This window comes from Macaca mulatta, chromosome 13 (genome assembly GCF_049350105.2).
Source record: "Macaca mulatta isolate MMU2019108-1 chromosome 13, T2T-MMU8v2.0, whole genome shotgun sequence".
NCBI classification, from domain to species: domain Eukaryota; kingdom Metazoa; phylum Chordata; class Mammalia; order Primates; family Cercopithecidae; genus Macaca; species Macaca mulatta.
In genome coordinates, this window is record NC_133418.1 from 17,244,015 (window position 1) to 17,315,893 (window position 71,879).

The following is a 71,879-nucleotide window of genomic DNA, read 5'->3' on the forward strand; positions in this document are numbered from 1 at the left end:
AAGAATACAAAAATTAGCTGGGTGTGGTGGCATGCCTGTAGTCCCAGCTACTTGGGAGGTTGAAGCAGGAGAATCATTTGAACCCGGGAGGCAGAGGTTGCAGTGAGCCGAGATGGTGTCACTGCACTCCAACCTGGGCGACAGAGTGAAACTCCGTCTGGAAAAAAAAAGGGAAAACCTAGTAAAGTGTTTTACCCAGGCTAGGTACGTGTGGTAGAGCCAAATGAAAGCTTAGAAAAAGATGACTTGAGAACTAGCCCAGCAGAGGAATCAGGCGGGATGTGTTGTTACTGAGTAAGTGAAATTTGCTTCTGCTTTCTCCCAGGCCTCGTTGAGTTGTGTACAACAGAGAGCTCAGGTGTTGGGGGCATTTGACCGGTTGAAGAATGCATTGCTATTATGGGAGGAACATTGGGCTTTGAAAAAGCAGAACTGGATCCACGTTCTTGCCTGGTAACTCTAACTATCATCTAGTTTGTAAAGGGGAATGCAGTTCACTGAAAAATTCTTATGACAGTGGGGAAAGGATTGGGGCGTCTGCATTGGTGTGTGTAATACAGGTCATATGAAAGAGCATTTAGGCTGGAGGGAGACTTTTCATCTCTGTAACTTTACTTTCACAGGACAATTCCATCATGATTTGAAGATTTTTGAGTCAAAACTACATTTTTCTGCTGTGTTTCGGGGCAAATTTATACATACAATTTGCTTAAATATTTCAGATGATACAAGAATATATGTGTGGGCTAAAAAGCTGAAATTTGCATTCCCCCTCTCTAGAAGTAACCATTGTGAATAGTTAAGTCTGTATTCCAGCTATTTTGTATACTATAAATACACTGGAAATATATGAGTATATATATACATGTATGTTACACACAGTTTTAGAGATGGAATATTGCTGTGTTGCCCATGCTAGTCTCAAACTCCTGGGCTCAAGTGACCCTCTCGTCTCAGCCTCCCAAAGTTTTGGAATTACAGGTGTGAGCCACCGCACCTGGCCTGCATGAGTATCTTTACTAATTGCTAAGTCACTCTGTTCAATACGTGTCTATTGAACTCCCCCATGTGTCAAACATTGTTCTGAATACCTTATATGCACCAATTCACTTAATTTTTAGAGCAGCTCTATTATTGTGGCCCTTTTACAGTGAGGAAACTGAACCACAGAGAGGCTGGGGACGTCGTCTAACATCACACAGCCAGTGTTGTTGGAATTGAGGTTTGAACCCAGACAGCTGGCTTCAAATCTCTTAGCTGTTATCATAGATGGCACACCCAAACCTTAGGGCCGCCTCCCAAGCCTTGCCTCCGATACGGGCTCGTCTGAGCTCTGCGAGAGCCGTGTATGTGAGGTTTCTTTCCTCTTTAAGAACACAAGTCTTGGAATTGTCGCAGACCCTGGTAGGACCTCTTGAGGACCAAAAACAGGGATTCTTCAATCCTGCCCCAAGGGCCAGATCTCTGATTTAGCTACTTGGAAGGTAGATGTAGAAGAGAGTAATTTTGCCAGAACAAAAATTCAGGATGGCTGAGCTGACTCGGCCAGATGCGGTGGCTCATGCCTGTAATCCCCGCACTTTGAGAGGCCGAGGCAGGTGGATCACCTGAGGTCGGGAGCTCGAGAGCAGCCTGACCAACCAGTTGAAACTCCATCTCTACTAAAAATATAAAAATTAGCTGGGCGTGGTGGCAGGTGCCTGTAATCCCAGGTAGTTGGGAGGCTGAGGCAGGAGAATTGCTTGAACCCAGTTGGTAGAGGTGGCAGTGAGCTAAGATTACACCACTGCACTCCAGCTTGGGTGACAGAGTGAGACTCTGTCTCAAAAAAAAAAAAAAAAAAAAAAGAAGAAGAAGAAGAATGGGGAAGGGGAATGGCTAAGCTGACTCATAGGGAAGAGGTCCCACAGCAGCCGTAGGACCTTGGCCACTTGGGTGGAAAAGAAGGAAGGAAGAGCTTCACCCATGGCGGTGACCTGGACTGCAGAAACCAAACTAAATACTCCACATCCTGGAGCCTGGCCACCCCATTTGCTTCTCTTCTCCTTGGGTAGAGGGTGTGGGGAGCTTTCTATCCTGGAGGCTGAGCAGCGCAGCTTCTAACCAGGGTAGGCGTTTGTCTGTCCCTGGGAATACAGACAGCATTCTCATAAGCAGCCCAAATACTCCTGAACAGCTTTTTGTAGGGTGGGGCAGGGCGGGGCAGAGGGTCATTTTGACTCATAGGTGCCTTTTCCACTTTCACTACTGATAACTGTGTTACAGATGAAAGTTTTGTTTTTGATACTGAGGAGAGCTTAAGAGAGTGAGCTATTATGGCACATCTAAGTCTGCTAAAATAGAACCACGGGGTAGTGTAGGAAAATCTCTTCTAAATTATGGATCATATATGGTGAACGTTAGAAGCCATATGTACCTAAGTTGAAAAATCAAAACATGTAAACATGTCTTGTATTTGGGTGACCCCGGTAAGTCTGGATGCCACTGCACCTTGTGTGAACACAGGATGCTGAGGTGCAGGGATCAACAGGCTTTTTCTGGACATCTAGCGCTCCTCCCTTGGGGTAAAGTGGGGCGGCAGTAGGAGCGCACAGCTGTTGGGTCCCTGATATTTGTCAGCTGGTTTACATGTGGGATTCCATTTAATGCAATCTTGGAGGGAAAATCATTTTATTGAAGATGAAGATAGAGGCTTAGAGACGTTAAGAAAATTGTTCAAGATCACGTCATTTGTTTTGTTTTGTTTTGAGACAGAGTTTTGCTGTTCTTGCCCAGGCTGAAGTGCAATGGCGCGATCTCGGCTCACCACAACCTCTGCTTCCTGGGTTCAAGTGATTCTCCTGCCTCAGCCTCCTGAGTAGCTGGGATGACAGGCATGTGCCACCACACCAGGCTGATTTTGTATTTTTTTTTTTTTTTTTTTGAGACGGAGTCTCGCTCTGTGGCCCAGGCTGGAGTGCAGTGGCTGGATCTCAGCTCACTGCAAGCTCTGCCTCCCATGTTCACGCCATTCTCCTGCTTCAGCCTCCCGAGTAGCTGGGACTACAGGCACCCGCCACCTCGCGCGGCTAGTTTTTTGTATTTTTTAGTAGAGACGGGGTTTCACCGTGTTAGCCAGGATGGTCTCTATCTCCTGACCTCATGATCCACCCATTTCGGCCTCCCACAGTGCTGGGATTACAGGCTTGAGCCACCACGCCCTCCCTGATTTTGTATTTTTAGTAGGGATGGGGTTTTTCCATGTTGGTTAGGCTGGCCTTGAACTCCCATCCCATCCTTGGGTGATCCATCCAACTCAGCCTCCTCAAGTGTTGGGATTACAGGTGTGAGCCACCACGCCTGGCCAAGGCCATGTAATTTCTTAAGTGGAAAGATGAAGTACTTGATGAACTCAGAAGTTTGACTTCAAGGCCCTTGATCTTTCCATAACACGTGGTTCCTTCCCTGGTTGGTCGGAGTGACTGAAGAACTCAAGGAATCTGTGTTTTGTGGAAAGAGGACCTGAGGGGTGTATGGTCTTTCCAGGCTTGGAATCGGCCATGCTGGGCTTCTGAATTGTATAGCTTGGCCATATAGAAAGAAGCCCCTCATTTAAGACTTATTCTTTGGGGGAAATAAAGGAAGGCCGCCCACATGAGACAGGCAGAGGCGACTTTCTCAGAGCTGCTGTGGCAAGGGAGTCGGCATTATCACTTGCGTGTGGCAGAGACTGACACGCAAGTGAGTGGCGGATGAGGAGTGAGGAAGCTTCAGGTTGGAAAGAACGGCCCCCAGTGGAGGCTGTTGTGGGGGCTGGAAGCGGCTGTACAGAAGTGGGGTGTCCTATGTGATTGGGTAGGGGCACATTTGGCTTTCTTTGAAGTATCCTAACTGGAAACAGGGGCCAAAATTAGGGTGGCTGTCAGTTTTGAGTCAAGCCCTGGCCACGTGGGACAGAGTTGTGGTTTAGTTTCTGGGTTGTGGAGAGAGAGCAGTCTGGCTTCCTGTCTGATGTGCTAGCCTGGCTGGCCTCCTGGCTGTTGACTGTAGATAGGGGATTGGTTTCCTGGGTGGTCAGCTACAGGTTGTGGTCTGAGTTCTGTCTTTCTACATATGATCAGGCATGGTCTGTTTGTATATTCAGTCCCACATTTTTCTTGTCAGTAAAGATATCAAATGACAAATTGGATACATTGGGAATTTTTTACGTGTCTGTGTCCCCTGGAGGAAATTTTCACGTTCACATTTAATCAGAATGAATATAAACAATTGGGCCGTTTATCTTGAAAGTTGAAAATAGGAAATCGTCAACAATACTACCTCGGCGCCATTGCCTCTCTGTCCATCGTTAGGGAATGTGTTTTTATCCACGGCCGGCTCATCGTCCACCAGTTTGTGGTTGATCCACTTCTCTATACGTCTTGTCTTGTGTGCATCTCATTGTTTGCTAGTGTTAGTTTTCCCCTTCGTCAGTGTAGTTTATTTGTGTAGCATCTGTTGGTAGGAAGTTATTTGTGGAATTTGTGAATGAAAGGGACTTTGGAGGTCTGCTGGGTCAGCCCAGTGATTTTAGAGATAAACGGAAATACAGGGAAATGTTCCAGCTTTTTTGGTGGCAAAACCAGGAATAGGAAGCAGTGTTCTTTGTGTCACAATGTCATTGGAAGACAACTCAATGTGGGCCTAAAATGCAGAGTAACTAACTTTCATTTATCTCTGCTTCTGACTCTTGTTATCAGACATTTTAAATTGACTTTAATGTGTTAGCAGAAATATGAAAAGTCCTGACTTGTTTACATATAAGGTACTTTGTCGCCTACTCATTTGGTTGTTTTTTTCAACAGGATTGAAAAGACATTGTTATAAACTGATTGTTTATGTCTCCCCCAGATTCTTGTACTGGAGCCCTAAATGCCAGTGTGATGGTATTAGGGCATAGGACCTTTGGGAGGTGATTAGGGTTAGATGAGGTCATGAGCGTGGGCCCTGGTCTGACAGGATTAGTGCCCTTAGAAGAAGAGAAACCAGGCCGGATGTGGTGGCTCACACCTGTAATCCTGTTTCCTGGTGACCTGGGCCGAGTGTCTCATCCGGCAGCCTGTTTCCTGGTGACCTGGGCCGACTGTCTCATCCAGCAGCCCTGTTTCCTGGTGATCTGGGCCGAGTGTCTCATCTGGCAGCCCTGTTTCCTGGTCATCTGGGCTGAGTGGCTCCATGAGAAGTTGCACCCATCTTCTCCAGTAGTGCATCTTTTCACAGCAAGCAAAACATTTTTGCCGCGTTTCTAGTGGGACAGGCACTAGCTCTTTTCTGGGCATCTGGAGACCTGGCTTTGTTCTGGTTCAAGCAACAGCTGGTGAGTTACCAAAGATAGGTCGCATCTGGCCTCTGGTCCTTCACTTTATAAGTAGAATCACAGTCCGAGTGGACATCACTGCCCTGGTCTCTATGCGGTGCTGAGTGACCAGAGGAGTTTGGAAGGGTGGTTCCAAGCTCCTTGGTGTGATTGATGTGATCACAATAAACATTTTATCTCTAAGTCTTGGGCCACTGGACCAAGAGCAGAGAGAGCTGGTGTTGAGTTGTAGTGATAGTTGCATGGTTCGTGTGCCTGCTGAGCCTGGCTTGGACTCAATTCCATTGAGTCCCATTCCATTTTACCTTCTGTTTCCACCTTTTTCATGCTCCTGCTTGTTTCTCCAGAAAAAAATGCAATAAATTCCTTTCAAAAACTTTACAAAAGCCATAGATGCTTATTGAAAATAGTTCAAATGATATGGAAGACAGAAAGATAGGGAGTGTTTTTCTGTTGTGTGTTTGGATGAATGTGTCTTTGGGGTAGTCACTATTAACACTGGGTGTATTTCCTTCCAGATCTTTTCCAGTGTACCTACAAATATATATGTACACTTTGTAAAACACAAAATAGTACCTGATAAACACTGAGTCCCCCTACTCCCACTCCGCAGTCTACATGGACATCCTTTCGTGGTGATACGATGAGACCTGATCGACTCCTTTTGTTTGCTGGAGTGCTAGGTACTAATAGCTACAGATAACTCACCTTCAGTGGGGATTTACCATGTGACAGGGTCTGTGCTCCAGACAGACTACATGAAGTGGATCTTAAGGCTTTTTACAACAATGCTATGGGTGAACGCAGTAATTGTTAACATTTTGTAAATGATAGAATTGCAGTAGAGAGAAGCAAAGCTGCTTGCTCAAACTCATGGCACGATTCCCCAAAGAGAGAGAGAACACTTTTAAAACAATTGTTGTTACAGTCAGGTGATTTATGATCATTTGAAGAAATAGTGCATTCAGTGAATACATTTCAGGGTCTGGTACAGCCTGGGAACTGTTCCTGAAAATGCACTGGGCTAGTGGTAAGGGAGCTGTCCATTGGCCCTTTGCCCCTAGTGCAAGGAGGGAGGTCCTGAGGAGAGGGGGCATGGAGAGGAGATCTCTGAACAAACCTTGCAACATCCATTTCTGCTGAATCTGGTCCGAGGTCTGGTTCTTGACATGTACACTTTTCAGAGATACTTGGTTTTGATTTTTATCATGGTTCACCTGGGCAGCCATGGTTTCAAACTGGCTGGAGATGTGGTCTGGAAGGCCAGTGCTATGGCCATCCTTCCCACTCCTGCAGGAGGGGAGTCATCCTGGGACTAGAGGGCTTCGCCTGTAATCGGCTATCTCATAATAAGTGGATTTGATGCTGGTTTCGCTAGGTTAGGAAATTTCTCATTTGGAAGGAAAACGGATACTTGTTTTTGGGTTTTACTGAGAAGCCACAGGGTTTAGAGCAGGGACTGGAAGTTTGTTGAGACACACGTGAGTGCACTCAAACATCTTCCATGAAACGTGGAAATAAACGCAGTGTTCCAGAGAGGTCCCTGGCTTTGGGATATAAATATTTCTGTAACAGAATGGCACTGGATGTCTGCTGTATTTTTTTCTCTGCTATTTTGGCAAGTTTTATTTGGGTGTGTGTCTCCTGTACAGAAGGTATGACATCAGTTTTTGCCACCAAGTATTTACAGCCATTGGTGCCTCCTATGTGGGTCACTTTTGTGCCGTAATTTCCTTGGGGGAAATTGTAGGTCTCCTACCCAAAGCACATTGCCCATTTCAAGGTGCTCCTGGTTTCTGAACATCTGTGGCAGTGCCTTCCATGTGGGTGAAGCCAGCCGAGAAAGTACCCCCCCCCCCCAGGAGGTGGGGACTGGTGATTGCCTGAGTGAGGAGGCCGGGGATGAGCCCTGGACTAGAACTTGTGACCGGCTGCTTTTCCTTCTCCTCCTCTCCTTCCTATTTTTCCACCACCCCCACTTTTTAAAAATTTCTTTTTTTTTTTTTTTTTTGAGATGGAGTCTCGCTCTGTCGCCCAGGCTGGAGTGCAGTGGCCGGATCTCAGCTCACTGCAAGCTCCGCCTCCCGGGTTTACGCCATTCTTCTGCCTCAGCCTCCCGAGTAGCTCGGACTGCAGGCACTCGCCACCTCGCCCTGCTAGTTTTTTCTATTTTTGGTAGAGACAGGGTTTCACTGTGTTAGTCAGAATGGTCTCGATCTCCTGACCTCGTGATTCGCCCGTTACAGGCTTGAGCCACCGCGCCCGGCTTAAAAATTTCTTATTAAAAATTGAGCAGTATTTTGGTTTCCTTTATTCACTATTCCTTGCTAATCGTATGCAGAGTGAGCCTGGGACAGTGGAAAGGAAAGTTGTATTTAGCTTCAAATGATCCTACCAGCCCCGCATTGAGGGGCTTTCGCCAGGCGGCATTGTCAAATGGCGTTGTGGAGGTTCTCCTTTCAGTCCTTAGCGTTAACCAGCAGAGGCAGGTGGTACTTATTCCTGGTTAATGTTGAGAAAGTTGAGCTCAAAGTGGCTAAGGGAACTTCCCAAAGTCACATAGGAAGTAGCAGAGTAGAACCAAACACAGATTGTCTCTGAATCAGGCAGGTCATCAGATTCCAAAATGGGCTCTTAATTTTTGGAGGTCAAAAAGCTGAACAGACACAGATATTTCTTTTTTCTTCTTCTTCTTCTTTTTTTTTTGAGCTAGGGTTTCGCTATGCTGCCTAGGCTGGTCTAGGCTCAAGCTGTCCCCCTACCTTAGCGTTCTGAGTGCTGGGCTTACAGGTTTGTGTCACCATACCCAGCAGAACAGACATTTCTTTAAAGAAGACATACAAATGGCCAAAAAAAAATGTGAAAAAAAATGCTCAGTATCACTTATAATCAGAGAAATGCAAATCAAAACCACAGTGAGGTATCATCTCACCTGTTAGGATGAGTATTATCAAAAAGACAAAAAATAACAAGTGCTGGTGAGGATATGGAGACAAGGGAGCTCTTACACACTCTAGGGGAGTGTACACTAGAGCAGCTGGCTGGGCGCGGGGCACACGCTGACATCCCAGCACTTTGGGAGGCCGAGGCGGGCAGATCACCTGAGGTCAGGAGTTTGAAACCAGCCTGGCCAACATGGTGAAACCCCGTCTCTACTAAAAACACAAAAATTAGCTGGGAGCGGTGGATCACACCTGTAATCCCAGCACTGTTGGGCGGCTGAGGTGGGCGGGTCACTTGAAGCCAGGAGTTCAAGACCAGCCTGGCCAACGTGGTGAAACCCCGTCTCTACTAAAAAATACAAAAATTTGCCAGGTGCAGTGGCGGGCGCCCGTAATCCCAGCTACTCAGGAGGCTGAGGCATGAGAACCACTGGAACCCGTGAGGCAGATGCTACAGTGAGCAAGCCGAGATTACACCACTGTATTCTAGCCTGGGCAACAGTGAGACTTTGTCTCAAAGAGAGAAAAGAAAAAGAGTAAGAGTAAGCTAGGGCACCCACTATGGCAAACAGTATGGAGGTTCCTCAGAAAACTGCAAATGAAATTACAGTGTGATCCAGCAGTCCCACTACAGAATAGATACCCAAAGAAAAGGAAATCAGTGTCGGAGGGGCATCCGCACCTCTATGTTTCCTACAGCACTGTTCACCATAGCCAAGATACGGAATCAGCCTCGGTGTCCAACAGCAGATGATGGATAGAGAAAATGTGGTGTTTATACACAATGGAGTACTATTCAGCCATAACACAGGATGAAGTCCTGTTATTCTCAGCAACGTGGATGGAACTGGAAGATATTATGAAATAAACCAGGGACAGAAAGTTACACAGCACATGTTCTCTTATGTGGAAGGCAAAAAAGAGTGGATCTCATGGAAGTTGAAAGTAGACAGAGGATCCTAGAGGGTGAGAAGGGTGGGGGAAGAGGGAGATAGGGAGAAATTTGTTAAAGGATACAAAATTATAGCTGGATAGGAATAAGTTCTAGTGTTCTATAACATAGGATGACTATAGTTAATAGGAATATATAGTTTCAGGCTGGGGGCGGTGGCTCATGCCTGTAATCCTAGCACTTTGAGAGGCTGAGGTGCGTGGATCACCTGAGGTCAGAAGTTTGAGACCAGCCTGGCCAACGTGTAGAGAAACCCCATCTCTACTAAAAATACAAAAATTATCCGGGCATAGTGGTGGGTGCCTGTAACCCCAGCTACCAGGGAGGCCGAGGCAGGAGAATAGCTGGAACCTAGGAAGCAGATGTTGCAGTGAGCTGAGATCACACCACTGCACTCCAGCCTGGGCAACAGGCCAAGACTTTGTCTCAAAAAAAAGAAAGAATATATAGTTCCAGATAATTGGAGGAAGGGTATTGAACATTACCAACACAAAGAAATGATAAATGTTTGAGATGGTGGATATGCTAATTACGCTGATCACATACATTACATGTATTATAACATCACTATGTGTACTCCATACATATGTACAGTACACAATTATGTGTCAATTAAAAAAAGCTGAACTTAGATTGGAATGGCTATGAAGTGTAGGTAGCTTTTTCATATTTTTGATATAGACCTTAGGCATTTATTTTAAGTAAACTACCCTTGGCTTCAGGAAACGTTTAGTATTTGAATTTTAGCCTTGCATTTTATAATACAGAGAAGTAAAACTGTAGGCTTGCTTTAGATACAGTCACAAGGGTTTGCCGTGATGACTTTTTTATGTAATAAGGGGGAAATATACCTTAATTAATAGGCATAAATGCTCATTTTTCTCCCCCGTACACATTTTTAGTTGTTGTCCAGACATTGTGATACTTATGCAAACAGTATGAGATATCTTAGGTAGGAATCAGAATTTTAAGGTAAGAATATTTAGAGTTATATATGTTTCAAACTTTCAAACTGGACATTTTACATGTCCATTATATAACCATAATTAAATTTTCAAAAAGGCAATACCTGTCTTTAATATAAGTGATGCGCTAGCATTTTTTTTTTTTTTTTTTTTTTTTTTGAGACAGGGTCAAACTTTCTCCCAGGCTGGAGTGTAGTGGTGCGATCATGGCTCACTGCAGCCTCAGCCTCATAGGCACGAGAGATCCTCCCACCTCAGCCTCTCAAGTAGCTGGGACCACAGGTATACAACACCATGCCCAGCTAATGTTTAAAATTTTTTGCAGAGACAGGGCCTCCCTCTGTTGCTCAGGCTGGTCTGGAATTCCTGGGTTCAAGTGATTCTCCTGCTTCATCCACCCAAAGTGCTGTGATTACAGACATGTGCCATTGCCTGGCCCCGTATAAGTGGGATGATGACTTTAGCCTAGGAGTTCCACAGCAGCCTGGGTAACATGGTACAAGACCCTGTCTCTACAAAAACTAAAAAAATTAACTGGTCATGGTGGCACCTGCCTGTGGTCCCAGCTACTCCGGGAGGCTGAGGCAGGAGGATAACTTGAGCCTAGGAGTCGAGGCTGCAGTGAGCTCTGATCTTGTCATTGCATTCCAGCCTGGGTGACAGAGTGAGACCTTGTCTCTTAAAAAAAGTTACTGGCTACCTGATTTTTCATAGGAAAAAAACTTGAACTCTGCTCTAAACCTCATACGTCATACAAAAATTAACTCAAAATGGATCGTGGGATAAAATGTAAAATGCAAAATAAAGATGAAAAGAGGAGCTAGAGACTGGGAAAAACTATTTGCAAACCACATGTCTAATAAAGGCCTCATATCTATAATATATAAAGAACTATCAAAATTCAGCAGTGAAACCAAATCATCTACTTTGAAAATGAATAAAAGACCTGAAGAGACATTTCAGATAACATATAAGCACATGAAAAGATGTTCAACATCATGAACCATCAGAAAAATGCACACTAAAGCCACGTCACTATACACCTATCAGAATGCCTAAAATAAAAAGTAGTAACAAGACCAATGCTGCTGAGGACGCAGGGAAACGGGATCACTCACACTTGGCTGGTGGGAAAGGAAGACGGTACAGCCATTCTGGAAAACAGCTTGACAGTTTCTTAAAAAACTCAATGTGCAATTGCCATAGGAGGCAGCTCTCACATTCATAGGCAGTTATCCCAGAGAAATGAGGACTTATGTTGACACAAAAGCCTTTATGTATCTCTTCATAGCAGCATTATTTATGAAGGCTAGAAACTGGAAACAGCCCGGAGACTGCTCAGCAGGTGAATGGTTAAACAAACTGGTGCACCCAGGCCCCAGATACCACTCTGCAGTAGTTAATGACGTCCTTGTTCATCAGTTTTTCAAACTAGAAACCACCATTATGTTTACTCCCCTTTTTTCCATCCTGGGTCTGAGTGGATTTCATTTTGCATTTCTTTCCAATGCATTTTCCCTCTGTCCTTTCTGCTTGCGCCTCATGCCTGATTTGAACTGTTTTAAGAGCCACTAAATTGTTTCTCTGCCTCATCATGGAATCCTTTCTACACTTCATGCCCCATATTGTCATTGGAGCAATCTTTCCAAAACATGAACAAACTAACTTAAAAGAAATATCCCAGGTAGCCTTCCAAATAAGAATAAGCTTTCTGTTAGAAGTTTGACTTCTTGTCTATAGGGAACCCCAGGACTGTAGAGAGACGCATTTGCTGTCTGCATTTTAAGATCAGGCAGAAATCCCTGGAGGGGCCCATGTGGAATAGTGGCACAAATACCGGTTCTAGAATCAGAAGCCCTCATATCCTGGTTCTAACACTAGCTGGATGTTCTTGAGAAAGTTTTGGTTTCAAACCTCAGTATGAGGAAGCATACTCAAGGGATCACACAAGGCTACTGGGAGGAGCAGATGAGGGGCATGGTGAACATGCTGTGTAATCCGTGAAGCACGTCTTATGTGTGAGAAGTGGAGCTGTGTGAATAGTGGTTCTGGAATCATTGTATGAAAATGCTGGAAAGCACATTCGTAGTTCTGCCTGATGATGGCACTGGGCACCTGTGTTGTACATGCCTGCAACATGGGTGAGGCCCGGGTCAGTACAGCTCACAGTTTGGTTTTCATTCAGTTAGAAAGGCCCGAGAGGACCCTTCCCCCTACCAGATGTAGGAAGGAGGCGGCTGTCTCCTGCCTCTATTTGGTGGGATTGTCTGTGGCTCCTTAGGGACAGCAATGTAGGGAGTTGGGGAAGAAAGGCGGCCTGACTGCTAACTAGTCAGCCTTCCCCCAGGAAGGAGTGGAGGGGTCATTTCATGGTAACTTGCCAAGTCTTTCTTAACCCATCTGCTCTTAGAAATGACCAGCATGACAAGTAAAAGACCCGTTAGAGACAGATGGGCTGTGTGTCCCGTGCGTTTATGGCTTTGTGGCCTCAGAGCTGCCAGAACTCGATAGCTTTCTGGGGAACGGTGGGTCAACCAAGGGGCTGCAAATAGTGAGAGGAAGAAAATTCACCGTCGCTGCTCTGGTCTGGGAGTGATTACTGAGGAGAGCGGCATGGCGGGCCCAGCCGTGGGGTCCCTCTCAAACACACCCTCACCGCAGTGGGAATGCGGGTCTCAACCTCTCTAGGCCTCTGTGATTTTCGTCTGTCACATACTCATCTCCAGCAGGGACGTCTATGGTGATGAGATGAGGGAGCATCCTAGCACATGTGGCACTTAGTAGGCTTGTGGTGAGTGGACGCTGGCGTCAGTGTAACAGGAGACTGGGCGCTGCGTGTGGACGCACTCATGTGCTGGTGGCATGGGTGGACGGAGGAGAAAGGGACGCTCTGCCGTTCTCCTTTTGGTCTGTCACCCCCGCTGTTGTGAACAGAATCCGTGAGTGTATTCTGTTGCCCCAGTCAACTTGGTAGGCTGATTGCTCAATTTTCTGCTTCCACTTTTGATTTCCTAAGAATGGGAAAAGGAATACTTCAGTTACTTTTCTGGTTGATGGCATACATTCCTTGATATCACCTTAATGCTTTTTAATTTCGATGTACTTTGGATGCTGGAGCTTGCCTGACATCTGTGTTTTTATGTCTCACCCTCTCACATAACTGTTGGCCACACCAGGACCAGAGAGAAGTGACCAGACCAATTGGTAGCAGGGCTAGGACTGGAACTTCCCAGCCTTTTGGTGCCCAGCAGGCTCTGTTTTCTGTATTGCACTGCTCTTCCCTATTTCGACCCCTGTTAGGACAGTGGATGTGAAATGTAGCTGGGCGCTTTTGGGGGTGTGCTAGGAGTGTGGCAGATGCCTGAGATTGGCATTTTCTGAATTCTGATTTCTCATGGCTCAGAGTCAGTCTCTAGGCTACTGACCGGGAAGATACAGGAAGTTGTTTTGTATGACAAACTATGCCAGGGCATTTTTTTCACCCGGCAATTTATTTGGTTTGGACTGGAATAAATCTCTGCTATTGGTTTCTTTGCCAATATTATTAGGGAGTGGAGCCTGACTTGTTAACTTAGCCCGATTCGTAGTGCTTAGAATCTCAGTGAGTGTGTGTTGAACGGAGCGGAAGTGTGAGAGCATCTTGGACAGTGGTTTGCAAACCTAGCTGCATCTGGGGGGCTGTGAAAAAAGCATGCGTGCTTACTCCCGACCAGTTGAAATAGAATCTGCAGGAATGGAGCCTGGGCAGCTGTAGTGCTGTTAAAAAACCCCCAGGTGGTTCTGATATACCGTAAAGGTTGAGATCCACTGATCCACAGTGAATTGGAGTCCTGGATCATAGACATGCCTTACGCTTTCACCAGCTTAGAATGGCTCTTATGCTTTAGAACTGTGAAAAAGTGTTATGCAAACAAATGTGGAAATAGCCTAAATGCCACATCCTGTTACTACCTGTCATGAAGTATATTTACCAGTTATTCACTCTGTTCTGATCTCTACCCATTCCACCTTTTCTTCATGGAACAATAATTTGACAGTTGGTTATGCAGAACCAGAGTAAGTCTAGTTTGATTGGCAGGAAACGATTTTGGGTATGAAGTACTCTTTAGACATTTATTGAACTCTTGTTTGCACCACCGCTGTGCTGGACAGTTTATAAATATTACTTCTTTAAACAAGGCCTATGGAGTCAGGCTGCCTGGGTTTTGCTAACTAGCTGTGCCATTTGGGACAAGTTTTTAAGCTTATATAAACCTGACTTTCATCTATGAAATGGGATGACAAGGGGTCATTATCATCTCACAGGATCGTGCAAATGTGTGTGTAAAGTGCTTAGTTTGGTGCCTAACACATAGTAACTACTCAGTAAAGTTATTATTATACCATCATCATCATATTTAAATGTAAATATTAAGAGCTAGTAAATTTGTAAAAGGTACTATACCTTTACCCCTTGAACCAAAGACTACTTTAGTTTTAAGTGGTTGGGTGAATTTATGCCTTAAATATTGGCCTCTTGAATACCTTGAATTTCAATTGAACGTAGCCAGAGGATTTCATAATTGGACCATTGCCTCTGGAAGTTGGAGTTTTGTTTGTTTGTTTGGTTTCACTTCCTACACTAAGCATGCGGCTGTGCACACCTTTATGGTGACTTCTGGTACTGGGGAATCAAAGCTTCATTAACCTCTTTGGAGGAGATGATCTTATGCTATATGAAGCACTCAGACTTTGTTAACTGTGTACCATCCAGACAAGAGCAGGTGCTTCCCATGGCAGCCTGTCCTTTTCTTAGCTCTCTCATCAATCTAGCCTGTTCCTTCTATTCCTCTTTATACTAGAACTTCTCTTTGAACAAGGAATGTTGTTTTGTCACTGCTAGGTCCCTAGCAATTAGTAATGCCTAGCATATACTAGGTGCTTCCTGAATGTTAATAGGTGATAATCTAGCAGAACACAAGATAAATCCACAGGTTGAGATTTAAGCTGTGTGGTATGAATGCTTCATTGCAAACTTATTCAATCAATTTTGTTAATACAAGTTTAACATATCTTAGTAACTGACTTAGTTCAGAAATCATTTACTGAATGTCTTCTAGGCCAGACATTGGGGACAGAAAGGTAATAATATATGATCCCTGCCTCATGCACAGGAAGTCTAGTGCGATGGACAGACACGTGCCAATGGCTGCCATGGAATATGGTGAGCATTAAGATAAAGGGGCACCCTGTGTGCCCTTGGAGCATAGAGCAGGGCTTGTGTTCTGGGAACATGGGCTCCATGTGAAAACACAATTTAAATTTTCTTTTTTCTTTCTTTTTTTTTTTTTTTTTGAGACAGAGTCTTGCTCTGTGGTCCAGGCTGGAGTACAGTGGTGTGATCTCGGCTCACTGCAACGTGCTCCCCCGAGGTTCAAGCGATTCTCGTGCCTCAGCCTCCCGAGTAGCTGGGATAACAGATGTGCACCACCACACCCGGCTAATTTTTGCATTTATAGTAGAGATGGAGTTTCACCGTGCTGGCTGGGCTGGTCTTGGACTCCTGACATCAGGTGATCCTCCCACCTCGGCCTTCCAAAGTTCTGGGATTATAGGCATGTATGTATTCATCCTTTTAAATATCTGCGGGTAGCACTTAACTTTAAATGGGTACTAATTAAACTATTGAATGACTTTAGTATGGATTGAATGACTTTGCTCGGGCCTCGTTTTTAATTTCCTTCATTAGAGGAAAAAAAAAAAAAATGCAGGTTGAAAATCCCTCATCCAAACTGTTTGGAACCAGAAGTGTCTCAGATTTTTTTGCATTTTTGGATTTTTGAATATTTGTATTATACTTGCTGGTTGAGCATCCTGAATTCAAAAATCCAGAGTCTGAGCTCTTCCAATGAACATTTCGTTGAGCGTCACGTCGGCACTCAGAAGTTGTGGATTTCGGAGTTTCTGGTTAGGGAGACTCATCCTGTATGGGCGCTGGGTTGTTGCAGGAGTTCCGGACCAGAGGTTGGGTGACTAGGGTTTGGTTTTCGCTTTGTTACTAAACAGGCTGTTTTCTCCCATAAGCTCAGCTTTAGGTCCCCCGGTTGTCAAAGAAGGGAATGGGCCATCTGATGTTGAAGGCCTCTGTTAGTTTTGACTTGGAGACACCTGGCTTCAGTTCATCTTCCTTAGGAGTGGACAAAGAATATGGGAATTTTGAAATTGTTAGTCAACATCTACAGGGTCGTTGCAGCCTGGTTTTGGGTAAAGGTCATCTTTAGTGAGCCCAGGGAGAAACAGTGGTTTAGCTGTCCGCTGAGAGGGGTAAGTGGTTCTATTAAATTTCCTCTGTGGTAGTAGAAGCATTGTTAAGGGTGACAGCGTCAGTGGAGCAGGCTGGAAAGAGGAGGGGAACTCACTGTTACAGGTTATATTGAATGTGTTTTCAGTCACTAAATGCTTTTTATGATATGTTTTTCAGGATGTCAGTGTTGTGTGATTTCTCTGTGTTAAGCACAGGAAATTTAACATCAGCAAAAAAGAATGCTGTTTCTTTTTTTTTTTTTTTTTTTTTTTGAGATGGAGTTTCGTTCTTGTCGCCCAGGCTGGAGTGCAGTGGCGTGATCTCAGCTCACTGCTACCTCGGCCTCCTGAGTTCAAGCGATTTTCCTGCCTCAGCCTCCCGAGTAGCTGGGATTACAGGTGCTCACCAGCATGCCCGGCTAATTTTTATATTTTTAGTACAGATGGGGCTTTGCCATATTGACCAGGCTGTTCTTGAACTTCTGACCTCAGGTGATCCTCCTGCCTCGGCTTCCCAAATTGCTGGGATTACAGGCATGCGCCGCCACGCCTGGCCTTGAATGTTCTTTCTATGGGAATCTACAAAAGCCAGGTTTTGAGTCTAGTGGCAGAAAACCTCTTCTTCATTGTTTAGCTGTGCTGGGAGCTTGGAGGGCTTCAAGGCCAGCTGGAAAAGCTGTAGTATTTTATGTCAGTGGCTGTCTTGGAGAACTTAATGAGCACTGGGCTGGAGTGATACTGTCAGAGTTCATGAGCGGTTTGAGGCTCTCAAAGCCTAGATACTGGGGTCGCCCAAATACATCGGCTGGACTCACTATTTCTCTCGGGAGTCGGGGGTTGGAAAATGCTGGGGGTTGGAAAATGCTGTGGTCTTAACTCTGCTCTTAATTTGATGGTGCTGTTATGAATGGTAAGAATGATTTCATACGTTTGCATTTTGCTTTGTAATTCACAGAGAATTTAAAAATCCGTTATCTGATTTTATTCCCTCAGCAGTTCTGTGAAAAAGGCAGAGCAGTTTTCCTATCTTCTGTTTTCCCGTGATTCTCTTGTGGCTCACAGAAGCTAAGAGCCTTCACCAAGGTCATAGGGTGAATGAGTCGCAGAGCTGGGAGTAGAGGCTCAGGCTTCTAGGGACCCTGTTTCTTCCTCGAATAGCTCGCTCCCGTGGCGCTATGCTCAGGTAACGGCACATGCTCGGTTTGGTCTTTTGTAAATCCCTGCCCCATTTCGGGGGAGGTTCTTGGGAGGCTTCTATTCATTTTGGAGCATTTAAGTATCTTGTCCTCTCTCCCTCTTCCCAGATGCATGGGCATTTCTGCAGGCCCCCAGGCTGGCCCTTGTCCATGGGGGCGTCTCCTGCCTCCACATTGTTTGCATGCTCCCTTCTGAAGGTGCTCTTCCCGGCATGGAACCCCCTCGTGCTGCCTCCACACTGCAGGCTGTTTGGTAAATGTTCCTGACTCAGCATCGTTGCTTTCTAGAAATGGGACGGGGTATGGATGCCAAGTTCTTTTCTCTGTGAAGTCTGCGATTGTATCATCTTGCCTTCCCCGTGTGTCTTTCTTGAGGTTGTCGCTGTGTGGCTGTCATCTGTGTTCCCTAGGGTGCCTCCCTTGGAGTCCCGGCCGTAGCAGACATGCAGTCAGTGTTCATGGCCTAAATGAGAGGAAGGCCAACAGAGCCATTAAATCCGGGAAATGGCAAGTGAAGGAAAGGAATTTTTATTGAAGGCATGTGAAAAAGAAATCTTTTTAGAAAAGTTGACCTGTTTCTCAACTAGAGTTGAATTTCAGCTCAGAAAAGCAGCTGTGTGCCCAGAGGGCTTTGGGATTTCAGTTTGTGACAGATGAATTGAATTTGTTGTTGTATGAATGTGCTATGCATTTGTGGTTTTATTAGGCCTTTCTCCCAAATGGAATCGATTTTTCTATAAAAGTCACACTTCCTTTTTGAGAAGTGTAACACTAATTGTATGGGATGGTCTCCCAAAAGATGACCTGCCAGGAACCAAACACTGCCTGAGACTCACGGCCCCTGGTTTCTGCCTGTGCAGCTGCAGGGCAGAGAGGCACGCTCGAGCTGAAATCAAGATGCATGTCTGCATCTTCCCTTTCTTGACTGCTGTTTCGTCTCTGAGCTGGCCTGCCTTCAACGTCTAGGAGCTTGGTGGGTGTAGACACATTACGGTACGGAGGAGGGATATGATGTTACAACAGCCAGGAGACTCGCTGAAGTCTCTGTTCTCTTCCTGTCACTGCTCTGACTTTGTATAAGTCACATGTGTAGGGCTGTGCCCAGTGGCTTACACCTGTAATCCCAGCACTTTGGGAGGCTGATCTGGGAGGATCTCTTGAGCCCAGAGTTTGGAACCAGTCTGGGCAACATGGTGAAAGCCCATCCCTACAAAAAATAAAAATTAAAAAATTAGCCAGGTGTGGTGGCTCATGCCTGTAATCCCAGCTACTGGAGAGGCTGAGGTGCGAGAATCACTTGAGCCCGGGAAGTCGAGGCTGCAGTGAACCATCATCATGCCACTGCACTCCAGCCTGGTCAGAGCAAGACCTTTTCCCAAAAATCCAAAAACAAACAAACAAAAACCCATGTGTAATAGTGGCAGTAGCTAACTTTTGAAAGTTTGGAGAACAGTTCCTAAATACCTGTGACCATGGACAACTTACTTAGCCTTTCTCTGCCTTAGTTTCCTCATCTATGAAAAATGAGAGAATATGGTACTGATCTTGCAGGATTTCAATGAGAACTAAACGAGATCAAACTCAGAGCCTGGCACCTCGTGAGCCCACACTCAATGTTGTTATTTCAACATTTTAGAGGAAAATGAATGCTAATGGGTCATTATGGCTAAATACAGTCTATCACTGGTGTTACTCATGGTATTGGAAGGAACGTGAATTCCATATAGATAGTGTGATGGAGAAAGTATTTGGGGCATTGGCAGTATTGATTCAAAGAACAAAGGACGTGTCTGTCCTGTGTGGAGAGCCGTTTCCGCTTGTTTCTTTAAATGCTATGGGAAAAGCCGTGGACCCTGTGCTCTCTGCCGGACAGCTTCAGTCTCCGCATATTGATTTGGCCAATTGTCGCTCGCTGTCATCATGGTAGCAGCAACGGAAGGGACAGTTTGTCTTGACTTGCATTTTTGTGTGTTTGTGCTATTTATAGACAATTAAGACATGGAAGCCTGTTTATGGCAAGCTGGCAAATTCAGCAAAACATGGAAAAACCCGTTAGCACAGTTTGCACGTGTGCGGGCACAGAGCAGCCAAATAAACACACACATTTTCCTGTATTTTAAAACTCTCTGGAAAAAAAAAAAAAAGACATTAAACCATTGCCCAGATGGCTTCTAGAGCTAGAGCTTTTTCCTTGAAGTACATGAGTATGGCTGTCAGACATCTGAAACCCGAAGCCATCTTAAAACATCATTTTGATGCTACCCACTATCCGCCCTTTTTTTCCATTTGTAAGGGACAAGGATCCAGGAAGGGAAGTATCAGCTTACAAAGGCTTTTGTTACAATTAATCGTTCATGTTCTTTTTTTTTTGGTATCTTATTCTCTGTTTACATTTTATTTTTATTTTATTATTTTTTTTTTTTGAGACAGATCCTTGCTCTGTCACCCAGGCCGGAGTGCAGTGGTGTGATCTCGGCTCACTCCAACCTCTGCCTCCCAGGTTTAAGTGATTTTTGTGCCTCAGCTTCCTGAGTAACTGGGATTACAGGCGTGTGCCACCACGTCCAGCTAATTTTTATGTTTTTAGTAGAGACAGGGTTTCTCCGTGTTGGTCAGGCTGATCTTGAACTCCTGAACTCAGGTGATCTGCCTGTCTCAGTCTCCCAAAGAGCTGAGAGAGAGTACAGGTGTGAGCCACTGCGCCCGGCCGCTGTTTCCATTTTGTAACGCTAGCGTCACCCCAGTGTAGGGTGGCTAGGCGTATTCTTCTTTCCTGTTTCCTGGTGTATTTTCCTCTAGAGTATTGATCTCTCTTTAACATACTTTTTGTTTGTCTGTTTCTACCTACAAAAATATATGTTCCCTGTTATATCACCAGTGCCTGGCACATAGATAGTCAATATTTGTTGAATGAATGAATGAATGAATGAATGGGCTGAAAGAACCTTATTCTTCTTTCTTCTGTCACTTCCCACCAAATGCTTTTGGAAAACGCTATGTGAACAGGGATCATAAGCAGGAGAGGTTACACACATGGCTGTGGGATAGCCCATCATCCTCAGATACTTGTCTGCAAGGAGGTGGAGTACTTGAGTAGAAATGATACAAGATAACTTCTTCAGAAAATCAGCCAAGTGTCACAGCTTTTCACACAGGCGTGTGATGTTTGCGTATGTGTGTATGAAGAGCTGTCATGGCCTAGAATCACGAGCGTTTAGATCCCCTGTACAGATAGAAAAATAAAGGCCAAGGGCCAGGAGTGCTGCAGACCACCGAGGTAGAGTCCCTGTCTGCCCTTCTCAGTGTCCGGGCACTTCTCACTGCACTCCCCTCTTTACTGCTAAAGCCACCTTCCCTGACTCTGAATGTGTAACCACGAGGGAGAAAATGTACTCCAGGCTCACAGTTTGTGGAGAAAAAGCCCAGCAGCTGAAAATAATGTTCACAAAGTTTGTACCTAGAAAAAGTGGCCATTTCTATCATGTCTTTAAATTTCCCTGTTTCTCATACATTTTATAAACAAGACATTAGAAGGAGATTCGGGAACAGCAACTTTAGAACAAGGGGGAAAAAATCGAACCTAGAGCGGTCCAGTTTCTGTTTTCTTCTCAGTTTAGGGCTGAGGCAATTTAGCTTCCTGTCTAAGGGACTACTCAAATCTGATTAGAAGCCATTGTGGGCTGGTAATTATCCATAATTTTAGGAATACAGATGCAGCACCAACTCTGTTCTCTAACAGCAGGCTTATTAATTTTAAATTTGCATGGCAGGAGAATCAGATGGCGAGGCGGGATAAGTGTTCAGATGCTTGGTCATTGATAGCTTTTTACTTCCACGTATCACATGGGGATTTGGGACTCGGGGAGCCCACTGAGAACTGATGATTGTCTGTCCCCTAACCAGCTGGGTTCTTTTTCCTCCTGAGCTCAGAAAGATTGTTCCTACTGCAGCCAGGGAAGACAGGTTGTTGACTGGTTAGAAATCATGGCAGGTTATTTTCTTCACCCGCAGTTCGCAGTTGGAAAGCAGAGCTATCAAAAGTTATCTTCTCTATTGTATTTCAAATCTGGGTGTTTAAAAAATTATATAAGCAAATTAAGCATTTATTTAATGGTAGTTGTGTGTGTTCTTGATGTGAACGAGAGGTGCATTCCCTGGTAAAATCCCTGGGACTTTATAGGAGGCTGTGAGCCTTAGAAGAGAAGTTGCTTTTCTAGATGATCACGTAGACATGATGCTGAGCACTAGACAAAAATGTTGATTGAAGTGATTTAAAAAAATTTTGTCTGAGTTCAGATTTTACACCAATATTTAGAAAATCAGCAAAAGAACTTGGAGGAATGTTCTCAGGCATCCAGTTCAGCCCCCTGCGCACATTGTCATAAAATCCGAGTGTGCGTACAGGGAGACACATTCTTTTCTGTTCTCATCGCAGGTCCTTCCCTGGCTCTGCAGCTGTCTGTCATGCACGTCCGTGTGAGGAGACCACCAAACAGGCTTTGTGTGAACAATAAAGTTTTTTAATCACCTGGGTGCAGGCAGGCTGTGTCCGAAAAAGAGAGTCAGCGAAGGGAGATAAGGGTGGGGCCGTTTTATAGGTTTTGGGTAGGTAAAGGAAGATTACAGCTAAAGGGGGGTTGTTCTCTGGTGGGCAGGAGTGGGGGTCACAAGGTGCTCAGTGTGGGAGCTTTTTGAGCCAGGATGAGCCAGGAAAAGGAATTTCACAAGCTAATATAATCGCTTAGGGCAAGGACCGGTCATTTTCACTTCTTTTGTGGTAGAATGTCATCAGTTAAGGCGGGACAGGGCATTTGCACTTCTTTTGTGATTCTTCAGTTACTTCAGGCCATCTGGGTGTATACCTGCAAGTCACAGGGGATGCGATGGCTCGGCTTGGGCTCAGAAGCATGACATTGCCCTCTTCCCGACCTTCCCTACCTTTTCCCTCCTGTGCGGTTCTCTCACAAAGTGAATGGCCTCAGCCACAGCTTCTCTGCAGCTGCATCAGACTGTGGAGACAGGAGTGGTGGCTCCTGCAGGGCCTGCTGTTCCCACGGAGCCCAGTCTTGCTTGCCGCTGCAACCTGGTCACCATTTTGCACCGAAAGTATGTAATTCTACGGAATGAGAGCCAACATGCTGGGAATGAAGGCGTCTTTATCACGGTGCTCTGCATATTTTAATCTTGGGTGGAAAGTATGGAAAAGTATGTGAAACCTGTGGTATGATGTCAGAAGGACGTTGTGAACCTGATGTGGACTGAGGATGTTCAGGTGCAACAGGCACCCCGGCTTCATTAAATGAGACTTCTCCATCTCCCTGCCAGGCACGCACAGGTGTATGGCCACATCTTATGTGTTATCCTTATCTAGAGTGTGCCTTGGCATCATGCTTAAAGTTACATGATGATATTCTGCCTCATAGAGTAGGTCCCAAACCACATTCAACACAGAAATGTACTCTTGCTGTTCTACATCGAAAGTGCTTTCATATACCAAGTGGGAGAGCAGTCCTAAAATCCTAAAATCTGGGCTGGAATCACAGAAGGAAGGCTTTGGGAAGCAACAGATTCCCTAGTCCAAAGCTGGGTTTTGATGAACCTAGAAACAGGACCAAGAGAAGTGAATTTGCCTAAGGCCCAGACAGTGTCTCACGGTAGCATTTGAACGTAGCAGTTTCTTGACCTATTTCTTTAAATGATTAGTCATGCTTCCTCTGATTCCTATATAAATGTATTCCTCATTCATTCTTTTGTTTCAGTGAATTATCGCAGTGCTACCACGTAACAGTATTTGAGTCAAAATGTGGCAGTGTTTATCCCTTTCCAAGGTTTTTAGTTGCACAGTTTGTCAAAGTTGTGCTTACAGTTTCTTGTTGGTTGCAAGGTGTCCTTTCAGAAGCCAATTGTGTGGTGTATTTACATTGCTTGTTGGAGGTAGTTTGGTTAGAACCTACTTCGAGTGGCTGGCGTGGGCCTGGGGGACAATGACAGCTGCCTGCTTCATGGGCAGAGATGAAGTAATTGCTTCCTAGGAAGTACCATCCTCCTGGCCACACTCTCCAGCCCATTTCCTTTGTGGTGGTTTCCTCGCATCTGCACGTTTCTGGCTTCATGTGAGTCTCATTGATTTTAGCATATGACTTCAGGCTGTGGGGAAGAATGGCCATGTTAGCACAGAGATGCACACAAAGGAACAACTGGCTAAATGTGAGGGAAGACATTCTTACAGGGGGTTTCATTTCTTTTATTCTTTAACAGGCAGTCTGGGAAGCATTCTGGATACTTGGCCTGCACTGTCACAGCTCCTCCCTGCAGGATCGCAGATGTTTGGAGATTGTAGTGATAACTGTTATCATTGAGAATGTCATTCTCACAGGCTCTAATAAGTTGGGATTTATTCAGTGTTAATTTGTTAAAGACAACTGTGTTTCTACCAAATCCATGGGAGACGTTTCTCCTGGCAGTGTTGCTGGGGGTATTCCCGTGGCTTAGTCTTAGGGAAACACACGCCTTTGAATACTGCTGAAGCTGTGAGTACCCAAAGCGCACCACAGTACTTTTGCCATACGGGGTGTTAGTCACTGATACACGTCTCAGTCAGACCTGATGGATTCTTGACCTCTTCCTTTTTTAATTTTTTAATTTTTATTTTATTATTATTTTTTTAAGAGCACAACCCCTCAGGTGGCCACCATGAATCTCTGGTGTTTTCAGTTGGCTGCAGCCTATTTGCCGTCTCTGGTTCAAACATGCTCGAAGCCTGATGATGCTTGCCTCGGTTGTTCTTCTGCTGTGTGACCTCCGCGCCCGCAGGGTTCAAGACTGTCAGAGCTGGGAGCCACCTTCACAACTACCAGGGTTTCCGGAACCTCCTTTATCTAGCCCTGGGGATGGAAGAGATGTCATCAGAGGCGGAGGCTTATTAGGTTTACATGCCATTGATAACGAATGAGGAGGTTTTCTTTTATATAAGGGGAACTTCTTATAACGTGCTTTAGTAGGATAAAGAAGCTTTTGAGGTTTGCTTTCTCTGGAAAGATAATTTGTGATCCTGCTGTTGCTTTCAACAAAAATATAATTTGCATACCAGTGCATGTTGTATTACTGAGCACTGGCTGACAAGTGGTTCTTAACTCGTCATTCACTCCGCCACTGTTTCTTGAATGGCATATGTGTGCCAGCCGTAGTAGGAACTTGCTAGGCTCTAGGACTAACCGTTATGAAACGAGGGTCCTGGGGGAAGCAAATGCATATAACTATAAAGGTTTGAGGGGATATCAGAGGGGGTGCCTATAGGTGGAAAACTTCGTTCATTCATTGTCCCATCTAGGAGGTTTTGTGTCTTAGCAACGTGTTCCAAAGCAACACATCCCTCTATCAAAATATTCATCATATTAAATTGAAATTCTCTGCTTAGGTATGTATTTTTCTGACTAAGTTTAGAACTGCTTAAGGACAGGCTATGGGGTATGTATTATATATATCTACACACACACATATATTTATATATATACACACATTACCGTTGTAAATATACAATATATATTTATATATATACACACATATATATTTCTCCCTCTCTATATGTACATACAACCCACACATATATATGCACACACACATATATATGAAACACACACACACACACACACACACACACTTCTACTGCCAAGCACAGAAAGTCAAAGCTAGGCAACATTTCTTTTAGTGTTCATGAAAAAATAGATGTGTTAGTTGAGAGCGTCCTTAAGTTGCCAGGGGAAAGACAGGATGGATTCACAAAGGGAGATAGTGTTTTTTTTTTTTTCTTTGTTTAATTCTTCAATTCGAAATAATCCAGACTTATGGAAAAGTTGCAAAAATAGTACGGAGAATTCCCATATACTCTTCCCTCAGATTCCCCAAACATTTCACCCCATTTGTACTTTCTCTCTCTGTGGATATAATTTTTTTCTCTTCTGAAATGTTTTAGAGAGGAAGGTAGAATGCAGGGCAGGGTGAAAGGTGGAAGGAGAGAGGTGGGTTTGGAGGCTTTTTTTTTTTTTTTAACCTCCTGAGATGGAGTTTTGCTCTTGTCACCCAGGCTGGAGTGCAACGGCACGATCTCGGCTCACTGTAAACTCTGTCTTCTGAGTTCAAGTGATTCTCCTGCTTCAGCCTCCCGAATAGCTGGGAGTACAGGCACCCATCACCATGCTTGGTTAATGTTTTGTATTTTTAGTAGAGGGGTTTCACCATGTTGGCCAGGCTGGTCTTGAGCTCCTGACCTCTGATGATCCACCTGCCTTGGCCTACCAAAGTGCTTGGGATTACAGGCATGAGCCACTGTGCCTGGCGATTGGGAGGCTTTTGCAGTAACTCAAAGTGCTATGATGAGGGCTGGACCTGGTTGGAAATGATGAGGAAGGTGAGAAGTGGTTAGGTCTGGCATATATATTGAAAGGAGAGTTTAAATGGGTTGGATGACAAGAGAGAGAAAAAGAAGTTTTCAGGATGATGTCAAGGATTTTGGCCTGAGTAACTGGAAGACTAGAGATGCTGTTATTGGGATCGGGAAGACTATGGGAGGAGTGGGTTATAGCAGGGGGAATCAAATGTGTTTTTGGCATGCTAAATTTGAGGTCCAAAAAGAGATGTCAAGAAGTGTTGGCTGGTCGCGGTGGCTCACGCCTGTAATTACAGCACTTTGGGTGGCTGAGGTAGGCAGATCACCTGAGGTCAAGAGTTCGAGATCAGCCTGATAATTATTAAAATCGATCATTGATGTTTACTAATTAATCATATTATTGCTCCTAAAACTGCAGGGGGTGTACACCTACCTGTGGTGTTGTTCCTAATATCCAGGGACAGAGAACATGATCTCAGTTTTAATATCGCAGTAGGTGTACACTCACCCTGTGATACTGATCCTAATATCCAGGGGGTAGAGTATGACATGACTCCCAACATAGCAATGAATGGACAGCCACCCGGTGACATTGCTCCTAATATTCATGGAAGAAGCACATGATATTACTCCCAATATCGCAGGGAGGATACAGCTCTTCTGTGATATGGTTCCCAGTATCCGGATGGGGAGAGGATGATAATAGTTCCAGTATCGCAGGCTGTGTTCACCCGCCCTGTGATATTGTTATGAGTATCCTGGAAGGGATATGACTCCCCATAGAGCAGGAGGCGTACATCCAGCCTGGGATATTGTTCATAATATCCATGGAGAGGAGAGGCTGATATTACTCCCAATATGGTAGGGGGTGTACATCCACCCTGTGATATTCTTCTTAATATTCCAAGGCTGAGAGGTTGATATTACTCCCAGTATCGCAGACACCATACACCCCCGTGTGATACTCCTCCTGATATCCAGAAGGGGAGAAGATGGTATTAATCCCCATATCGCAGGAGGTGAACACCCACTCTGATATCTTTCCTAGTATGCATGGGGAGAGGGGATAATATTATTCCCAATATTGCAGAAGATGTACACGCCCCCCCGTGATATTGTCCTTAATATTCCAAGGCACAGAAGACGATGTTACTCCCAATATCGCAGAAAGTGTACACCCCCCAGTGATGTTGTTCCCATGATCCAGGAGGGAAGAGGATGATATGACTTTCAACCCTTGCACCCTGCAATGCTCTCACCCTGCAACACCGACACTAGCTCAACCTGACATGGGAGCAGAGGTGCTGGCTGGGGGTGTTCATTGCTTCTCTTTTCTCCCTTGCCAGACTCAGTAGAGGAAGCTGAAACCGAACAGCCACAGGAACAAGGTGGGTTTTTCCAGTGGCTCAGGCTTCCTCTGGTTATGAGTTGGGCCTTGGGGTAATGCCGGGGGAGGGGACAGAGCTGAGTACAGTGGGCATTGGATGCGACAGTCACCCCTCTTTGGTGCGGGCTGGGGGTTTGGGGGACGTCGCCTGAGGTGGGCCTGAACCTCCCGTCTACTCTGGCACTGGAGGCTGTGGGGTCCCACACTTCTTCCAGTGAACATGCTGACCCCCGCCTGGTCCCCGACCGAGGTGGGGCATCCTTTCCACTGCTGGGGCCCACACGTAGCTGTGGGTTCCTTTTTCATGACCTGGAGAAGCTGCAGCTTGCCCTGTGCTCTGCCTCAGAGATGGGAGGCCACACAGCCCTCAGCGGGGATCAGAATTCAGAGCGTTAGGTTGCAGGGGCCTCGACTGAGGTCCCTGAAGGGTCTGCTCCTTCCTGAGGGGCTGATTCAGGGAGGCCCTCCCGTCTCCCCTGTGCGACTCTGTCGCTTCCCCTCACACAGGGCCCGCATGTGGACAGCCTGGTGATGTGGATGCACCAAGGGCCCTTGGAAGTTCCCTGGGAATGGGATCCATCCCAGTACATTTGGGATGCAGGCACAAGGTCCCAGAGGAGGCCCGGGAAGCCAGTGGGGAAGGGAAGGCTGTTGTAGGTTTGCCTCGGGGAGGGGGTGGTTCCACTCTCTGCCAAAGTCTCTGGAGCAAAGGCACGTGGCTCTCCAGCTGCCCCGGAGGCCAGGGTAGTGGCTGGGAGGGGCTGTGTGCCTCTGCCGGGTGGGGGAGATTTCTTAGCTCATCTAGTGTAGTCAAGTCACATTTGCCTCTAAATCATATTTATTTATTTTTTTAATTCCAAGGCTTTACAGATGAATAAGGAGACAGTTTGTATTGAAAATAGTTTTTACATGTGAGCTTGAAACAGAGAGTCTGTTTAAATCTAGTTTTTTCCTTCCCAGTAATGCCTCCTTTCATCCCAGGTGTTCCAACAGGAAATGCGCTTGTTTGCTCACCTCTGGGAGGGGGCTTTGGCTAGGAATCCACCAAAGCCAGCAGACACCAGTGGGCTGCTGGAGCAGTCTGGCCTTTGTTAACCCTTTAGGAACTGTGGGCTTCAGGTTTTCAGACCATCCAAGGTGAAAGTGGCCACAGGGGCCTGGAAGCTTTCCCATCCTTCCTGCAGGGATGGTCCGTTTCCCTGCACGGAGCTGGGTACATGGGTACAACACCCCTGTCCTGTGCCGTCGGTGGCTTTACCAATTTTGCATAGCAGCTTTTGAGCTGATCCATAGCTCTGATTGGCTGTTGAGGATTTCATGGATTCCTGTACCCCACCGGGGGGCCCCAATATGCTGACAAAAGTTACATTTGTACTTGTTGTGCTGCATATACATGGGTCCAGTTAGAAGGCTTTGATTCTTTCTAAAGGGAAAGGCATCTCTGAGGGATCACTGAGCTGACATAGTCTCCTAAAACCATGCTGTGAGGTGGCGACAAAGCAGGACAGAAGGGTGATTTTGTAGGAGAGTCGGGCCACGGGCCTGCGTGTTCTCTGTGTCCCCGGAGTTCGTACGTGCTCCAGACCCCGGGTTTGCATTGCGCATAATTCTCAAGGGCTCATGGCAAGCTGCGCCAGGGACACAGAGGACGGGGATGCGGGGATCCTGCCCCAAGTGGACCAAGGACTCACTGTTGGACTCTAATCTGTCTAGGTGTTTTTGTGACTTGCAGAAATACCTCCACCTTGCCTGGGCTTGGAGCCACAGGAGACCCTGCCGAAGGTGAAGAATGTTCTGGAACAATGCAAGACCTGCCCAGGCTGCCCCCAGGAGCCAGCGTCCTGGGGTCTCTGTGTAGCATCCAGCAACGTGAGCTTGCAGGACCCCGAGGAGCCCTCCTTCTGCTTGGAAGCTGAGGACAACTGGGAGGATCCAGAGGCCCTGAGATCACTGCTGCTGTTCCTGAACACCTCTGGATTCAAGGCCAGCTTCTGTGGCCTGTACAACGTGGCGCTGCCATGGCTGAGCAGCATGTTCAGCAGCTTTAGCGACGAGGAGGAGCTGACTGGGCGCCTGGCACAGGCCCCAGGGGCGGCCAAGAAAGGTGGCCTCCTCATGGCCCTGGCCAGGTTCTGCTTCCTCCTGGGGCGGCTGTGCAGCAGGAAGCTCAAGCTGTCCCAGGCCCGGGTGTACTTGGAGGAAACACTGGGGGTCCTGGAGGGCAGCTCTGGGGACCTGTTCCTGGTGGTGGCTGTGTACGCCAACCTGGCCAGCATTTACTGGAAGCAGAACCAGGAGAAGTGTACACAGGTGGTTCCCAAAGCCATGGCCCTGCTCCTGGGGACGCCCGGCCACATCTGCAGCACCGAGGCAGACGGGGAGCTCCTGCAGCTGGTGCTGCAGTGGGCGGTGGGTGGCCAGAGCCAGCAGGCCTAGGCCCGGGCCTGCTTCCTGCTGGCCAGGCACCACGTGCACCTCAAGCAGCCTGAGGAGGCCCTGCCCTTCCTAGAGCAGCTGTTGTTTTTGCACAGGGACTCGGGAGCCCCAGACGCTGCGTGGCTCTCAGACTGCTGCCTACTCCTGGCTGACATCTACAGCCGCGAGTGCCTGCCCCACCTGGTGCTGACCTGTGTCAAGGTGGCCTCATTGAGGACACAGGACTCGCTGGCTGGTTCGCTGAGGAACGTGAACCTGGTGCTCCAGAACGCCCTCCAGCCCCACAGCCTCCCCACCCAGACTTCCCACTACCTCAGGCGAGCGCTGGCCTCCCTAACCCCAGGCACAGGCCAGGCACTGCGCGGCCTTCTCCACGCCAGCCTGGCCCAGCCGTACAGCCACCATGGCTACCATGGCCCAGCCATCACCTTCATGACACAGTCGGTGGAAACCAGTGCTGTTGCTGGAGTCCGTGCCATCGTGGACCCCCTGGTGGCCCTGGCCTGGCTGCATGTGCTTCATGGGCAGAGCCTGGTGGCCCTGAACATCCTGCAGTCTGTCCAGGATGCAGTGGTAGTCAGCGAGGACCAGGAGGGTGTGATTGCCAACATTGGTGGCCGTGACTCTGAAGAGGACGGGACGGACGAGGCAGGCAGCCGAGGGCTACTACCACGCCCTATGGGTGGCTTGGGACCTGGGCCAGCGGAGGAACAAGGCAGCGTTGCTGGCCAACTTTGGCACCTTGTGCCTGCACGCGGGTGCCAGCAGGCTGGCCCAGCACTACCTCCTGGAGGCTGTACGTCTGTTCTCGAGGCTTCCCTGTGGGGAGTGTGGCCGGGACTTCACCCACATACTCCTGGGCTACCTCTTCACCCGCCAGGGCCCGGCCCAGCAGTGCAAGGGCTACTACGAGTGGGCCCTTCTGGTCGCCGTGGAGATGGACCACGTGGAGAGTGAGTGCCCCAGTTCCTCCTGTGCGCCTTCTGGGACCACTTGGGTCAGGGCACACCTAGGGTTTGTGATTCGGAAACAAGTGGTGGTTTTTCCACCATCGAAAGTGCTGAGTCATGGCCAGCAGCAGATGTTGGCAAACGCCCTGGAGACAGGCCGTTCCCATGCAGGGCCAGGCCCTCTGTGCCCTACTGAAGCAGCCAGTTCTTCCTGGTTTGCCCAGGGACCATCCTGCCTTGAGCATGGAAAGTCCTGCATGCTGGGAATCCCTAGACATAACCCTGGAATCAAGGCATGTTGTGCTGAGCTGGGACTTGGGGCCCCTCCATGAGCCAGGCCCTGAACGCCAGTTCTTGTGCCTGTGTTTGCTTGGAATCTCGGCAGCCCTGTGTACCGGTCATCCCACTTCACAGAGGACACGGGGCGGGTGATTGCCCAAAGCCACAGAGCAGTTCACGCAAAAGCAGCTTGTGCTGAGTGTGCCAGGCCACACCCACAAATGGGGCTTGTGGGGTCCTCGGGAGGGAGGTGCTGAGCGTGGGAATGTGAGCTTCAGGCCAGAGAAGCCACAAAAGGGTGAGTGGCGTGATGGCGGGGCAGCACTTGGCCCCGGATGAGGGAAGCCTCTTTAGTCTGGGACCAGAGGGTTGAGAGGATTTAGTCAAGTAATAGGTGTGGATGAGGGGCTGGTGGTGTAGCCTGTGTGAAGGCCCAGGGGTGAGAGAGTGGGGGTGAGTCAGCGAGGATGGGTGGGGTTTGAGTGGTGGTGAGTGAGCGGGAGTGTGAGTGGGGATGAGTGGGGTGTGAGTGGGGGTGAGTGAGCGGGAGTGTGAGTGGGGATGAGTGGGGTGTGAGTGGGGGTGAGTGAACGGGAGTGGGAGCGGGGATGAGTGGGGTGTGAGTGGGGGTGAGTGAGCAGGGCTTATGCAGGGAGGTGCAGAGTTGGGAGTAGGTGGGCTGGGTGCTGGATAGTGAGAAGCTCTTCTGGAGAGCTAAGCAGGGTCTGGGGCCTCAGGCTGTGGCTTGGCCTTTTCCCCAAGAGCACTGGGGAGCCATGGAGTGCTATCGAACAGTCAGTGCAGACCGAGCAGTGAACGGACAGTAGGTGGGCAGGGCTGTCCGAAATGTAGGCCGCAGAGAATAGATGAGGAAGTTGAGTGCAGGGAAACGGCTGAGACAAGGGATACTGTTGACTCCCCTCTGCCTTGCAGCGCTTTGTCATGGCATAGTGAGACTACTCAGAGGTGCCTCCTGTGGCCTGGACCAGAGCTCCAGGGGCTGTGCGCAAATCTGAATGTGCTCATTTCCCAGCACAGGCCTGGCACCCACTCTTGGCCCTAGGAGGGATGAGATTTTGGAAAGGACCGTGTGAAGGGGCCCCGGTCCCACACATCTGCCCAAGGAGGGTTGGGGGGTTCAGACCCAGGCTTCTTCCCCAGGGGCATTCTGTGACTGGAAGGAGACCCTCCAGGAACCCAGCGCCCCAGCCCCCGCTGCAGCCTCCGGTGGCTCCTGGCACAATAGCCTGAGGCACCTCCTCCTACGAGGCCCTCCCCTGGGTGCTGGGGGATTCAGACTTGGAAATGCAGGCCAGGGAACGGGGATCATGCTTCCCTGTCTCCCCACCCTGCGCTGAACGGTCGAGGAGACCGAGGGCGGGGCTGACACCCCACATGCTTCCTTGGGGTCATTTTTGAGTCACTTTCGGTAGTTTGTGTCCTTCTAAGAGTTTGGCTGTTGTGTCTAGATGGTCTGGTTTCTTGGTGTACAATTGTTCGTAGTGTTTTTATGGAATCCTTTTATTTCTGTCAGGTCGGCAATAATGTTTCCTCTTTCATTTCTGATTTTAGAAACTTGGGTTTGTAATTGTTTATTTATTTTTATTAGAGATGGGGTCTTATCATGTTCTCCCAGGGGGGTCTTGAATGCTGGCCTCAGCGATCCTTCCCCCTCGGTCTCACAAAGTGCTGGGATGACAGGCGTGAGCCATGGTGCTCAGTCTCTGATTTTAGTCGTTTGTGCCCCATCTTTCTTTTCTTGGTCAGTCTGGTGAAAGATTTGTCAATTTTGTTATTATTTTCAAAAAACCCACTTTTGGTTCTGTTGATTATCTCTTTTGTTTTTCCATTCTCTGTATTTTTACTTCCCATTTCCACTCTCACGTTTATTATTTTCTTCCTTTTATTCACTTTGGGTTTAGTTCATTTTCTAGTTTCTCAAGGTGGAAAGTTAGGCTTTTGATTTGAGATTTTTCTTCTTTCTTTGAATGTAGACATTTACAGTTATAAATTTCCCTTTCAGCACTGCCTTAGCTACATCTTGGTGTTTTTGATACACTGTGCTATTTTTTTTCTTTTTAAAGTTTTGCTCTATTGCCCAGGCTGGGTTGCAGTGGTGCAATCTTGGCTCACTGCAACTTCTACCCAGGTTCAAGTCATTCTCATGCCTCAGCCTCCTGAGTAGCTGGAATTACAGATGTGCACCACCACACCCGGCTAATTCTTGTATTTTTTTTATAGAGACAGAGTTTCACCATGTTTCCCAGGCTGATCTCAAACTCCTGGACTCAAGCGATCCTCCCGCCTCGGCCTCCCACAGTGCTGGGATGAGAGGCGTGAGCCACCGTGCTGGCCCGGGCTGTGCATTTGTTTGTATTCTTTTCAAATTAATTTTCAGTTTCCCTGATGGTCTCTTCTTTGACTCACTGGTTGTTTAGGAGTGTGTAGTTTCCACATATTTTTGAATTTCCCACGTTTCCTTCACTGTCGATTTCTAGTTTCGTGCCAGTACAGCTGAAGAACACCTCTGCTTTGGTCTCGGTCCTTCTCCCTTCACCGAGGCTCATTTTGTGGCCTGGCACATGGTCTGTCATGGGGAAAGTCCCATGGGCGCTCAAGAGGACTGTGTATTCAGCTGTTGTTGGGGGGCGTGTGTGACAGATGTCCATTTGGCGTACCTGGTTTCCAGTGTTAATCTTCGGAATGTTTCTGACACTAGAAAATCAGAAGCTTTCCACCGTTCCCAGCGCCCTGGCTTTGGGAGAGGCCAGCGAGCCTGTGGGTTTGGAGCCTGGTTGCATGAGTGAAGCATGTGTGGAAATGCCAGGGGCCGGCTTTGAACCCCATTCCCCCAACATGATGCCATGTGTGGCAGACATGACGCTTGGCTTTGCTCTCTCAGGGTTCCATCTGCGACAGGGGCTACTTGTGCCCCTGGTCTCATCATCTCAGGCTGAAGACAGCCCTGGTCCTGGCCAGAGGGGCTTTGTGAAGCAGAAATAGATGGCCTGGTGCAGGGGCCGAGCCTGGCCAGGACCTTGGTCCTGGGAGTTGTAAAGAAGGCCAGCCTGTACCATGAGCATGTGCACCAAGCTGTGCCCATGTCACGGTGTGCTCGGCGCCTGCCCTTGCACAGGTGCATGGCCTGTCTGAGCCCAGGCTCCCCGCCTATGGGGCCCAGGTTCACAGAGGTGTGAAAGAGACAAGCACAGAGCAGGGGCCTCCGAACCCAGCCAGCCTCGCTTCGATGCTGGGAGGCTGACGTCTTCCATTTTGTCTTCTGCCCAGGCCAGCTGCGGGCCGTCCAGCGGCTGTGCTACTTCTACAGCGTCGTCATGCCCAGCGAGACCCAATGTGTCATCTACCACGAGTTCCAGCTCTCCCTTGCCCGCAAGGTGGCCGACAAGGTGCTGGAGGGGGCAGCTCCTGGAGACCACCAGTCAGCTCTACCGGTCCCTGGGCACCGAGCGGTGAGGGCTAGCTTTGCAGTGGTGGGGGTGTGGAGGGGGGCAAGGGGGTTGGGGGGGCTGGGAGGGGGGCACAGGGAAGCTGGCCCAGGGCCTCCTCAGCCCCTTTCCTTTGGATCATTTGGTTCCTTGGCATCAGATGCTTTGAGCTGGTGGGTCTGGGGTCGTCCCAGGGCTGCTGCTGGCTTGTGAGTCCCAGCTTGAGTCTCCCTTGTTGGGTCAAAGGTCATCTCAACCCCAGCAGAGACAGTACATGCACACTGGGCTGTTCTTCCTACTATGGTGGCCTTTGTCATCTAACCTCTGCCTGCCCCGAGTCTTCACTCCTGGCCTTCATCTGTCCCCTTAAATGTGACCACAGCAGCCACCTGTGGCTTCTCTCCCACAGAAGACAGAGCCAATTGTGTCACCTGCTTCCCTGGGGCAGGGTTTCAAGGTCTCACGTCCCATATGAGGCCCACTGGGCTTCCCCCGAGCATGCTGACCTGGTGGGGTAACCATGGCCCTGGCCACCCCACCCACAGGGCCTGGTGACATTGCTGCAGTCACAGCCCCTCAAGTGTTGGACTTACTGAGAGAGCAGGGAAGGGGCCAGATTCCATGGGGACCCGGGAGACTGGCTCCAGTCTTGGCCTCAGGTTCACAGAAGGAAAATGGGCCAGTGTGCTAGAGCCATGCTTCTCAAAGTGTAGTCCCTGGACCAGCAGAGCAGCATCCATGTCACCTAGGAGCTTGTGGCAAGTGGGAGTTCTAGGGCCTGCCCCAGGCCTGTGGAGCCGGAAGCTCTGGGGGCAGGGCCAGCAAGCTATAAGGACAGTCCTCCGGGTGACTGTGATGCCTGCACACCTTGAGAACCATCGGCCTAGATAGCCTCTGAACACTAACGGCTCCTGGTGCGTCTGGAGAAGACACAGGCCATGTCTGGGAGGCAGGGGAGATGGACTAGCACACTCCTCCTGCCACAGGGCAGCATGATGCTCGATTCCCTCAGAAGGATGTCCTTCATCTTTTCCATGCCGTGTGTGTTCACCCTGGCCCTCCCAGCAGCCTGGGAAGGGCAGAACACTGCACACACAAGAGGGCCGTTCCCAGTCCCCACATGCCAGATTCATCTGTCACCAGACCCACGGGAGGAGGCAGACTGGTTCCAGGAGGATGAGAGCCCTTGTTCTGACACCTGTGTCTGATTCCAGTGATTCCAGGGCCTACAAATCCGCTCTGGACTACACCAAACGAAGTCTGGGAATTTTCATTGACCTCCAGAAGAGAAGGAGGCGCATGCCTGGCTGCAAGCAGGGAAGATCTATTACCTCCTGCGGCAGAGCGTGCTGGTGGACCTGTACATCCAGGTGAGTGGCAAGGGATGCAGGAGGGCCCCTGTGCTGTTCACTCTCTGTCCATCCACCCATCCACTCATCCTTCCATCATCTATTTACCTGTTCATCCTTCCATCCATCCATCATCCATCCATCTGTCCTTTCATCCATCCATCATTCATCCATCCTTTTATCATCCATCTATTCACCTGTCTATCCATCCATTCATCCTTCCGTCATCTATCTGTTTACCTCTTCATCCTTCCATCCATCCACCAACTATCCATCCATCCATTCTTCCATCATCTTCCCATACACCTGTGGGTCCTTCCATCCATCCATCCATCCATCCTTCCATCATCCATCCATTCACCTGTTCGTCTTTCCACGCATCCATCATGCATCCATCCATCCTCTATCCATCTTTTTATCCAGCTATTCACCTGTTCGTCCTTCCATCTATCTTTCTGTCATCGTTCCAACTGTTCATCTATCATTCATTAATCTGTTCACTTGTTCATCTATCCATTCACCTGTTTGTCCATCCATCCATCCTTTCATCCATCCTTCCATTATCCATCCATTCAGCTGTTCATCCTTCTATCCATCCAACCATCTTCCATCCATCCATGATCCATCCATTCACCTGTCCATCCATTCACCTGTCCATTTATTCATTCATCATTCATCTTTTTATCATCCATTCATTCACCTGTCCATCCATCCATTCATTCACCTGTTCATTCATCCATTCACCTGTTCATCCATGCCTCCATCCATCCTTCCATCATCCATCCATTCACCTCTTCATTCTTCCATCCATTCATCCTTTCATCATCTATCTACTCACCTGCTCATCCTTCCATCCATCCATCCTTTCATTATCTATCCATTCACCTGTTCATCCATCCCTCCATCCATCTTCCATCCATCCTTCCCTCATCCATCCATTTACCTGTTCATTCTTCCATCATCCATCCTTCCACCATCCATCCTTCCATCATCTATCCACTCGCCTGCTCATCCTTCCATCCATCCATCCACCCATCCATCATCCATCCATTCACCTGTTCATCCTTCCATTCATCCATCCATCATCCACTCATCCATCCATCATTCATCCATTCTTTTATCGTTCATCCATTCAGCAACCATCCATCCACCTGTTCGTCCGTCCATCCTTTCATCCATCCATCCTTCCATCATCCATCCATTCACCTGTTTGTCCTTCCATCCATCCATCATTCATCCATCCATCATTCATCCATCCATTTATCCATTCGTCCATATATCCATCAATCTATCATCCATCCATCCTTCCCTCATCCATCTACTCACCTCCTGTTCATCCTTCCCTCATTCATCCAGTCATCTATTCATCCTTCCATCGATCCATCCGTCCATTTATCCATCCATCCATTTATCCAACCATTCATCCATCATCCATCCCAGTGTCCATTCATCCATCCATCATTCATCCATCCTTTTATCATCCATCCATTCACCCGTGTATCCATCCATTCACTTTTTCATGTGTACATCCATCCATCCATTCATCCTTCCATCATCCATCCATCCATCCTTCCATCATCCATCCACTCACCTCCTGTTCATCCTTCCATCCATCCATCATTCATCCATCTATCCATCCATCCATCCATCCTTCCATCATCCATCCATTCATCTGTTCATGCTTCCATCCATCCATCCATCCATCATCCATCCATCTGTTCATTCATCCATCCATTTATCCATCCATTCACCCGTCTATCCATCCATTCATCTGTTCATCCATCCATCCGTCCATTCATCCTTCCATCATCCATCCATTCACCTGTTCATCCTTCCATCCATCCATCATCCATCCTTTCACCCATCCATCCAGCTGTTCGTCCATTCATCCATCCATCATTCATCCATCTACCCACCAATCTACCTATTAATCCATCCCTGCATTCATCTATCTCTCCATTTGTTTATCCATACATTCGTCTATCCACCATCTATCCATCCACATGTACATACATCATCTACCCTCCACCCATCCATACATTGTCTATCCACGCATACATACATACATACACACATCATTCCACCCACCCATCCATCCATCCATCCAAGCATTAATCTATCCACACACCCATTCATCCATCCATGTGTCTACATCTCCTCATCCATTCATCCATCCACCCACTCATTCCTAAGCCACTGCTGAACACCTGTTGTGTGCCTTTTCCCTTCCTCCAACTGGTTCCCTCACATCCTCCCCCGGTGGCCAGCATCTTCTCCCTGAGGGCAGAGGCGCGGCCCCTCACAGTGCACAGCACCTGCTGGTATACAGCACATGCTCAAATAATGTGACCACTCAATTAACACACAGAAGAACTTGCTCCAAGCGACATGTGGCACATCTACTTACAAAATGAATCTATCATAGTGGCTGTTTTCAGAGGCTTTCCCAAACACAGTGTGATCTGGAACAAATTGTGAAGCCCACGAGACTGATGAAGCTTTCATTATTGAGCACCTGCTGTATACCTCCTTGAGCTGAGGAGAGGGATGAAGAGCTTATGGCCAAGAGGGGACCAGGCCCACCCACAAACACTGCTGATGTGGCAGGGATGTGGCAACGCAGAAAGGAGCCAGGGGCTGGGCTCCCAGCAATCTGGGGGCCACGGAGACTGGTTTGAGTGCAGGGGGAGTGGGCTAGGGCTAGCCCTGGTGGTAGGATTCACAGGTGTTGGGCTCCTGGGCTGCAGCTGCTCAGTCACTTCCTAGCACTCAGGAGCATACTTCATTGTCCTCATGCCAGTGGTGGGGGCAGCCCTCATGCACAGGTTCTGAAAAATGCTCAAGTGTACCTGTACTGTGGGAGAGGAAGGAGCCTGGCAAAGATGCGCATAGCCACCTCGCCAGGTGTGAGTCTTGAGGGATCTTCTGTCTCCTCTCAGGTGGCTCAGAATGTGGACCTGTACACAGGCGACCCCAACCTGGGGCTGGAGCTGTTTGAGGCAGCTGGAGACATCTTCTTCAATGGGGCCTGGGAGCGGGAGGAAGGCCTGTCCTTCTACCGGGTGAGCTGGCCTGTGGGCTGATGTGGGTGGGCCTCAGTGGGGCACCTGGAGGGCTGAGGCACAGGTGTGGCAGGGTAGAGGCCTCCCAAATGGAGGCAGGGCCACCCATGCACATGATGAGTTTCCAAGTGGTCTGACCGGGAATGATATTGACCATGCCCCTGCCTGGGACAAACTCTCGGGGCCTGGACGTGATAATGGCTCTACCCTTGTACCTGATGACCTCAAGCAACCATGAGTGGGAAGTCCTGTCCCCATCTTCCAGATGAGGAAACTGAGGCTCAGAGAGGCACAGGGACATGTCAAAGGACACACAGCATATCAGTGGGAGGCCCAGGTCTGCACGCACCCCGAAGTGGGACGGCTTCTCCCTTCCTCTGAGCTCACGGTGTGCCTCAGCCCTGGGCACAGATCAATGTGGTGTTTTTAGAGCAGAGAGGAGTGCTGGCTCCCCCCAGTCAGACCTCCGGTGCCCAGGTGGGAGAGGCTGGTCTGCGGCTATCGGGTGTAGCTGGATGGGCCTCAGGTGACTCTTCAGCCCCCAACTTGGATGTCTGAACTGTGTGTTATCCCAGAGCACAGAGCTGTGTCGAGGTGCAGGGGTAGCTGGGGTGTGGGAAGCTCGAAGCACGTGTTTGAGCTCTGAGGAGGGCGCTGGGCAAGGTGGGTGCTGCGGGAAACCTGACCCCACCTGCCTGTGTGGTAGGACCGGGCCCTGCCCCGGCAGTGACTACGGGCAACCGCAAGGTGGAGCTGCAGCTACAGCTGTGCAACAAGCTGGTGTCACTGCTGGCCACACTGGAGGAGCCCCAGGAGGACTTGGAGTTTGCTTACATGGCCCTAGCACTCAGGATCACTCTGGGTAAGTCCCCTGAGCCCCCGCCCTGCCAGCACCCACACTTTGCCAGAGCCCAGCCTCCAGGTCTGCAGGCCAGGAGCTGAAACAGCTGCTGGATTTTCCTGGTCTCCTGTCCAGGCAGGCAGATCTGCCCAACTGGCTTCCCCGTCCGGCTGTGGGGCACAGCCCGAGGTCTCTCACGCAGTGCAGAGCTCCCTGCCTGACTGAGCTCTGCTTCCTGTGCCTGTTCCCGCTGCTGACCACAAGGGCCGTCCAGTGTGCCCTCTGCCTTCCAGACATGCCAGGCATCTCGTTGGTCCCTGTATGTGCCAGACTGAGTGGCACATTCCCTTTCTCTTGTGCCCTTCCCACCCTCATCAACCACACGGTTCTCTGGCTGATAAAATCCCAGTTCCCCTTCCAGCAGTCTGCCCCTTAAGGCCGTGCATCCCCTGGTGCTGTGCCAGGGTTGTCTGTCCCCCTCCAGAGACAGGAAACCCTAGGCAGGCCACATGCCCCAGCGCCTTGTGCCCCGAGGCCCAGTACACAGTAGGTATGCAGCTGACTCCCCAAGGTAGGGGGCTCTGATCATGACACACCCAGGAGGAGTCGGATGTCACGTCTGTGGGTTGCCTGGAGCCGGGGAGCCCGGGAGCACCTGCACTGCATGGCTTTTGGGCTCCCCTGGTTAAAACCAGTGAGCAAAGGCAGGTGGCTATGTGTTGGCACAGAACTGGGCCATCCAAGTCCGACTTTGCCAAAGCCTCTCAGTAGACAGGGGCAGGCCTTATTAGTTCTGCTTTGCAGATGGGAAAGTGAGTCTGGGAACCTGGAAGGGAATGGCCAGAGCTGCCCGGGTGACCACAGGTGCCTGGAGACAAGCCAGGTGTGCTGCCTGGGATCTGTATACCTGCTCCTGAGGGGCCTGTGCCCTCCCTGCCCCAGGGAGCCACATCCTCACACCTGCCCCTTTGGCCTGCTCCCCAGGGGACCGGCTGAACGAACGCGTGGCCTACCACTGGCTGGCCGCCCTGCACCACCGGCTGGACCATGGCAAGCTGGCGGAGCACTTCTACCTCAAGGCCGTTTAGCTCTGCAACTCGCCGCTGGAGTTCGACGAGGAGACCCTCTACTACGTGAAGGTGTACCTGGTGCTCGGTGACATCATCTTCTACGACCTGAAGGTGGGTGGGGAGGAGCAGGGCTCCGGGTGTTCCTGGCCCCCTTGGAGTGGGATCTCCACCCGGACCCCAGAGGCCTGGGTTCCAGCCTTTCTTAGGAATGGCCCAGTGGCCTCCCTCGAGCTCTACACCCAGCTGGAGGAGCCGGCAAGGTTAGCAGGTAAAACCCAGCTCCCCAGATGGCCAGGCCCCACCCTCAACTCAGTCTCAGCCAGGGAGGCTGCCACATGAGTGGGCAATGGTGGCCTCTGGGTAAAGAAGGGGGATTGTAGTCAGGGGGCCCTCCTAGAGGAGGTGACACCAAAGCTGAGTCTTGACAGTCAAGTGTCAAGGTGCATTTAACAAGGAAAACAGGGTTGGGAGAGTGACATTTCAGAGGACGGCATCATCCTCACATTGAATCCACGTTGCAAGATCCAACCCAAATCCTGGCGCCTCCTCTAGGAAGCCTGCCCAGGGTGCCAGCCTGCACTGAGCAACTCCTTCCTGGAGTCCCGAGACACCTTGAATCTTCACATCACCCAGGAAGGGTGGGGTGGGACCAGTGTCTTACCATTGGGTTCACAGACAGGGAAACCCCAGCTCAGGGCAGGTGCAGAGGGGCGGGGCCCCAGCCAGCCAGGCTGAGGCCTTGTTCGGTCGGGTGTGTCTCGAGGGGAGGTGCTGTGCTCCCTCTGCCCCCAGCCCTGTAGGGGTGGAGAGCTGAGATTGGCAGACTGAGACCTGTGGTGTCTCCACCCATCTGCCCAGCAGGCACCGCCCCTCCTTAGCATCACACCAGCCTCGTGTCAGTGCTCCTTACGGGCTGAGGGGCCAGGGCACTCCAGTCCAGGGACCGAGATCTTGGGGGCCTTAGAACAACGTGGGGAGCTGGGGCAGCCCTAAGACCCTGCCCCGTATACCCCACCGCAGGCCTGGGGCTGCCCGGGAGGCCCCCGCCCAGTACTGGCGACACCTGGTGGTCAGACGTGGTTTCTGTGGCCTCCCAAGTCCCAGCCAGACAGGGAGGTGCCAAGTATCAGGCCCAGGGGAACGCTGCTCACCGCTCAGGGGCACGCCGGGGACCCAGGGGGACGGACCTCCCAGAAGAGGCCTTTATCTCTCTTGGTCAAGCCTGCCGCCCACTCCGCCCGTCCAGGAGAAAGGAAAGCGCCAAGTAGTACCTGAGAGACCAAAGTCGACGGTTGGGGTCGAGGGACAGAGGCCTCCTTCACCTCCTTCCCATGCACAGCCCTCCTTCCCATGCACAGCCCTCCTTCCCATGCACAGTCCTCCTTCCTATGCACAACCGTCCTTCCCATGCACAGCCCTCCTTCCTATGCACAACCGTCCTTCCCATGCACAGCCCTCCTTCCCATGCACAGTCCTCCTTCCCATGCACAGCCCTCCTTCCTATGCACAACCCTCCTTCCCATGCACAGCTCTCCTTCCCATGCACAACCCTCCTTCCCATGCACAGTCCTCCTTCCCATGCACAGTCCTCCTTCCCATGCACAGCCCTCGTTCCCATGCACAGTCCTCCTTCCCATGCACAGTCCTCCTTCCCAAGCACAGCCCTCCTTCCCATGCACAGCCCTTCTTCCCATGCACAGTCCTCCTTCCCATGCACAGTCCTCCTTCCCATGCACAGTCCTCCTTCCCATGCACAACCCTCCTTCCCATGCACAACCCTCCTTCCCATGCACAGTCCTCCTTCCCATGCACAGCCCTCCTTCCCATGCACAGCCCTCCTTCCCATGCACAGTCCTCCTTCCCATGCACAGTCCTCCTTCCCATGCACAGCCCTACTTCCCATGCACAGTCCTCCTTCCCATGCACAGCCCTCTGGGCCTCATCGTGACTATGCTGTCAGCACAGGCCAGCTTCCCAGAGGGAGGCCCCCTTGGAATTCCCCAAGGGCGGCTGTCTTTCCAAGGCTACACCCTCTTCCTTGTATAGGAGGCTCTGGACCCAGGGCCCAGAGGAGTGGGAGAAAAAGCCAGGCTTGATGGGACCTGGAAGGCTGGCAGAGAAGCAGGGGTAAATGAGCATCTTTGCCAATTGCCTCTAAAATGGGGTCCCCTGGAGTCTACACATGAGAGTGAGCCCTGGAATAGGGTGGATTAAGTGTTCACTGGCTCACGCTGTCACTCACTAGCTGCAGCACACACTACAGGCACATGGAAATGCACACGCAAATGGACACAGGCACACGCACACGCACACACAGGCGCGCACACACAGACATGCACACACAGACATGCACACACAGACATGCACACACAGGCACACACACAGGGACATGCACGCACAGGAACACAAACACGCACATTCACATGCACAGGCACACGCAGAGACATATGTATTGCCTGGCTCCTTCCTGTTTAGTTGGGAAGCCCCCACCCCTTCAGGAAGCCTTTGCCTTCCACCCCCGGCTGAGTCTGGGGCCTCCTGGGCTTCCCTCTGCCACAGCCCGGGCCACCCTGTGTGGTCAGTGTTCACTCCCACGTCCCTCAGACTGGAAGCAAGGACGTTAGGCTCAACCATGCACCCAGCACAGAGTCCAGTGTTCGGCTGGGCCAGGGGGCATTGGATGAGCAGTGGCGGTGACTCGGGGCCTTCTCATGCCCCTGCTCCGTGTGTGGGGCGGGGCAGTGAGGGAATGGACTGCTGCATCTTGGACTTTGTCATTGGCCCTGGGAGCCATCTTGAGATGGTAAAGAGGGACAGGCCAGGCATGGGTCTTAGAGAGGTCCCTTGGGTGACCGCCATGTGGAGGAGGTGCCTGGGGAGAAGCCGGGTGGGGGATGGGAGGGTGAAGGAGGAGGTCTGGGAGGTGGCATCCCAACCCAGGGATGGTGAGTTTGAGCCAAAGACGCATTGACAATGGGAGTGGATGTCTGGGGAGTCACGCTCCGTGAATATTTCAGGGAACATTGCCAGAGAGGACACCTGTGAGATGGTTTTGTACCTGGCCTGGCCCGTGGAGGGCCTGGAAATGGTCAGCATGGACAGGGGCCAGAGGGGAGCCTGGGTCACTCAACACCGTGCCCCTGCTGTGGCTTGGAGCCACGGGTCCTGCATGGAACTCTCAGAGCAGGCAGGATCTGCCCTGACTTCAGCCCATGGGGAAAGCAGCCACTGCCTGCAGAGAGGGTGGCACTGGGGCAGGAGGCTTGGGGTGAGTGGGGCGTAGGGACAGTCAGGAAGGCTTCCAGGGGTGTCAGGGTCATCCCCACCTCCTGCAGCTGAGACCACAGCAGTGTCACAGGCTTCGGGGCTCCTGGGGTGAGCCAGCATCGGAAGGACATGTGGAATGACCTGGAGACAGGAACGGCCTCTGGGAAGACGGGTTCCGAGTCCCCCTTTTGCTGACCATGACCTGTCCCCTTCAGGACCCGTTTGATGCAGCCGGGTACTACCAGCTGGCACTGGCAGCCGCCGTGGACCTGGGCAACAAGAAGGCACAGCTGAAGATCTACACGCGGCCAGCCACCATCTCCCACAGCTTCCTCCTGGACTGCGAGAAGTGGCTCTTCTTCTACCAGAAGGCCAGGACCTTCGCCACAGAGCTCAGCGTCCACAGGGTCAACCTACCTCCTCTGCTACTCTGCGGGTGGGCCCCCTGGTTGGCCTCCAGCCACCCTCGCTGAGGACAGTATCCGAGGGAGTGGGTTTTGTGCAAGGAGGATGATCTCCTGCCTCTCCTGGTGTCTCCCGTAGCTCATTTTCTGGGTAATGGAAGCATAAAAGCAGGGTTCAAATAGCAATAAATGTTGTTTTTTTTTTTTTTTTTTTGCAAAAACATACCGAAGTCCCCATGGCATCCTTCCCTGTGTGCTTCCTGGGCTGTGTCTAGGGGCCAGCTCCTTCCCTGGTGGCAGCCCTCTGATCTTGGGGATGAGAAGGACCGTGAGTCCAACAGACCTGGGCCAGGTCACCATGAGCCTCGGTTTCCTCGGCGGCCAGAGGGGAGATGGTGATTGAATTCTGGGCAGCTCCCTGCTCTCCCTGCTCAGAGTTCTTGCTGTAGGTCTCGTGCCACCCTTGCCTTTAACCTTCAGGCCACTGTGCCCAGATGTGGGAGCTGCTAGTGTCCCTGTTCGCCATTGAAGAAATAGAGGCACAGAGAGGTTAGGTGTCTGGCCCACCGTCACACAGCAGGTAGAGGCGGACACGCAGAGCCCAGTACACTGACCACCACACCACCCTGCCAGCCTGCAGCCAGGAAGGTGTCCCCCATTAGGACCCAAGGTCAGCTCCTGGACCTCTCTCGTGGTGTCAGGAGAGCCGCAGGCCAGTGAGGGTGGCCCCGGGGATCCCTCACTCAGTGTCCTTTGCTCCCAGACTTGGTTGGGCCGAGCCTGGCCAGTCCCACCTCTGGCCACTGGTCAGCCCTGCGGGAAGTGAGATGCAGGGATCTCCGCCTGTGTAGACGCTGCTACCCAGTATTGAAAGCCTTATCTAGGCTGCCCCCCAGCTGTACCCACCCACCCACTCCGCTTCCGGACCCCGGCCCTCATCCCAGTCCCAGGAATCCCAGGTTTTCCTTCTTGGAATCTCTTGGCCCCAGGGAATACAGTTCACACGGTCTCTTTGCCAGTTTACGCAAGGAAACTGACGTTCAGAGACTGTGGGTGTCCCACGTGATTCTCACATACACTGCACTCTCCCAGGCCCTTCTTTTAAACACTTTAAATGAGGTGATTTTCACATCGCATGCAATTAACTATTTCCACGCAAATAATGTGGTGGCATTTATACATTCACAGTCCTGTGCAACCACCCACGCCATCTAGTTTCAAAATGTATTCATCTCCCCAGAAGAAACCTCCCATCCTCACTAAGCAGTTACCCCTCCTTGGTATCCCCCAAGCCCCTCGTTTAATGGAAGGAGAAGCTGAGGCCCGGAGAGAGACTTGCCAGTGGGCAGCGCTCTGATAATAAGGAATCAGGCACCCATCTGCTGCTTCAGCCCTGGGTTGGTTTTCCACCCAGCAGAGGTGACAGAGCCAGGAAGTTCTGGGAGCGCCACAGGTGTCACTGGTTCAGTCCTGGGTTGGTTTTCACCCAGCAGAAGTGACAGAGCCAGGAGCTCCTGGGACCCCATGCTTGCAGCCAGAGCCCTACCCTAAGCCTCCCCACCAGGGGGCAGCAGAGAGCTTTCCAGAACCGGCCACGGGGCTGGCGGGAAGCAGCGGGTCAGAGCTGCTGACAAACTCACGTAGACCCCAGATCGCTGTCTCTGTGGGTTGGGTTTGGGAATTGGAGGGGAGGCCGCATGATTGGAAACGTGAAGACAGCACGGCCTGGCTGGAGCAGCCGGAAGCGCCGTCACGTTGACTGAGGACACAGACCTCCTGCCCGCTGGGCCGGGCCTGCAGCCATTCTTCTCGGGGTGGGGCCCGTAGGTCCGGGTTGCTCTTGGTCCCTGACCTGCTTCAGAGTCCGGGGGGCTTTGGAACTCTGCCTCCCCATCTACGCCCACCCTGGCTGGTGCCATGAGGGGCCTGGATCCTGGGATCCTGTTCCTCTTGGGCAGCAGAGACTGGGGGACCAGAGGAGATGATGGGTCTTCAAGCCCCACATTCAAACCCCAGCCCATCACCGACAGTCTGGGGGTTCGGGATGAGGGAGTTGATGTCTCTGAGCCCCAGTTTTGTCACCACTAAAATGAGGCCGATATAATGGGGCAGAGTGCCAGCCCCCGGGCTAACAGAGGCCTGTTTCCTACTGACAATACCTCTTACTCCTAGGAACAGCTCCAACAACCACACACTAGGGAACACTCAACCCAGGCCAACTTGTCAGAGGCACGTGAACCAGAGCGACTCCATCTTGAATGGGGGCTGGGTAAAGGGAGGCTGAGACCTGCTGGGCCGCATTCCCAGGAGGCTGAGCATTCTTAGTCACAGGATGAGATAGGAGGTCGGTACAAGATACAGGTCATAAAGACCTTACTGATAAAGCGGGTTGCAGTAAAGTCGGCCAAAGCCCACCAAGCCCAAGATGGCCACGAGAGTGACCTCTGATTGTCCTCACGGCTCATTATGTGCTAATTATAACGCATTAGCTACTACAAGACACTCCCACCAGCACCGCGACAGTTTACAGATGCCATGGCAGCATCTGGAGATTTCCCTACATGGTCTCAGAAGGGAGGGCAGAAACTCTCATTTCTGGGAATCGTCCACCCCTTTCCTAGAACACTCATGAATAGTCCAACCCTTGTTTAGCGTATGATCAAGAAATAACCATGAAAATGGGCAACCAGCGACCTTTGGTGCCTCTCTGCCTATGGAGCAGCCATTCTTTATTTTCTTTTTTCTTTTTTTTTTTTTTTTTGAGATGGAGTCTCGCTCTGTTGGCCGAACTGGAATGCAGTAGCGTGATCTTGGCTCATTACAACCTCCACCTCCTGGGTTCAAGCGATTCTCCTGCCTCAGCCTTCCTAGTAGCTGGGATTGCAGACACCTGCCACCACGCCCAGTTAATCTTTTGTATTTTAGTGGCGACAGGGTTTTGCCATGTTGGACCAGGCTGGTCTCGAACTTCTCACATCAGGTGATCCACCTGCCTCGGCATCCCAAAGTTATAGGATTCCAGGAGTGAGCCGCTGCGCCCGGCCAGAGTAGCCATGCTTTTATTCCTTTTCTTTCCTAATAAACTTGCTTTCACTTTATGGACTCGCCCCGAATTCTTTCTTCTGTGAGATCCGAGAAACCTCTCTTGGGGTCTGGATCGGAACCACTTTCCAGGAACAAACTTGCTTAACCTCTCAGACCCTTCGTCTCTTCATCTGTAACCAAAGACAAAGCCTTCCCCGAGGTTCCAAAAGTGTGGAGAGAACGCATGGGAAACGAGGGGCACAGAGTTGGTGTGCAGAACCAATATCACAGACTGGGTGTCAAGCCACTGTCATACTGGAAGTAATATCATGCTCTCCCCCAAGTTATGAGGAACAATATCACAGGGGGGTGTGTACCTTCTCTGATGGTGGGAGTAGTAGCATCATCTCTACCTTTAGATGACAGAAACGATGTCACAGGGTGGGTGTACACCCCGTGTTTTTGGAAGCAAGAAACGATGTCACAGGGTGGGTGTACACCCCGTGTTTTGGGAAGCAATGTCATTCTCTCTTCTTCTAGGTTTTACGATTCACATCACAGGCGGGATGTACACCCCTTGTTATATTGGATGGAGTCTCATCCTCTTTCAACCTGTATCTTTAGAACAATATTCCATGGGGGTTGTATATCTCTTCAATATTGGTAGTAATACCATCTACTCCTTTCCTGGATATAAGAAACAATATCACAGGAAGGTGTACACCCCTTGCAATGTTGGTAGTAATCTCACCTCTCTCCTGTGGTTATTAAGGACAAAATCCCAGGGTGGCTGTACGGTTCCTACGTTATTGGGAGTAATAACATCCATTCACCCCCTGGATATCAGGAACCATATCACAGAAGAGTTGTCCACCCCCCTCGATATTGTCAGCCATGTCATCTTCTTCCCGCTTGGATATTAGGAACGATACCCCGGGGTTGGGGGCGGTGTACACCCACTGCAATATCGAAAGTAAAATCAGCCTCTTTCCCGCTGGATATTAGGAACTAAATCACAGGTGCGTGTGCACCTTCTGGGATATTGAGAGTACTATCAGCCTCCACCCCGCTGCATATGAGGAACAACATACAGGGGGCAGGGTGGTTACAACCCCTGCGATATTGAGAGCAATATTCTTCTCTTTCCCCTGTACATTAGGAACTACATCACAGGGGTCTGTACACCGTCAGAGATACTGGGATTCATGTTATCCTCTCCCCAACTGAATGCCAAAAATGACATCACAGAAGGGTGTACACCCCCTGCAATATGGCCAGTAACATCATCGTCTCTACCTTTAGATACTAGGAACAATATCACAGAGGATGTGTACACTCCCCTGCAATGGGCATAATGTTATACTCTTCGCCTGGATATTAGAAACGATATCCCTGGTGGAGGGAGGTGGAGTACATGAAGAACAACATCACTGGGTGGGTGTACTCCCCCTGCGATATTGGGTATAGTATCATCCTCTATTGCCTAAGATATTAAGAATAATATCACAGGAGGGGTGTACAGCCAAAGTCCCTGCGTTATTGAGAGTAATAGCGTCTTCTCCCACTCTAGATATAAGGAACAATATTCCAGGGATTGTGTACATCCCTTGCTATATTGGGCATATTGTCATCGTCACCCAACGTGGATATTGGGTGCGGTGTCTTAGTGGGGTGTACACCTTCTTCGATATTGGAAGTAATATCATCCTCTTCCCTCAGGTTCGTAGGCTAAATATCGAAGGGGTTTTACAACTCGTGCGATATGGGCAGTAATATCCTCCTATCCCCACCTGGATGTTAGGAACTATATCACAGGCAGCTGTACACTTCTTGGCATGCTGGGAGTCTTATCATCCTCTCCCATCTTGGATATTATGAAAAATATTAGAAACGAGGTGTACACCCCCTGAGATATTGAGAGAAATATTACGCTCTCCTCTTCGGGATATTAGGAACAGTATCGCAGGAGGTGTGTACAACCCCTGCGATATTGGGGGTAATATTCTCTCCCCTTGAATATAAAAAACAATATCACAGGAGGGTGTACCCCCCCTGTGATACTAAGAGTCATATCATGTTATTCGGAACAAAAGCACAGTGGGTGTGTAAAACCCCGGCGATATTGCCACTAGTATTATCTTATCCATCCCAGGATATAAGGAACAATATCAAAAGGGGATGTACATCCCTGTGATATTGGGGATGATATCTTCCTCTCCCCGGCTGGCTATTAGTAATATCTTCCTCACCACTGCTGGATGTGAGGGAAAATATCAAAATGGAGGTCCAGGCCGCTTGCGATATTGGGAGAAATATCATCCTCTCGCACCCTGGATAGAAGGAATAAAATGACCCAAAGGATGTAAAAACACTGCGGTAGATTCAATTATGTCATCCTCTACCCCTTGGTTATTAGGAACAACATCATAGAGGAATGAACACTTTCTGCGATATTAGGAGTAAAATCATCTTCTCCACATGGGATATCAGGAAGTGGTCCATTAATTATTAATATTAATAAATATAATAAAATTAATACTAATCATTGACATTAACAATGACAATAAAGATACAAAATATTAATAGGGATTAAAAATATTAATATTAGTATTAATAATTAATATTAATACTATTAATAATAAAATAATGATATCAACAATTAATGTTACTTAAATCAAAAGTAAGTGATACTGGCAAAAAAAAATATTAGGAATTAATATTAATAAATGACATAATTATTAAAAATTAATTTTTGACATCCATCATCTAATTAAAATCATCAATATTAACAGTAAAATATTAATTGATAGCATTACTGATAAATATTACAATTGATTATTGATATTTAATAAATAATTATATCGTTTTCTGAGCAATACACTAAAGATGCACACACGTCAGTGAAATAGATCATTATTTGCTGAGGACGAGACGATACTACTCATAATATTCTAAACAGGCTGTGGGACCAACATGGCTCCCAATGGCCAAGGGGGGGAGAGGGGGTGGCTATTGGTCCCCACCTCGCGGGGGGTGGCTCACCCCCCTGCGGGGTGGCTCCCAATGGCCAAGGGGGGGAGAGGGGGTGGCTATTGGTCCCCACCTCGCGGGGGGTGGCTCACCCCCCTGCGGGGTGGCTCCCAATGGCCAAGGGGGGGAGAGGGGGTGGCTATTGGTCCCCACCTCGCGAGGGGTGGCTCACCCCCCTGCGGGGTGGCTCCCAATGGCCAAGGGGGGGAGAGGGGGTGGCTATTGGTCCCCACCTCGCGGGGGGTGGCTCACCCCCCTGCGGGGTGGCTCCCAATGGCCAAGGGGGGGAGAGGGGGTGGCTATTGGTCCCCACCTCGCGGGGGGTGGCTCACCCCCCTGCGGGGTGGCTCCCAATGGCCAAGGGGGGGAGAGGGGGTGGCTATTGGTCCCCACCTCGCGGGGGGTGGCTCACCCCCCTGCGGGGTGGCTCCCAGTGGCCAAGGGGGGGAGAGGGGGTGGCTATTGGTCCCCACCTCGCGGGGGGTGGCTCACCCCTCTGCGGGGTGGCTCCCAGTGGCCAAGGGGGGGAGAGGGGGTGGCTATTGGTCCCCACCTCGCGGGGGGTGGCTCACCCCCCTGCGGGGTGGCTCCCAGTGGCCAAGGGGGGGAGAGGGGGTGGCTATTGGTCCCCACCTCGCGGGGGGTGGCTCACCCGCCTGCGGGGTGGCTCCCAGTGGCCAAGGGGGGGAGAGGGGGTGGCTATTGGTCCCCACCTCGCGGGGGGTGGCTCACCCCCCTGCGGGGTGGCTCCCAGTGGCCAAGGGGGGGAGAGGGGGTGGCTATTGGTCCCCACCTCGCGGGGGGTGGCTCACCCCCCTGCGGGGTGGCTCCCAGTGGCCAAGGGGGGGAGAGGGGGTGGCTATTGGTCCCCACCTCGCGGGGGGTGGCTCACCCCCCTGCGGGGTGGCTCCCAGTGGCCAAGGGGAGGAGAGGGGGTGGCTATTGGTCCCCACCTCGCGGGGGGTGGCTCACCCCCCTGCGGGGTGGCTCCCAGTGGCCAAGGGGGGGAGAGGGGGTGGCTATTGGTCCCCACCTCGCGGGGGGTGGCTCACCCCCCTGCGGGGTGGCTCCCAATGGCCAAGGGGGGGAGAGGGGGTGGCTATTGGTCCCCACCTCGCGGGGGGTGGCTCACCCCCCTGCGGGGTGGCTCCCAATGGCCAAGGGGGGGAGAGGGGGTGGCTATTGGTCCCCACCTCGCGGGGGGTGGCTCACCCCCCTGCGGGGTGGCTCCCAATGGCCAAGGGGGGGAGAGGGGGTGGCTATTGGTCCCCACCTCGCGGGGGGTGGCTCACCCCCCTGCGGGGTGGCTCCCAATGGACAAGGGGGGGAGAGGGGGTGGCTATTGGTCCCCACCTCGCGGGGGGTGGCTCACCCCCCTGCGGGGTGGCTCCCAATGGCCAAGGGGGGGAGAGGGGGTGGCTATTGGTCCCCACCTCGCGGGTGGTGGCTCACCCCCCTGCGGGGTGGCTCCCAATGGCCAAGGGGGGGAGAGGGGGTGGCTATTGGTCCCCACCTCGCGGGGGGTGGCTCACCCCCCTGCGGGGTGGCTCCCAATGGCCAAGGGGGGGAGAGGGGGTGGCTATTGGTCCCCACCTCGCGGGGGGTGGCTCACCCCCCTGCGGGGTGGCTCCCAATGGCCAAGGGGGGGAGAGGGGGTGGCTATTGGTCCCCACCTCGCGGGGGGTGGCTCACCCCCCTGCGGGGTGGCTCCCAATGGCCAAGGGGGGGAGAGGGGGTGGCTATTGGTCCCCACCTCGCGGAGGGTGGCTCACCCCCCTGCGGGGTGGCTCCCAATGGCCAAGGGGGGGAGAGGGGGTGGCTATTGGTCCCCACCTCGCGGGGGGTGGCTCACCCCCCTGCGGGGTGGCTCCCAATGGCCAAGGGGGGGAGAGGGGGTGGCTATTGGTCCCCACCTCGCGGGGTGTGGCTCACCCCCCTGCGGGGTGGCTCCCAATGGCCAAGGGGGGGAGAGGGGGTGGCTATTGGTCCCCACCTCGCGGGGGGTGGCTCACCCCCCTGCGGGGTGGCTCCCAATGGCCAAGGGGGGGAGAGGGGGTGGCTATTGGTCCCCACCTCGCGGGGGGTGGCTCACCCCCCTGCGGGGTGGCTCCCAATGGCCAAGGGGGGGAGAGGGGGTGGCTATTGGTCCCCAGCTCGCGGGGGGTGGCTCCCAATGGCCAAGGGGGGGAGAGGGGGTGGCTATTGGTCCCCACCTCGCGGGGGGTGGCTCACCCCCCTGCGGGGTGGCTCCCAATGGCCAAGGGGGGGAGAGGGGGTGGCTATTGGTCCCCACCTCGCGGGGGGTGGCTCACCCCCCTGCGGGGTGGCTCCCAATGGCCAAGGGGGGGAGAGGGGGTGGCTATTGGTCCCCACCTCGCGGGGGGTGGCTCACCCCCCTGCGGGGTGGCTCCCAATGGCCAAGGGGGGGAGAGGGGGTGGCTATTGGTCCCCACCTCGCGGGGGGTGGCTCACCCCCCTGCGGGGTGGCTCCCAATGGCCAAGGGGGGGAGAGGGGGTGGCTATTGGTCCCCACCTCGCGGGGGGTGGCTCACCCCCCTGCGGGGTGGCTCCCAATGGCCAAAGGGGGGAGAGGGGGTGGCTATTGGTCCCCACCTCGCGGGGGGTGGCTCACCCCCCTGCGGGGTGGCTCCCAATGGCCAAGGGGGGGAGAGGGGGTGGCTATTGGTCCCCACCTCGCGGGGGGTGGCTCACCCCCCTGCGGGGTGGCTCCCAATGGCCAAGGGGGGGAGAGGGAGTGGCTATTGGTCCCCACCTCGCGAGGGGTGGCTCACCCCCCTGCGGGGTGGCTCCCAATGGCCAAGGGGGGGAGAGGGGGTGGCTATTGGTCCCCACCTCGCGGGGGGTGGCTCACCCCCCTGCGGGGTGGCTCCCAATGGCCAAGGGGGGGAGAGGGGGTGGCTATTGGTCCCCACCTCGCGGGGGGTGGCTCACCCCCCTGCGGGGTGGCTCCCAATAGCCAAGGGGGGGAGAGGGGGTGGCTATTGGTCCCCACCTCGCGGGGGGTGGCTCACCCCCCTGCGGGGTGGCTCCCAATAGCCAAGGGGGGGAGAGGGGGTGGCTATTGGTCCCCACCTCGCGGGGGGTGGCTCACCCCCCTGCGGGGTGGCTCCCAATAGCCAAGGGGGGGAGAGGGGGTGGCTATTGGTCCCCACCTCGCGGGGGGTGGCTCACCCCCCTGCGGGGTGGCTCCCAATAGCCAAGGGGGGGAGAGGGGGTGGCTATTGGTCCCCACCTCGCGGGGGGTGGCTCACCCCCCTGCGGGGTGGCTCCCAATAGCCAAGGGGGGGAGAGGGGGTGGCTATTGGTCCCCACCTCGCGGGGGGTGGCTCACCCCCCTGCGGGGTGGCTCCCAATAGCCAAGGGGGGGAGAGGGGGTGGCTATTGGTCCCCACCTCGCGGGGGGTGGCTCACCCCCCTGCGGGGTGGCTCCCAATAGCCAAGGGGGGGAGAGGGGGTGGCTATTGGTCCCCACCTCGCGGGGGGTGGCTCACCCCCCTGCCATACTTGGAGTAATGTCAGCCTCTCCCCTCCATGAATATTAGGAACACTCTCCCAGGCTGGGTGTACGCCTCCTGGTCTATCCAGGGTCATATCATCCTCTCTCTTCCAGGGTATTAATAACAATATCACAGGTCGGGTGTACACAGTCTGTGACACTGGAATTATTATCATCCTCTCTCCCTCCGGGTACTAGGAACCATTTCACAGAAGAGTTGTACTCTCCCTGGGCTATTTTGAGCAATATCATACGCTTCTTCCGTTATTATTAGGATGAATATCAGGTGGCTGTTGTTCGTTGTTATGTTTGGTGTCATGTCATACTCTTTCCCCATAGATATTTGCATTATTATCACAGCTTTAGTGTACAGCTACTGCGATATTAAAACTAATATCATAATCTCCTTCCCTTGATATTGTGAACGACATCACAGGTAGGTGTACACCCCTTGTGGTATTAGGAGTAATAATATGGTTAATTATTAAACATCAATGATCGATTTTAATAATTATCAATGACACTATTAATTAATAAGATACCATTATTAATTTTGGATAACTATTTTATGTATATGATTATACACGCTTAGAATTAATTATTAATATTAATGTCATTTAACAATATTATTAATTGTTAATAAGAATCATTATTTTATTACCAACATCTCTTGGTAATGATTTCAGTGACATTAATTGATGATATCATTATTTTATTAATAATGATATTAGTATTAATTATTAATATTAATAATTAATGTTTGTAACGAGTATTAATTTTTACTATCGTTATTATGATTATTAATATTCATAATTATTATTAATTTTTATATTTATTAATATTAATAATTAATAAACTTGTTCCTGATATACGTCGGGAAGAAGATGATATCACTCCCAACATTGAAGAAAGTTTACACCCCTCTATGATGTTATTCCCAATAGCCAGGAGGTATAGGATAACATTTTTCAAACTATCACAGTGGGTGTCTATCCCCTCAGTGGTCTTGTTTCTTATATTCTGGGTGGGAGAGGATGATATGACTCCCAATGTCCCAGTGGGTGTAGACCTCCCCCGTGATCTTCTCCCTAACATCCAAAGGTGGAGAGGATGATATTTCTTCCCCTTTCGCAGTGGGTGTACACCACCCCTGTGATATGATTCCTAACATCCAGCGAGAGAAATAGTCTCAATATTGCAGGAGGTGTACACTGCCGGGTGATATTGTTCCTAATATTCAGGGATGGAGAGGATATCACCCCCTATAGAGCAGGGGGTGTTCACTCCTTCTGTGACATTGTTCCTGATAGCCAGCGGGGGAGAGGAAGACATTACTCCCAATATTGTAGGGGGTGTACACCACCTTGTGATATTGTTTCCTATATCCTGGGAGGGAGACGATGATGCCAGCGGTAATATCGCAGGGGGTGTACACATCCACTGTGATATTGTTCCGAATATCCAGAGGGAAAGAAATTGATATGACTCCAAATATCACAGGGGGTGTACATCTTCCTGTGATATTGTTTCTTACAATCAGGGGGAGAGGATGATATGACTGCCAATATGGCAGGGGTTGCACACACCTCCTGCGATATTGTTCCTAATATCCCGAAGGGGAGAGCATAATATTTCTCTCAATATCGTAGGGGGTGTACACCTACTTTGTAATATTGTTCTTAATATCCACGATGGGAGAGGATGATATGACTCCCAATATCGCAAGAAGTGTACAGCCACCTGTGATATAGTTCCTAACATCTGGGTGGGGAGAGGATGATATTACTGCTCATACCGCTCGAGTTGTAAAACCCCTTTGATATTTTGCCTGTAATCCTGAGGGGAGAAGATGATATTGCTCCCAATATCGAAGAAGGCATACACCCCCCATGACACTATGCCAAATATCCACTTTGGGAGACGATGGCACTACGCCCAATATCTCAGGGGATGTACACCCACACTGGGATTTTGTTCCTTATATAGAGAGGGGGAGAAGATGCTATTGCTCCCAATAGCGCAGAGACTGTGGCTGTACACCCCTCCTGTGATACTGTTCTTAATATGCTAGGGACGAGAGGATGATACTACACCCAATATTGCAGGGGGAGTACACCCACCCAGTGATATTGTTCTTAATGTACTCCACCTCCCACCACCAGGTATATCGTTCCTAATATCCAGAGGAAGAGAGGATAACATTATGCCCAATACCGCGGGGCAGTGTCACACCCTCTGTGATGTTGGCCAGACGATGATGTTACTGGCCATATTGCAGGGGGTGAACACCCTTCTGTGATATCGTTTTTGACATTCAGTTGGGGAGAGGATAACCTGAATCCCAATATCACTGAAGGTGTACAGACCCCTGTGATGTAGTTCCTAATGTACAGGGGAAAGAGAAGAATATTGCTCTCAATATCGCAGGGGGTGTAACCACCCTGCCCCCTGTATGTTGTTCCTCATATGCAGCGGGGTAGAGGCTGATAGTACTCCCAATATCCCAGAAGGTGCACACACACCTGTGATATAGTTCCTAATATCCAGCGGGAAAGAGGCCGATTTTACTTTCGATATCGCAGTGGGTGTACACCGCCCCCAACCCCGGGGTATCGTTCCTAATATCCAAGCGGGAAGAAGATGACATGGCTGACAATATCGAAGGGGGTGGACACTTCTTCCGTGATATGGTTCCTGATATCCAGGGGGTGAATGGATATTACTCTCAAAAAAGTAGGAACCGTACAGCCACCCTGGGATTTTGTCCTTAATAACCACAGGGGAGAGGTGATATTACTACCAACATGGCAAGGGGTGTACACCCCTCCTGTGATATTGTTTTTTATATCCAGGAGAGGAGAAGATGGTATTACTACCAATATTGAAGGGATGGACAGCCCCCAAGGGATATTGTTCTAAAGATACAGGTTGAAGGAGGATGAGATTCCATCCAATATAACAAGGGGTGTACACCCCGCCTGTGATATGAATCGTAAAACCTAGAAGAAGAGAGAATGACATTGCTTCCAAACACTCACGGGGTGTACACCCACCTTGTGATATTGTTCCTGTCATCTAAAGGAAGAGATGATGATACTATTCCCACTACCGGAGGAGGTACATACCCCCCTGTAATATTGTTCCTCATAACCTGTGGAGGAGAGCATGATATTACTTCCAGTATGACAGTGGCTTGACACCCAGTCTGTGATATTGCTCCTAATTTCCAGTAGGTAAAGTACAATGTTCTTGCCAAGAGAGTAGTGGGTGTACAGCCGCCCTGTGATATGTCTCCGAATATTCAGGGAAACACAGGAGGACATATACCCCAAATCTCCCAAAAAGCGTACACCCATTGTGTGATATGGTTGCTAATATCCGGAGGTGCAGAGGATGGTATTCGTTCTCCTGTCGCAGGCTGTGTACACACAACCTGTGAAATTCTTCCTAATATCCTGAACAAAAGAAACTGCTAGTAATGGACACACATTGCAGGGGGGAGTAATTGGCTATTACGATCCACATCGCAAGGGGTGAGGAACTCCCCACTATATGGGGAGTAATATCAACCCCCTCTCCCCACTGGCTCTTACGATCCACATCGCAGGGCAATTCAGGACACCAGCCCTGCCCCAAACTTGACCCAGACAGTGGGTGTCATGGGACCACCTCAGGGTGGGTGGCAGCTCAGCTCAAAGGTATCCTTGCTGCCAAAGACCAACTGCTCCTGCTAGTTTGAATCTGGATACAGGGTCTCTGTTGGTGAGACAGATGACCATGAGGCAGACACCCTGAAATCTAGCACGACAGAGCTCAACGCCCCATGAGAGGCACCATAGCACGCAGACTTTGCAGACATACTAGCAAAGGCCACAGCAGGCCCTGAGAGAGGAACAATCTGACCAAGATCCTGGGGTCCTGCCACACAGCCCTTAAACCAGGGACTGGAAACTGTTTCCCTAAAGAGCCAGGAGTCAGTATTTTCAGCTTTGCCAACTGATCTTTGCCTCCAGGATGCAACTCTGCAATAGCTGCACGACAGCTGCCTTCTGCAGGTGGCCTGTGAAGAGATGGGCATGACTGCACCCCCATCAAACTTTACTTATGGACATGGAAATTTCTCAGTGTCATGAAGTGTTAGTTTTTTATTTGTTCAACCATTTGGAAATGTAAAATCTGTTCTTGATTCACGGGCCACAAGAACAGGCAGGGACAGGCTGCCCCTTGCCGACCTCTGGAATGAGCTTAGAGAAGGAACGGACAGGCTGGGCCAGCGCAGCCTCCTCACAGGGGATTCGCTGCAGGAGGGTCCTTCGTAGCAACCACTTCTCATCCTTCGTCTTGGCTTCAAGTGCAGTTCAGGTGGAGAAAGAGAACAGAACCGGCCTCAGCAACAAGAAGGAAGGAGATGCAGGGTCAAGCAGCCGTGTGGATCCATCACACTCAACATTCACACCAAGCGGAGCACAGTCAGGACCAGCCCCGGGGGACCGAAGTGGAGGCTCTCTGGTGGGGGACCTCTGGGTGGGCAAGATTCTCTACCTAAAAGTCAAATAGAAGATCTACACAGCAGTAGTTCCAGAAAACGCACGCTAAGAAAACGGCCAAAATAAAAATAGGACACCAAGTTTGGCCAACCGGGTCTCACAAGCCAGTAGGTAAGAAAGCCCAGGAGGGCCCACCAGAGGCGCTGGGGGTGGGTTCCTGCCTGCAGGGGGCCTGGGACACCCCATTCCCACAGAGGAGGACCCAAGCTTTGGGGAGGAAGCTGTCAGAGTCACCCAGTGAGCTGCTCAGAGCTGGAGCCACAGAGCAGGGGAGGAGCCCTGGCTACGTCCCCGTGTGCGCTGAGAAGCTGGGGTGGGGGCACACCCCCAGGGGCCGATGCAAACAGTGGACCTCGGGCCCTCCTCCTGCCCAGAGGATGCTCAGCTCCCAAGGGACCACCAAAGCCTGGAACCCAGGGACACACCACCTGTCCCTTATGCCCAGGCCTCCTGGACCAGGCAATGTCCAGTACAGGCAGGCAGTCTGGGCTTGGGGCAAGGATAGGGGTGGGTGGTCCTGCTAGGCAGGCCTCCTTCTCCCTACCAGCTGGGCTGGTGGCACTGTAGTTTTGGTTCTGGCAACATATTGCTGCCCTCTTTGGCCACACCAGTCCCTGGCTCCCTGGTTAGACCCAGTGCTGTCCAACCCACCTACACAGGTCCCACACACCCAGTGCCCAGCAGGCTCCTGTCAGCCAGGAGGACCCGTGCTCATCCCCTGAACTATCCGTGGGAGCCTGCATCCCACAGGGACCCACATCTCGGGGCCAACCTCCATGGGGTTTTCTTGGTTGTGGTGGCAGGGGTGGGGGGGGTGTTGACCTCCAGCCCTCCCATCCTGGCCACTGTGTTTTATGGGAATCATTCAGTCCTGGGAGCCTCCTGGGGACCCCAAAAGGAAGAGAACAGGGTGGCCATGGCAGCCTCAGCCCCAGGCTCTGCGCCCAAGCGCAACAGAAGGAAGAGAACAGAGTGGTCATGACAGTCTCAGCCCCAGACTCTGGGCCCAAGTGCAACAGTCTTCCGGTTCTGGTTTGATCTGGGCGGTAACAACAGGTGAAGTCATTCACACGAGGATTGGCTTCAATATAATGCATCAAAGGACTGTGGAGGACACAGATCAGCCTCCAGACCAGTTATACCTGGTGACTTACCCAGTGCAGGCTGGGGAGTGGAAAAGCTGACCCCCGACCTCCCCACCTATCCTACCCACCAGATGCCAGTAGCGGCCAGGGATCCCTGACGTCAGGCGGAGGCAAACAGCACAGTTGCTGCCTTCTTTGATCCCATCCCAGGGCCCACAGGGCCTGGAGAAACCTGGCAGGGGCTGAGTTGGGAGAATCAGGCAGGGAGATGCCAAGTGAAGAATGTGAGGGACTGGCTATGAGGGGCACTAGGGCACAGGGTCTGCTTCCCCTGGGGAGGTGTCAGTGAGACATATAGTAGCCAAACCTCCACAGGCACCACCCTGCTGCCAGGCACACGAGGTTCCCATAACGACCCCAACGGCTGCCGGAAGGTTCTTCATCAACAAAAGGAGAGGACGCGCCCACATCCACATAGGCATTGGTGCCCACACACATCAGAGAAGAAAATTGCTGCTGTGCCCAAGGTGTGGGGAAAGGGGCAATGTCCCCTTCCTTCCCTTGGTGGGTCCAAAATTACCTGTTCCTGCCAGCACCCCCACCCCCAACTCCACAAGCTGCTGACCTCCACCACAGTGCCATGCCACATGCCAGGAACAGCTCAGCGGTACATCCCAAAGGGTGCTATCCTGGAGTGGCTGTGCTGGGCAAGGGACACATTTCCTAGTCACAGAGGTTTTCTTTCTTTACCGCTCACCGGCCCTGTGTCTCGGTTTCCCCCACTGTGGCACAATGTAAAAATCCCATCTTGAAGGCTAGGAACCCAGAAACGTCACCACACCTGGTGAAATGGGGGGTGAAACTCCCTGTCTTGGACCTCTTGCTCCAGGACTGATGTCCATTGGGACATGGCCAGGCCAGCATCCTGGGGAGGGCTGCATTCCCTGCCTGGGGAACCTTGCTCCCAGTTAGGGATCACTGGAGTTGAGGCCCCTAATGGATTGGGGGAGGCACAGGGGTAGAATGGAGGTAGCCCCATCATACAGGCCTGTGTAGACCCCAGAAAACAAGCATTGAGTTCAGACTCTTCTCTGAAGTTGGCCACCTGAAAGTATTTGGGCTTTGGGGTGTGATGAGGGCCTGGGGTCAGGGAACAAAGTGTTCTGGTTTGGACACGCAGGAGGTTCTCTGTAACTCTCTCAGGTATAGCGTATGTTGCTAAGTATATGCTTTTAAAAACCCTAGGAGGAGGGGGCACCTAGAAGGGGCCCTGAAGTCAAGGGCATGGTCCAGTCTTTCCACCTCCCCAGCTGAAGACAGGCTGCCGGACAGTTCTCCAGAGTTTCCTAACAAAGAAGAGAAAAAAGAAATCAAAAAGACCTGGAGGATAGGCAAGCTGATGAGGACTGACTGGGATTACCCTGCCTAATCCTCAAAACAAGCCTTCCCTATCTGTCCTCTGGGCCAGGTGAGGAAAGAGGTCATAGTAGGACATTCAGACCCTGGGCAGACAGCTGGCAGCCTGGAGCCCAAGAGGTGCAAACACATTTTCACTAAGGCACGTCCTGCAGAGCCCTAAATCCATTCAACCTTGAGTCAATACAGCACATGCTTCTGTGAGCACAGGGTTGGGTCTAGGGTTACAGATTAACAGCATCTCAAGGCAGAAGAATTTTTCTCAGTACAGATCAAAATGGACTTTCTTATGTCTTCGTCTTTCTCCATAGACACAATAACAGTCTGATCTCTCTTTCTTTCCCCCACACAGAGAGTGTCATCACTGTATGTCAGCCACCGGGGGACAGGCTTCAGCTTACACCCACCTTCCAAATTCCACCCTCTCACCTTGGCAGAAGCTGGCCAGGAATTGGGGCCAATGGATGGGTGGGGTCTGCAACGACACCGTGTTCAGGTCCCCATGACGGCTTCATACATGGGTGGTGGCCCTGCAGTTCCAGGTGCCACACACACGCCAGCCCCTGCTCGGGTCCTGATCTTTGAGGAGGGGGAGCAGCAGAACCCGGGCACTGACCCCACAGTACCACTCACATCCACAGATGATTCTGCAGACAGGCATCAGGTCTCGGTCCTGGCCACCACCCCCTGCAGGGCCTCAGCTCTCTCCCAGGACTCACGTGGTCCTTCCTCACATGCAGCTCTGGTAGGATGCATTGATCTGTACACTGGGGCTCTGAGGTGACAATGGCCACGGTCATGCAGAGTGCAAGGGCACAGGCTGGGTGCCCATTGTGGGGACCCTGACTGCAGCACTCCCAGACTATCATTGGGCATGTTGGCCCCCAGGCTTAGCTAGGGCACCAGCAGTAGGAGTGCACTGCTCTGGACTCTGCAGGAGGAGGACAACTGTCACCGCATCTTCATGTTCTCCTGCTGGTGTCACTCTGTGCTTCTCATCTCCTGGTTGTAAGGGCAGACTCTCTGAACACCTTGTGAGGAACAGCAGAGTCCAGCAGAGAAGAGGAGAAAAGCCCCAGTTGCAATGATAAAAAATTGGCATGTGTGACATGGGCCCCCATTCAGATTCTGTATTTAGATGAGGTCTTCCAGAACACCTGCTCTCATTGGATAATACTTCAAATAAGAAAGTATACATAAATATACATATACACATACATATATATATATATATATTTTAGACAGAGTCTCACTCTGTATCTCACGTTGGAGTGCAGTGGCATGATCTCGGCTCACTACAACCTCCACCTGCCGGGTCCTGGTTCAAGCAATTGTCCTTCCTCAGCCTCCCGAATAGCTGAGATTACAGACATGCACCCCCATGCCGGGCTAATTTTGTGTACTTTTAGTAGAGACGGACTTTCACCATGTGGGCGAGGTTGGCCTTGAACTCCTGGCCTCGGGTGATTCACCCACCTTGCCCTCCTAAAGTGCTAAGATTACAGGCATGAGCTACAGTACCCGGCCCATTGTGGCAGCTTAATCACAGAGGAAAAGAAGGCCTGGACCCAGCACGAAGATCACGAAAAGGGGTAAGAGCAGCTCTCTCACCTATGGTGTTGCCAGGTGCTTCCAACTTTCAACATAAGGGACACTAAATAGCTTTCCCAATGAAAACAACTGAGATGTTGGGTAAAACCTACCAAAATGCATCTTTGTAAGTGCATTACTGAGCTGGCATTGAAGGATGGAATCCACAGCAGTCAATAAAGAATTGGCAGGAACCAAAGTGGCATTCTTTTTTCTGTTTAGACAGTTGCACAGAGGATGGGGCATCAGAAACAAAACTGTATGTCTCTCCAAAATGAGGTCAGAAATCTGACATCTTAGACTTCAAATGAAAGCCCACCTCAGAGCAGGAGCAGCGAGGAGAGCAGCTGTCCCTGCATTGGTGCTGGGTGGAGGGAAAACCCTGACCCTGAGAACCGACGAGAAACAGTCCTCCAGGAGTTCATGCTGGAAGACCTGGAGAGCATGGGTCAAATCGACGTGGCACCAGGCGGCTGCTCACTTCACCTCTACCCCATGTGAGTGAACATCTTTGCTGAAACAATGCAACCCTGTCCTCAAAATATCTCCCCACATAAAATTCCAAGGAAGATAAGTCCGCGTGCAAAATGTTACAAAACTTAAGTCAACAAAGTACTGTGGATACATCCAATAATTCAAGAAACAAATTCAGCAGAGTCACAAAAATCCAAAAGGTGGAAAAGATCAACTGGTGGCAAAGGATCCACTGCTGTTGCTCCTGTTAAGAGACTGTATTTCATAAAAAGCTAGACACGCCCCTCTGTGGCTTCACACTTGCCTTGTCAGGCATGTCTGCCCCAGAAATGCCCTTGCACTACCTTCTCCAAGAGAAACGTATGGGACAAGAATATTTAGGCAGTGATTGTAGAAATAGAAAACACCTGAAAGCCATCCAAACACACCTCTATCAAGGAAAAAAGCTGGCATAGTCACATTATGGAATATGATACAGCTGTGAAAATGAACTGCAGTTAGAAGCATCAACAATGAAAAATTACAGTGAACAAAGGAAATTACTGAAAAATACACTGCTATTCCATATACAGTTCACAAACTATAACATATGACATGGCTTCATAATATACAGAGAAATGATAAACCTTATGAAAAGCAAGACAAACATTAACACATTAGTCCTATCTCTGGGTGAAGAAGGGAGACCCAGGTGATCAAGGAAGGACATATTGTAGCCTTTCAAGACAGTCGATGTTAATGGATGATGGCATCAGTGCAATTATTAATCTTTGGTATTCTGCATTCAGTTTTGTTTGTTGGTTGGTTTTTGAGGCAGAGTTTTGCTCATGTTGCCCAGGCTAGAGTGTAATGGTATGATCTCAGCTCACTGCAACTCCTCTTTCCTGGGTTCAAACAATTCTCCCACCTCAGCCTCCTGAGTAGCTGGGATCACAGGTGCCTGCCATGATGCTCAGCCAACTTTTTGTATTTTTTTAGTAGAGACGGGTTTCACCATGTTGGCCAGGCTGGTCTTGAACACTTGACCTCAAATGATCCACCTGCCTCAGCCTCCGAAAGTGTTGGGGTTACAGGCATGAGCCACCGTGCCCAGCCAAATTTTATAGACTCTTACGTGTCATATATTTCAAAATTAAACATAAAAAATAAAATATTTACTGTAGTTTGTAAATGAAAGAGCAATAAAAAATGTTGCAAACTTTTAAACATCAAACCTGTCGTATAGCTCATAGTGACCCTCGTATTAAGCTGTGGTAAGTTCCAAGCTGCATTTCACTGTAATTTTCTAAAAACTAGGTGAACAGATGAAAAACAGAATTCAGTTTTAAAACAAGATATTAAGATAATGTTACTGGTTGAAGGTTTCCAGGTTCTTGGTGCCTTGAACCAAGACTCGGACACAACGCAAAAATGGAGCAAGGAAAGAATGAAGCAGCAAAGCAGAGATTGACGGAAAATGAAAGCACACTCCACAGGGTGGGAGCGCCTGAGCACAGGGAGCCCGTTGCTGAAGTTTCTGGAGTTTGAATCCCCTCTAGAGGTGTCCTTTGGTTACTTGGTATGCACCCTATGTAAATGAAAAGGAGGAAGTACAATTACAATGTCATGTACTCGGTGTATGCCCTGTGTAAATGGAGAGGATATTTCCTGTGATAGCCCAAGAGTTTCCATTTGATTTCGTTCTCCGAAGTCAGGGTGAATCAGCCTTATGTTCCTGCCTGCAGATCCTTTTCTCCTGCCTCCGTGGAATGGATGGCAGCACATGGAAAAGTGTTCTGTCCAAATGACATGCCCCAGAGCACTGGCAGCTGAGGACGAAAGAGAACCAGTTGGCACCACTGAGGAACGCTCGCCCGTGTCTCCACACCGCACAGAACAAAGTGAGTGTCCTTGTCCTGAACCCTCTGAAGTGGGTATCTCGCCTCAGGGCTTTCACGAAACCCTTTTTAGGAGAGGCTCCTTCTCTCTCCTTCTGCAGCCACAAGGCAGCAAGGATAGCTCCTCTCTCGCTGAAGTTCTTCTAAAAAAACCAAAGAGAATAAAAGAATAGAATTAATGTAATGAATAATAAAATAATGAAAATGAAACTTTTTTTACAGAAGCAGCTCTGGAATTTCATGTATTGGTGGCATTAAAAGCAGAAAATGGGCCTATAGGCGTGGTGGAGTGGCTCATGCCTGTAATCCCAGCACTTTGGGAGGCTGAAGCGGGAGGATCACGGGGTCAGGAGATTGAGACCATCCTGGCTAACACGGTGAAACCCCGTCTCTACTAAAAATACAAACAATTAGCCAGGCATGGTGGCGGACGCCTGTACTTCCAGCTACTCAGGAGGCTGAGGCAGGAGAATGGCGTGAACCGGGGAGGCGGAGCTTGCAGTGAGCTGAGATCGCCTCACTGCCCTCCAGCCTGGGCAACAGAGACTCTGTCTAAAAAAAAAAAAAGAAAAAAAGAGAAGAAAATGGGCCTATTATAGAGCTCAATTTAATGGCAAAATTTAAAGAAAGAATAAAAAGACTCTGCTAATAATGACGACATGAGGTGCTCATATTGTCATTTTCTCTGGGAACCAATATTGGGGAGGAGGTGGGACCACCTGCCACCAGGCTCCAGGTGATTTTCAGGCTGTTCCCCAAAATCACTGCAGCCTCTTCCATGCTCGTCCCTTGATGCTGCTGCCGCGCCGGGCGTACTGTGTGGCAGGACACACCTCGGCAGCTTCCAGTGGGATAGGCTTGTGGCATTCTGAACCTGAATGCCGTGATCACTAGGAAGTGAGGAGACACAAGCAGGAAGAGTTCAGGGATGGAGCGGCCGCTTCTCAGGGATCAGTCTCAGGCCTGAGCTGGGAAGAATCCCCTTTCAGGACAATGGCTCCAGGCTGAGGTCAACGCTGTTTCTGTGCATTATGATGACTGACCTGCATCCACAAGGAAGCGTATCTGGGCTCCTTTTTTCCAGGCGATGTTGGGAACACCTTGAAATGGGCACTGGTGGATTTCAATTCCAGCCTTCCAGAAGCCACTCCAAATGGAGATGTAGCTGGAGTAAGTAAACAACTTGAGATCCTGAACAACAATTTTCACATACAATATAGTATGCAGGGAAAAATGAAGCCTCAGGACCCTAATTCACAGCCAAAAAGAAAACAACATTAAGCTGGAAGCTGAATCATGCAAGAAACTGCCTTTCCTTTTGTTCCTAAGTGGATAGCTACAGATAAAGGGTTACATATCTCCACAGGAAGCTGGTCTATGGTCACCTTATCTTATGTAAAGGACTGATTTACCGCATGTGAGATGAAGACATAACTGACCATTCCCCATCTGCTCTCTTTCTCTTGCAACCTGAGGACGACCACAGGCTCCCTCTTTCCCCTCCAGCCCGCCCTTCCCTCCAGCCCACCCTTCCCTCCAGCCCACCCTTCCCTCCAGCCCACCCTTCCCTCCAGCCCACCTTTCCCTCCAGCCCACCCTTCCCTCCAGCCCACCCTTCCCCTCCAGCCCACCCTTCCCTCCAGCCCACCCTTCCCTCCAGCCCACCCTTCCCCTCCAGCCCACCCTTCCCTCCAGCCCACCCTTCCCCTTTAACTACTGAAGCCCTCAAAATCATCTTGGGAGGAAGGCACAGACCACAGATTGTTTCTGTGATTCCATGTTTTTTTCTTCCAAGCATGTCCTTAACCTTGGCAGAATTATCTTTTAAATGGATTGAGATTGGTCTCAGGTACCTTTTGGTTTACAATCGCATGCCTCAGCCATCACAGAGCTCCCTGGCTTTTGTCCTCTTTTACCAAAGGAGGAGGGTGAATTCCATGATCCTAAAACCCCTTCAGCTCTCCATAGGTTTCTGGGGGGACACAATTACCTAAGAGATTAGAGAGAGCATCCTAAAATATAAGTAGACGGTGTGTGGCAGTTAGGGTTAAGTTTGGCTGCATAAAACAGAAGACACAAGCTAACAGAGGCTCACACATAGAAAGGTCTGTCTTTTCACATGAAAGGAATCTGAAGGCAGGCAGTCCTCCCCTGTGCACTGGATCTGTGATGTTATCAGAGAGCCCAGCTTCTCCTATCATTCCCTCAGGCACTTTGACTGAAGGTGGTTGTATCTTTTAGATCACCTCACACCCCAAGAGAGCAGCTTTGTTCCTGCAATCACAGCTGCATTCAAAGCAGCAGGAAAAAGAAAAAATAAAACAATGTCATACTCAGTAGTTTGGCTTCTTTTAAGTCCTTTTGGATGTCCTACTCAACAATTCCACTTATATCACATGGGCCAGAATGCACCAACATGGCCACATGGGTGCACAAAGACAGCTGGGAAACGAAGCATTTAGTGCAGAGCCTTGGTCAGAAGAGGAGGAAGAAATGGATGTTGAACCAACTGTTTCTGTCACATGGCATTTTAGTTGAGCTTGGAAGGATGAGTGGGTTATTCACAGACAGGCTTGGAGAGAGACACAAGCAAGGATCGTGTGTGGAAGAAGCACGCTGGGAATTCGGAGGATAAAAAGAGTCTCCCCCTCACTGCAGATTCTTCTTGCTAAAAACTCAAGGGCTTCTGAATTATTTCCATACTTTTTCTTTCTGAATTTAGAAGATTTACAATTCAATTATATGTAACGCTGAGACGTCGTCTTCTTGGGGATTGTTTAAACACTAGTCCGTTTGGGTTGGGAAAGAGAAACCTAAGACCCAAGTGCAGGGGGAGGGAGTTGCAAGGTTCCTGGAACAAAATGCTGGAAGGAATTCAGGCAAAATATTCCATGGTCTTCTGATTGCTCTCTGGTGCCTGTTGTGAAGTCTAAAAGCTGTGATGCTCCCCAGGAATGGCTGTGTTCTGAAAGCTTTTCCAGGAAACTGTCTTGAGCTGGGCTACATTGTTAGCTCTCTGCTTCACAGAAAGAGCCTTCTGGAAGTCCAGAGGGCACTTAGATAAGACGGATTACATGGCACTCAAGGTTTCCTCCGTGGTTTTCTTCCAGACATCTCTGAGGCATCAGAAGCAGGGGTCAACAACTCAGTGTAATAGAAATTTTAAAATGAATAAAATATTTGGATGGAAGGAGAAACCTTCAAAATTATGCCTATTATTTAGCATTTTATCTTCCACAAAGCAAAACAAAGCTATAAACTTCTCACTGCAACTGTGAGGGAAGAGAATCCTAAAACATTTTGTCTTTTCCGGTTTTCTGCTTCTCTTAGCAGAGTGCCTGAGACTGGGTAATTTACAAAAACAGAGATTCACTTCTCACAGTCCTGGAAGTAGGAAGTACAAGGTGAAGGGGTGGTGGGCATCTGGCAAGGACCTTTGTGCTGTGTCATCCCACAGGAAGGTGGAAGGGCAAGAGAGCATGAAGGAGTAAGAGGGGTCAAACTCACTTTTGTAGCAGACCAATTCTTGTGATAAGGAACCCACTCCCCCAATAACAACATTAGTCCACTCACCAGGGCGAAACCCTCATGACCTGATCACCCCTTAAACATCCCTCCCCTCAGCACTACTGCATGGGGGATTCAGTTTCCAACACTTGAAATTTGGGAGACACTTTCAAGCCATAGTAAGAAAGAAATGGCAAAAATAAATTACTTAGACAGTGTTTATCACTAATAATAAGGTATGCACAAAACATCATGTATAGTCTATATTCACTATAATATGTTGTGCTCTATTTTCATGTTACTTTATGCAAAGAAATAAAAAACAAAGAGAAAGATTTTTGAGAGAAGTACTAAGAAACAGCACCATAACTTTAGTTAAACTGAGAAACTGGTGGAAGTAATTGTTTTAAAAACCTTTTTTATTTGTTGGTTGTTTGGAAGTCAGTGGTGACATTTCAAGGAGTTGTCATTGGGAAGGCAGATTTCAGGAGGCTTTCGTAAGAGTGCGTGAGGAAGATGGGCAAGGAGGGAGGACAGGTGACTTAGAAAGATTCTTGGTGGCAACTGGAAGTGCAGAAATAGAATGGTGACTTCAGGGAGAAGCAATTCAAGGAATGTTGTGCTTTTGCTTCCCTCTTTCTGTCCCTCTCCCCATCTCTCTTTCCATCTCTCTCTGCCTCTCACTTTGTCTGTCTCTGTTTCTCCCTCTCTGTGCCTCTCTCCTGGTTGCTCTGTCTCTCTTTGTCTCTTTTCAAGACTCTGTGTGTGTCTCTGTCTCTCTCTTCCCCTCATTTCTTTCTCCATCTTTACATGTCTCTCTGTGTCTCTGCTTCTCTGACTTTTTCTGTCTCTCTCTCTCTCTGTCTCTCTCTCTTTCTTTCTTTCTTTCTTTCTTTCTTTCTTTCTTTCTTTCTTTCTTTCTTTCTTCCTTCCTTCCTTCCTTCCTTTCTTTCTTTCTTTCTTTCTTTCTTTCTTTCTTTCTTTCTTTCTTTCTTTCTTTCTTTCTTTCTTTTTCTTTCTTTCTTTCTCTCTCTGCGTGTGTGTGTGTCTCACTCTCTTGGTTTCTCACTCTCACTCTCCATCTCGCAGCTCTCTTTGGTTTCACTATGCAAGCTGACTTTCCCCACCTGATGATCCAGTAGTATTAGCAGGAACCGGGTGGACTACCCCCACCACCCGCATCCTGTACCCATCTATGAACTGGGGCAGAGGAGAGGACTGATCTCGCTACTTGGCCTGGCTGGACATGTTGACCCTCAGGATCACAGGCAGTGGAAGGAGCAGCTCCTGGAAGGTCAGAGTGGGTTCTGTGATGGATGGAAGTGACAAGTATGTTGAGCAACAAAAATGACCAGCACTTGGTCCATGGCAGCAGGAGCTCAGAAGTGAGGAATCCTAGGGCCTTAAGTGAGTGGCTCATTGTGGCAAAAACTTTTTTAACAAAAAAAAAGCCCCTTGGGCCACGCGTGGTGGCTCAGGCCTGTAATCCCAGCACTTTGGGAGGCCGAGACGGGCATATCACGAGGTCAGGAGATCGAGACCATCCTGGCTAACATGGTGAAACCCCGTCTCTACTAAAAAAAATACAAAAAACTAGCCGGGCGAGGTGGCAGGCGCCTGTAGTCCCTGCTACTCGGGAGGCTGAGGCAGGAGAATGGTGTAAACCCAGGAGCGGAGCTTGCAGTGCGCTGACAGCCGGCCACTGCACTCCAGCCTGGGCGACAAAGCGAGACTCCGTCTCAAAAAAAAAAAATAAATAAATAAAAATAGCCCCTAAGGAGTGTTCCAATGACCACCTCTTAAGCAATACAATTGACCCGTGAACAATGCAGAGATTCGGGCACCAAGCCGCCACACAGTTGAAATTTCTACAATAACTTTTGGCTATACCAAAAGGAATTTACTAATAGCCTATTCTTGGGTGGAAGCCTCAGTGATCACGCAGAGAGTCGGTTAACGCACATTTTGTGTGTTGTATGTATTGTATAGTGTATTCTTACAGTAAAGTAAGCTAGAGGAAATCATAGGAAAAATGTGTTTACTATTCATTAAGTGGCTCATCATAGAGTTTCTTCTCCTCATTTTTGCATTGAGTAGGCTGAGGAGGAGGAGGTGGGAGGAGAGCAGGAAGGATTGGTCTTGCTGTCTAAGGGGTGACAGAAGTGAAAGAAAGTCCAAGTGTAAGTAAGTGACCCACGCGGTTTAAACCCTGTTGTTCAAGGGTCAACTGTTTGAACAGGGAAGTTTTGAAGTGACCTCTTTTTTTTTCTTGAGACAGAGTCTCACTCTGTTGCCCAGGTTGGACTCCAGCGGCGTGATCTTGGCTCACTGAAATGGAAGTGACTTCTTTTCAAATAGGGCATGGCAGGAAAGGGGGCGGAAAATGGCAGAAGTCTGCCCCACAAACTCAGGACCAAGATCCCCAATTTCTTCACCTGGTGAGTGGGGCTCTCATTCCCTAGACCACAAAGTCTATTTGGGTTCAAAGATCACCTAGGCTCTGGGCTTGGCCTTCCAAGAGAAGAGGTATCTGGGTCCTCCCAAGAATGCAGAGCTGTCCATTCCTGGATGAGTGACCGCAGCTCTGACCCTGTCCCTGGTCTGGGCTTCACTCCTCCTCCTGTAGGCGGCCGCGGCCACAGGCTCAGTGCTTGCAGGCAGAGGAAGAGGTCTGGGGCTTACTTGAGAATCTCAATGCTGACACACAAAAAAAGGTAAAAGCTCCTGCAGGATGCTGGCATATACAGCTAACAAGATAACACTGTGGGTGTACATCCTGGCACACAGGAAGAGCATTCTTGTTCATGGCGGTGGTTTCAAATATTTCAGTGAGTTCTCCCTTGAATGCCTCTGTCGGGAGCCACTTCAGTTCAGCGTGGGCAGCAAGGGAGCGTCAAGGACTGGTAGTTACGAATTCAAGCTTGTACACAGCGACAGGTCACAGGTCTCTGGAAGATGCCTGTCAATCAATATTCAGAGGTAGCATTCCATAACTGAAGCATAGGGCATATCTGACCTCATCTGACATGGCTAAAATCATGATTGTTTTTCTAACTGGGAAATTTATGTAACTGATTTGCCAATAAAGAACCATCTCTCTCCCCCTTTTTCTGACATAACGCTAGTCATTAGGGAAATGTTCTGATGATGTTCGTGAAAGAACAAACCAATGTCTTCCGCTGTAATACCACCCATTTCACACATATGACTCTTGCTGCTTCCATGTGACACTAAAAGTATCAGGAGTGCCAGGAAGTCTCTTT

The 71,879-nt window shown here is 50.0% G+C and overlaps 1 protein-coding gene across 1 annotated transcript; it reads left to right on the forward strand.

The window, feature by feature from the left end:
* Positions 1 to 15,360: 15,360 nt before the first annotated feature.
* Positions 15,361 to 44,731, forward strand: LOC106996194 (SH3 domain and tetratricopeptide repeat-containing protein 1-like). The gene is given in 13 exon segments (XM_077958753.1): positions 15,361 to 15,397; positions 27,405 to 27,446; positions 29,178 to 30,490; positions 30,492 to 30,834; positions 34,399 to 34,526; positions 34,528 to 34,580; positions 35,780 to 35,838; positions 35,841 to 35,926; positions 38,845 to 38,967; positions 39,674 to 39,686; positions 39,689 to 39,829; positions 40,793 to 40,989; positions 44,361 to 44,731. Coding segments are annotated over 13 exon segments (2,793 nt in total). The 3' UTR covers positions 44,619 to 44,731.
* The last annotated feature ends 27,148 nt before the right edge of the window (positions 44,732 to 71,879 follow it).